The 60,948-nt window shown below is 41.1% G+C and overlaps 1 protein-coding gene across 4 annotated transcripts; it reads right to left on the bottom strand.

Moving 5' to 3' along the window:
* Positions 1 to 3,326: 3,326 nt before the first annotated feature.
* Positions 3,327 to 33,483, bottom strand: sh3bp2 (SH3-domain binding protein 2). 4 transcript variants are annotated; one of them, XM_084382511.1, is made up of 12 exons: positions 33,423 to 33,483; positions 11,669 to 11,808; positions 11,426 to 11,528; positions 10,164 to 10,281; positions 9,973 to 10,040; positions 9,062 to 9,147; positions 8,165 to 8,972; positions 7,912 to 8,035; positions 6,778 to 6,833; positions 6,367 to 6,442; positions 5,750 to 5,809; positions 3,327 to 5,641 (listed from the first exon to the last, which is right to left on the bottom strand). In XM_084382511.1, the coding sequence occupies exons 2-12, from the start codon at positions 11,802 to 11,804 to the stop codon at positions 5,504 to 5,506; spliced, it is 1,773 nt and encodes a 590-aa protein (XP_084238637.1). In that variant the 5' UTR covers positions 11,805 to 11,808; positions 33,423 to 33,483; the 3' UTR covers positions 3,327 to 5,503. The 4 variants fall into 4 exon arrangements, with proteins under 4 accessions (XP_084238637.1, XP_084238635.1, XP_084238634.1 ...); XM_084382509.1 differs by lacking the exon at positions 33,423 to 33,483 and adding an exon at positions 24,591 to 24,943; XM_084382508.1 differs by lacking the exon at positions 33,423 to 33,483 and adding an exon at positions 13,231 to 13,400.
* Positions 33,484 to 60,948: the final 27,465 nt, after the last annotated feature.

Genomic DNA, 60,948 nt, shown 5'->3' with positions numbered 1-60,948 from the left:
TGTACTTATCCACAGTTCCAGAGATCTGCCACCATAAAAAAGAATCACAGCAGCAATATTTTCAGATAAAAACGATAGTGTGACTGTGCTATGTAGGTACCAAGGCAATTCTGTCTTAGATTAGATCAGGATTTAAGGCCTTCCGTGTACGCAATTACTTGGATATATTTGATTTTGTTCTTTCATCCAGTGGCTCACAGCTGGACAGCAGAGATAACTGTTAAATAAGTGTCCTGCAGTGCAATGAAACAGCAGCTTTGCGGTTGGTTATAGAGGCAACTAACAAGGCAAAACTGCTGAAAAAAAACTCTGGGAACTCAGCTACAGATGGTTCACAAAACAAGGCCCCAGGTAGGTTTTAAGTTTTTCATTTTCATCTCATCATAGAATTAAAAAAAGGACTAAAAATCCAGCAGAGAAGCGACATTTAAGGGCAGAGAACTGCACACAGCTTATAGATATCAACACTTCCTCAGACCAAACAGCTTTATCCTCATCCCACCAGAAGGCTGCGGGGAGCCTCACCACTGGCTGAGAGCAGATATTTAATCATGCCCAGATCTGGGCCAGGTTTCTGAAGATGTTTGTAGCCAAAGGGGGGGTTGTCTTTATCTCTCTGTGAAGGAGAGCTGCTGGTCCACTCTCTTTAGGATTCTTTCTCTGCTCAGCCCTGAGAGAAAGCAGCAGAGAAGGAAAAGGAGGTTCTGCTGTGATTTAATGTCACACCAGAATTATCCATCCTGTCCAAAATGAGCTATAACCTTGTGCAAAAGGATTACCTGTCTTGATCATTACCGTGAAAAGTAATGAAATTGAGAAAGGAACCACAGACTTGTTATCCCTTGAGGCGTCCGTTTTCCATGTGGACTAAACCAGATGGAAGGTGATGGTGGTTCAACACTCCACACTGATACGTCTCATTTACTTTAAACAGAGAGGGAACCTAAAAAGAGCAGTGACAGTGGATTAACACAGACACTTAATGAAAAAAAATGCAAAGCTGTGAAGATATCCATGAGGATTAATTAGCGGATGGATGGGTCCCAGTCATTCATTTCATTACACTTTTTAGTGATCAGTTTGGAAAAATGCTGTGATCTCATCGGACCACGAGTGCTGTTCAGCACCACAGACAGCGACAGTCTAAGCTGCTGCACTCATCTGGAAACATCAACTTCTCAGGTTGTTTGGGGCGCATACACAACACACAGCACTTACATCGATTATATACTGAGACATTCTACTTCGTATTGTTTAAATTTCCTCTTTTGCAGTGCCTTGCTTCCAAGGGTAAAATCACAAAGTGAAAACTTTATTGTTCCATCCAGTACTGTGCTTAAATAATATAATATATACACACAATATATCAACAAAAGATCAGAATAATGTGCAAATGTTAGATAAGGTCCAAATACTGAACATGGTATAGATATGAAAAGGGTGCAGGGGAAACGTGGAGGTAAGCTGTGAACAACATCAGAGCTGTAGTCTGTCAGGAACCCCGGCGTCGTCCTTGTTCAGGATTCTGATGGCCCGAGGGAAGAAGCTCCAGTTTAGCCTCTCAGTTCTGGTCCTATGACTGAGTTAGCACTTCACTGACTGCAACAGTTCAACGGTGCTGTGCAACAGTTTGGACGGTGCTGGTCCTGTAGTGCCCCTTGGTACTTTTGGCTAACCACACCACTCTCTGCAGGCCCCTGCAGACCTGCTGGGTACTGCTGCCATAACAGGTTTTTACTCAACATGGATGTTTATATGGAAATTATTATTTTAAATTGCAGTGCCGTGGTTGGCCACTGGAGCAAAGGCTGTCTTGTAGCACCTTTTTGGACTGTCTTCTTTCCCATGATGCGTCCCTTAGAAAAGCTAATGGAACGAGATGTGCATTTGCCAAACCAGCCAGTAAGTCCTTGTCCTTTAAAGGGGCACTATGCAGTTTTGGAGAAGAAATTCAGAATTTTAATATTTACAATATTAATGAGGTAATAATACAAAATATTTATTTCTTCCATAAGTGAATAAACAAGCTGTTCTCAGAGGAAAATAAGGTCCCCAGAACACTGTTTGAAGCTAGAAAGGTGGCAGGGTCCGCCAAATATAAACAAAGTAGAACAGTATGTGATTGTGTTGTCCTTTAAGATCAGTTTGTTTATTCAGTCATGAAAATGAAGAGAGTTTGTTTATTTAGTTTGTTTAGACATGAAAAAAAGATCTTTCTCTACTGGTTAAAAATTCTTCCTGAAAAACAACATAGTGCAGCTTTAAGCCTTTTCTCTTTTGAAACCAAACATATTGTTAGAAAACACTTATGATAAGGCATAGATGGCATGTTTTTGTTTTTGAATAGGGAAAGAGCTCATTGCTGTCCCCTTGTGACATTATTGAGCGGTGCACGAGAAGAAGCCAAAAATTATTGTTTTCTTTTTTTTTTTACCTTTTTAAACAAGTCCCCATCTACCTCAGTTGTTTAGGAGAATGCTGCAACACTGTTTTGCTGTGAAGCAAAGGGAACTGTGAAAAAATGTTTTGTGAACAAAACTTCACCTGACTTTCCATCGACGTAAAGGTGGGTGAGTAGCTGATGGGTAAACTTTTACTTTAAGTCCAAAATCCATGGTACTGTAGGCTACATACTAATTGTATACATTTTGTAGTATACACAATTAATGATATATGTATATATATATATATATTTGTACTAACTGGAAATGCAACACAAAGTCCCTCTGTAATCTTTGACATGCTGTTAGAAGCAGAGACTGAAAACTAAATGAAGCCTTAACATCTGACATGTAAGAGTTGGCTGCTGAACATCAAACATTTGAATGCAGGACCTGACCCAGATTCTCAAATAAACTCATTTTCAGCATAGACGTTTGTTTTCTGGCTCCTGACAACAGAATCAGGCAATCAGGCAATCAACAGGATATTTGATTGCTTACTATTTTGACAGATCGGTTGTTTGAGTCATTTTTTCAAGCAAGAAATTCTCTGGTTTCATCTTCTTAAATGTGACGATTGTACATTTGTAAATACTGTATCTTTGGGCTTAGGGGTATTTTTTAACTCACCACCTTGGGCTCTGGGAATTTTATTAGAAGTTCCTGACATTTTATAGACTAAATAAATAATAAAAGTAAAATAATAATAAAATAAAAATACTTTTTATTTTTTGTTTAATCATTAATCAAAATCATCATCTATCTATCCCTGTGATAATGGGTATGCTACTAGTGACAACCAGTAGTCTGTAGCTTCTTCTTGGCAGGAAGCGGCAACCTCAAACTTTAAATACTGAAATTTAAAGAAGATGACAAAACAACAGGAAGCTCTAAGTAATCCTTTATGCATCAATACATAAATCTCAACATATATTTCTGTAGAAAACAACATATTTACATTTGTACAGATGCTTTTTTTTTTTACAGTACATACAGCATTTACATATAAATATAGAGTGATACACAGCAGTAAAGTCAGTGCTGTACATTTTTGCAGTTTTTAATTTCATAAAATGATTTAATTTCTTCATGCTCAGTTTGACGTGCTGCACCAGCTGGTCTGGTTTCATATCTTGTTAATGAGTGCGATGTTTCCTACCCTCCATTACATTAGAACAGTAAAACATTTTCAAGTCCCAAACACCTGATGAAGAGACAGTTTGAGCTGGAAATGCTTTCTAATATAGTGGGGAAAAATAAAGGAGGGTTTCAAAGTGTCCTTGGGGGACATAAATCACAATTACAGTTCCGGGACTCTGCAGCTGACGAGGAAAGATGTTTGCGTCTTTGCACATTAAATTACACCGACATAATAGAAGCACAAAGTTTGGAGGGTAAGCTGAAGGTTTGTGAATTATATGAAGGCGTTGCTGCCCTCATAGAGCTGCTTGAGATGATATGTCTTTGGTAATTTGGTCCTGAAACCAGCCAAATTGGAATGGTCCTGGGTCACATAATGACAAGATAAGACACAACAGATCCGTCCCAAAACCCACTGGTCTTTAGCACTTATTGAGAGCACGTCATGCACCACCAGGTAGCAGGTCAGTGTGTTCCACGTGTCAAAAATTAAATAAAATGAAAATGTCAACACACAATTCACACAAACCACACTTGCACACTATTCTAGTGGAGTACTCAGTGGTCAATGTTTCCCATAATTTACCACAGTCTAACACCAGTCCAGTTGTTGGCAGTAACACAGACTTTAGTTAGTTTTAGGACTGACAAGAATCAGTTTAAAAAGTAAGATTCAGCCTGGATATTATTCATGTCCAAACAATACACAGTTGCAGCTGAACCTCCAGAGATGGTTCACTCAGTTGAATCATCTTGATGAGACTAATAAATAACGTATATACAATAAAGTATATCTGACTTCAGAGCTGCAGCGATTGGCTGATTAATCACCAACTATTTTGACAATCAATCGCTTCAGTCACGTTTCAAACATTTGCCGCTTCCAGCTTATTAAAAGAGTCTTTGGGTTTTGCACTTTGGAAATTGTGATGATAATTTTCACAATGATTTTACCGTTTTATAGACTAAACAGTTAATCATGAAAATAACTAATATCAAATATATACTTGTGTGATTTTCTAAATACGAACCATTCAAATAACGGCTTGTTCTGTCCGTTTTATGTACAGTCGGCTGGTCATCTGAATATAACTGTAATGCTGTATGGCTGATTCTACCTAATTGTCCTTTATAAAACCAGCCTGATGTGTGTTGTAATGAATGAACTTCTCTTGGCAGCTGAAGTACAACACACAGGCAGGGACTTGGCTTCTCACAGAAAGGTTGAGCGATGGGACAAAGGACTTCCCAGGATCCCACATGGCCCTGGATCTGAAGCTGACTAATTTCCTTTTTGGCTGTTATTTGGTGCCACAGCGCCCCTCTGTGGACAGTGTACGTCAAATCCATCCGATTGTCCTTCATCACTATCATTTCACACATTCCTGTCCACTCAGATTGTTCAGTTTGCATAAAGCAGCAGGAATCTGTCAGAAACAGAGCAGGTGTCTGATTCCTTCAGGTTTGTGGTCCGTCAGAGAGTTTGCTAGATTTTCAGAACAGGTTTATATTTGTCCAAACTTAAATCGTCCCTTAATAACTGACGTGTATTCACAGCAAGTGATGTCTTCAGTGCACAATAGATGATGATGATGGGAGAGCTTATTGAGTTAAGATAGGAGTCTAGTTTGTCTCAGAGTAAGTTCAATAATGTTCCACTAAATGTTGACTGATAATGGATTTTGTTTGATATGGGTTGCACACAAAATAGCTGTCTTTATGGAGCATTCTGGTGCAGCAACAGTTTTCTTTTCCACAGTGAGAGGTATGAGCTGTCACAGTTTCAATGACAGTTATTTAACCTGCATAAGTGAGTTTATCTCCACTCGTCTTTGACGAAGGTGGATTTCAGTTGCAGATACGTCCCTGGCTCCCTGTTCTTCTTTGGTTCCAGTTGTATTTGTGCACACTGACTGTGACGATCAGGAGCTCTGTAGGTTTGTGTAGGGCTTCTGCAGGCAGAGCGAGCCGTGGTGAGGAAGAGGATTGCTGTAGTAGTGTTCGATCAGAACTGACAGTGTGGGGAAGGTCACTTCACTGTCCAGGAAAACTTGGTCCTCCTGTCAGAGTGAATGGTACATGTTACATTATTCATAATTTGAACACAGAGAATTTCATTTTATTTACATATATAGTCAAAATTCAATGGGGACCAGCCGGTTTCTCACCTCTTGAAACAATCTGTAGTTTCTGGCTTTGCATATACTGACATCCCACACCACCAGCACCTGCAAACACACCAACATGATTTTATTAGGCTTTTTTTTTTATTATCATTACATCTAATACTTCATTTCTCAATTTATTAAATGACTTTTTGGCTTGTAAAAAAATCTAAAAATAGTGAGAAACGTTTAATCAAACTTAAAAAATAAAAAAATATGAATAAAATGTTAACAATTATCAAAATAGGTGCCAATAATTTTCTGTCAATCTGCTTATCGACTAATTGTATCAGCAGCTCTTTTATATTTTTTGAGCTGTGTGATTTCTGACAAAGCATCATATTTTATCAGCACTTCATATGTTTTGTATGGGAAAAAAATCCATTTGTAAACCAGTAACTAAAGCTGTGAAATAATCGTAGCGAAGTAAAAAGCATATTTCTCTCTTAACTGTGGTGGAGTATAAAACAAAATACTCAAGTAAAGTACAAGTACCTCAAATGTGTATTGAACCACATTCCTTTAGTAAATGTAAATCTGTGAATGTTAGCAACTCCACTTCCTGTGTGCCAACGTCATTTTGAAGTCACTGAAACCAGCAGCAGCTTTTTATTCTTTACCTTTGAGGTTTTGGTTCCTGAGTTGCGGATACAGTACAGTCCGTCTTGTGGAGGGTCTGGGCTCTCTTTGAATAACCTGCAGGTGCAAACATCACAGGTTACAGGTCATCTCCTATCACAGACAAGCTGAATATTGGTATTACATGTCGTGACTGACTGCTCCAAATAAGAAAGACTGAACAAGAGCACATGTAACAGATGTGTTTTCTCTCTTCCCCAGTGTGTTAAATTTAATAAAAAAGGAAATAACAAAGACAATGTCAATAAATAATTGTACAAAACGAAGCAGAAAGACAAAGCAGTTTTCTTTGCTACCACTAGAGGGCAGGAACAATGTGCAAGGCAGCGTGGCTGTGGCCAGCTGAAGGAATATTTAGTTACAGCACCACAGTTCTATAAGAAGTGTCTTACTTTTCCACGAAGCTGGTTTCAGTCGTGTCGATGTACACAGAGTCAGGCAGCTGCATCTGCAGAGAGAAACACCTGGTTAAACACAATCCAAGCAACGTGTTTATTCAAGCACTCGTATTAAACATTAACTCAGAAATAACAAAAAAATGTTAATTAAGTTGGTTAATGTAACCTAAAGATTTATGGCTGCTGAAAAGAAAATGATATCACTCACATACACATGTATGTTACATACATTTAAACTCATGACCTAAAGTGTGTATGACATGAGGGTTATTTACAGACATAGGCTTTGAAATTTCTTATTTTAGTAGGTGCTTTTAAAATGTGAGGTCTTTTCCTTTATGCTCAAATACATTTTTGTATTTCTGTTTCTTTATCTTCATGATTTACAATCTGGATAAATCTTGATGTTCCATCCTCTAAACAGGAGAGTAATATGTTGACAAAGTTTTTTGGATGCCAACACACGCATACAGTACATATCCCATTTGTAATGAAGCATGAATTTGTTTCTACAATTGGTGAAGGATGGAGTGAGGTTCACGAAGGCTGGAATACAAATGGAAATGGGTCTGAGACAAGAAAAACACTGGTGTATAAAAGAAACGACCAGACTCACTTTATGTCTGATTCTATGGATATTCTCATGATTTAAAAGTTAATTCATGTTTCTGTTCTGAACCACCGTCCCTGTGGCTCATGTATATCAATTCTGTGCTTTTTCACAGCTGCTCTGTTCTTTGATACATGCACAGAAATACATCTTATCTCATTTGCTCCTGACAAACTGCTGCAGTATGAGTAACCTCTCAGGCAATTTTCCTGTAATATCCTGTGTTCCAAATCATACTTTTTATTTTTTACTTTTAGTACTTTCTGCAGATGGATGCAGTACACATACAATTGGGACACACTGCTTCGTCATAACAAAGCTGTCTGTAGTTCAACATTTTAAGTAAAAGGAAAAGTATGCGATTTGGAATTCAGCTCTGGCTGGATCAGTCGATGTGACCTATCCTCCGCTGAGCAGAGGATTGTGGGTTAGCAGCCAGAAAAGCTTGCTGGCTTGCACACTGCAAAATGTAACTGCGTTTGATATACTGTGTATTGGCTCATGTCAGTCTCTCTTACGTTCTCATAGTCGTCATCAGAATCGCCTTCTTCGCTGTGTTTGGACGGGTCTCGTTTCCTCCTGAAGTCTGTGGGCGTCTCCTCTCCCAACGAACGGAAGCTCTGGCCGTCTGGAGATGCTCTTCTGGGAGGAAAACACTTCTTAGTGACGGAGCTTCAACCAGATTCACAGTGTATTTTTCTTCAGGACATGTTTCTGCTGTTGCTTTAAGTATTCTGTGTTGAATGTTTTGTGTGCATGTGTCCAACTTACTGGAGCGGGTTCCCTGGTTGCTTGGACTTGGCTGCAGGCAGCGGTGGTTTGGCTGTTGGCGGCGGAGGTTTGGGTATTGTAGGCTTATTGTGTAGTCCAGTTCTAAGTAGAGGAGAGTGCGGAGGGTGACCAGGCAGTGGTGGGGAGAGCGTCTGGCTGAGGGACAGGGCGTTTGACACCACAGGTCTGTGGGGGGGCCCTCCAATATTCACAGGATGAGGAGGCGGCAGGCTCGGCTTGCTGCGATGGTTGCCCATCACCCCGTGGTGGTTGTTGCCCAGCGACTGGCTCCCTCCAGTATTAAGGCCGAAGTGGGCGGGGCCATTTACCACCAATAGAGACTCTAATTGGTCACAGATGGGCAGAGTGGCGGGGGATTGGACCACTGGTAGGATCCTCCTGTCGTTCCCTGGCACCCCCAAGGTTGTCGCCCTGCTCTGAAGAGTTCTCTTTGCATTGGGGGGAGGAGGAGGCGGGGGGGTGGAAGAGAAGGTCTTGTGCAGGTGGGGGGCGAAGGGGAGAGGTGGAGGCGGCCCTTTGTTGAGGTCCTTCAGTATGGAGGGAGGAGGGAAAGAGGGCGGGGGTTTCTTGGGGAGAGCACTGGTTGGGATTCTGTGTTGCAGCGGGACGGGAGGAGCGGGACCTTTGTGGAAACCTGCACTGGAGTCCTGGCGGAGCTGGAACGCTGCCGGCACCGGGGGAGGAGGGTAGGAGGGGGGCGGCCCCGTCGGTCGACCTGAAGAGGTACAGTCACTGTCCGGCTTCAGATAGTCTTCCTCATCGTCATCATCATCATCCTCACCGTAATCTAAACACAGGATGTAGATAAACCACAGATTAGGAACACAGTACTCTGACGTGTGTGTTATCTGTATGTATTCACTGAGGGGTTCTTACCGTCCTCTGCGTTATCGATGGGGTGTTTGATATCCATGGGCTTCTCAATCGTGCCATAGAAACTGTCTGTGTCTGAATCTGAGTCACTATGGCAACAAAAAAAAAAAATCTCATCGTGAATACAAAGACAGATAGAAATTTGCAAATGACATGTTTTAAGTGGTAACTATTGAAATGTTTTTGTATGACAGTAATAGCTTGCAGATATTGACAGAAGTTGAATGTCGATAGCTAAGATGTCATCTGAAGCCTTTTAGCCACTAGCCTGTCTGCCAGAAGCTGCTACTGCTGTCAGCTTATCAGCTTTTTAAGCTAGTTAGTTAGCTAAGCTTCCACTATCATGATTGCTGCCGCCATGAATTAATTTACAAAAGAGAACAGTGTAACTTCTATTCTTTATTATGCTGTTCATTGTGTTATTTGCTACCCCAGTCTTAGCTTTTGGCTAGCTCCCGGCTACACGTAGCCTAATCCGAATACTTTTGGGCTCCTTTAGCTCCGACATTTAGATTGAACTCAATGAGACTCACACACCTCACAGACATTAATGTTAGTTATGGCCTACAAAAATGATTTGTTTCACCAGTACTACAGGATTTTATTTGGACTTTCTGACTTTTTTTGACTGACTTTGTTTTCATACGCAATTGTGAGTCTGCAAAGTTCTCAGACAGATGTTAAAGGAAGTTGGCGAAGGAGAAGTGTACGTGTTTACAATGACAGAGAATGACAGAGCTCTTATGTAAACATCTCCGATACCATATATTTATATATATATATAGTTATTTTTCACTTTTTTGATACTTTCAACACAACTATAATTTATATATTAAGGACATTCTGTATCACAAACTACATGACACTAGAGTCTACATTGTGTTGTGAACTATGATGTGATTTGCTGACGTTACCTTGGAAGGTGGCTCTCTTTTCTGTCGTTATAGTGATCTATCTCCTTCCGCAGGTATCGCATCCATTTCTGTAAAAAAAACATAGTTGGTGTTTGTTGAATGAAAGCATAAAAGTTAGTATTTGTGAATATACAGCATGTGTGTGTGTGTGTGTGTGTGTGTGTGTGTGTGTGTGTGTGTGTTGTTCTCACCCTCCTCTCGTCCTCGCTGGCTGCAGAGAAAAACCAGGTCCTGTGTTTCTTGCTGAAGTGAACGATCTTAAAAGGAAACACGTTACTGGACGTCGTCTCCTCGGCTGCTCTCATCACTCTGTGGAAAACCGAAATGTGTTATACTATGTGTTATTACATTTCTCTATCTATAAAGGGATACGTACAGATTTTAACTGTGTGAGTGAGCATGCATTCATCCTTGTGATAATAAGGCGAGAATTTTGAACCTCTACTTGTGACTTGTGAGCTACTGACACCTTTAGGTGACATGAGTACAACCACAGCCTGGTGATATATTGAGCGAATGACCTATTACACATATAAACGCACTTTGTCATTTGCTATGTTGGTATGAGCAGATTCTGCTGCTGAGTCAAATGTCATTTCGTTCTGCTCTTTAATCTGCCGTTCATGCATACAGGCTCAAACGCTGTACATGCAACAACATGCCCAGCGGTGGGGAAGTTAGCTTTGCATGCTACCAATTACTTCACAATGGAAGATGTTACAGTAGAGCAAAGTTCCCCTAGGAGAAATCTAGTTAGGTTAACTAATACTACTTAGAAAAAGTAGTTCACACTACTTGAAAAGAACCCAAACACCCCCAGCTATTAATGGGAAAGTACAAGGAACGTTAGCTTCAGTTTCGTATACAATGTCCGTCAGTCACACACCTGCCTTCCAGAAACTACAGTCCAGGTGTGGGTAATGCACCAAGCAGGATTACTCAACTGGCAAGGTAACTTCTCTGTTAATACACAGCAATCATCAACACTTATGAGTTTGACCAACGGACACCTAATATATTCCCTTTTTCCTTTGCATTTATGGCCCTAAATTGTAGTTCCAGCTGTTAACATATGGATATGAATGTGAATATGAACCTAGTTGAGCAAGCTACTGCAAAATGTTGTTTAACTACTAGTTCATTTGTATAAAGTTCACTATGTTTATATAGAAATGCAGGACGCTAAAATGCAAACAAACCCTGCGATTCTCAGGATTCAGACAAACACCTGAAGGTAATAAACGTGTGAAGTCAACTCAATTCAAAATATATTTAAAGCAGGTACAGTCACAAACAAGATGTGTCGATGCACACTTGATTGATACAGTGGACTGTTATGCAGGTTTACAGTAGTAACCACAGTATACACTTGGTTAGCATACTGTGAGTCTGGAAGTACGCTAGAAACAACATTGCTTCTTGAGGACTCTGCGGCTGAAGAATTGTCACTGACCTGTTGTAGCCGTTGAGAGAAAACGCCCCCTGTGGTGCAGGAGAGGTACTGGTCTTAAAGTAGTACACACAGCCCTTGTGGATGATGGTGTACCTCAGAGGCCCTGGACGACAGGAAACAGATATTAATAATGGTTTCATCCATACACCTGTATTATGGAACTGAGCATGGGCAGAAATACAACTGAGTGCAAACACGTTTGACTGAGGTGTGTTCAAGTTTCTGGATCAATAAGGAACTCACATTTCATGAGGCTGAACTGGCTGCCTCCCTTCTTATGGAGGTATCCTGCGGTGGAAACTCCTCCTGGCATGGTGAGGAGGTTCTGAGCCCCAATGGCTCGCATCGGCACCGGCCAGCACACCTCTGGTGACGACATGGTTCTGCCAGGAGAGAAGAGGAGAGGATGTTATTATAATTAATCACTAGAAAACCTTTTGGTTGTACTTTTAGGGATCAAGGGGACAAAATATTTGAAGATCCAGAAAGGATTTAAACCCAGAACCTGTCTGTTCTGCGCTACATCAGCTCTCACACAGAGAGCCTACAGTAGTACCTTCATAAATGACAAAGTGCAAACTTACTTTTCATTTTAGACCCTGTGCAGCTGTGTACTGTATACTTATTCTGGGCCGTCCCACACGGAATTATAGCATAATTGAAACTTGGTGAAATCTTTGGTTCCCAATCCAAAGTCCTGGGTCCAAGATCACACAGTGCAACACATCCACTGAGGGCCAAAACCAAACCAAACAATTTAAAAAATCTGTTATGCTGCTTCGAGCCACAGCTGCTCCGACCATGACCACACAATCTCTCCCTCTCTCTCTCACACACACACAAACACACACAAAACTGACCACTGAAATTTTTGAAACGATGCAAAATGTCAGAAATGTAGCATAAATGATACACACGTCAGGTGTTTAACCTGACTGTTTTCTGAATGTTTGACTCGTTGACTAGTCTAAATGTAAACTTATGTTTACATGTCATGGAAGAAGTTGTTCTGAACATCCCTCGTTCTTCTACAGGGACCAACTACATTTCCACTGATACAGCAGGGGGTATTATTAACAGAGAGAGTTAACAAACAATGGCCGTACAGGTGCAATTAGGCTATTACAACTCATATTTACATTTCCTGTGAAGCAGCGACCTCTAGTGGCTGTAGTTATTAGGGCAGCAAAGGAGGAAGTCAGGTGACAGACTATAAATAGGGACAATGTCCGCATAGGGAGGAGGATGGAGTGGGTGGTTTGATCAACAAGCGCAGGACTTTCATCCAGAGAGCGCTGAGTCTTGTGTGAAACAAGAAAGTCGACTGTGAGTTTAAGCTTACTAACATCACCTACACAACATAGCTTAAGCCATGTTAAGTAATAAACTTACATCAACCCAAACCACAATGTTTTCCTGACCCTAACAAAGTACTTTTGCTGCCTAAACCTCACTGTGAGTGTACAACAAAGGTCCGGACCACCTGTTGCTGGTATGCTCCAATGGTCAGGTCACTTTGGAAACGTTCATATATCTCGTTTTGTGAGTCACCGGAAATAGACCCATTCAGGCCTTAAGTATGAGGATGTGGTGCTATTACCAGTTCATGTTCATGTGCACAGATGAACTACAGGAGTACTGCCCATGAGCAAAAAAATCAACATCAGTAAAGAAAAAGAAGAAAACACAAATACCAGCACAAAATACATCCAAGAGAAAACACTCTTTGGTGACTTTGGTTTTAAGTTTCAGTATCGCCAACAGGTTTTGGTTTGAAAACCCTAGTCTGCCCAGGTGTTGCCTACCTCCTCTTAAGCCTCCTGTTGATGCTCTGAACAGCAGCGCTCTCCCTCAGCCGGCTGACTGCGGAGGCTAACACTGTGGACGCTAATGCCGGCAGCAGGTCCATGACAGAGACGCCGAACAGACAGCCGACTGGACACGGACTTCTTTTCTTTCTGTCCTCGGCGGGTTCACTGTCGCGTCTCATCAGATCCAAACTAAGAGGGATTTGTCTGTCTGCTCTGTGCCTCCTCTGATCACACTCTCTTCTCATTTCACTCTCTGATGCTCCCTCAGCCTCTGCTGATCTCTCTGTCTATCTCTCTCACCCTCCCTCACACATAAACACACTCAGACTGAGATAGTGCACTTATGCAAACACATTCACACACATTTCTACATGAACACACAGACAGGAAACACATTATGTCCTGAGTCATTTTGATGGAGTTCAAGGCCTCATGTAATTGGTGTGTGTGTGTGTGTGTGTGTGAGAGAGAGAGAGAGAGCAGTAGTAAAAATAAACATCCCAAGTAAAGTTCTTCATCCTCTAATGTGTTTATGTGTAACTTCCAGTCTATCACCAGCATCTAGTTACCTCAGAGGGAGAGTCTGCGTGTCTACGTGTGTGTGTGTGTGTCTGTCTGTGTGTGTGCGTGTGTGTGTGTGTGTTAAGGAATGAAGAACTCCATGCAGCCACTTCTTGCCAATTTCAACTCCCTTTGTCTCGATAAAGACCTGCGGGAATGGTTGTTTGTCCACTCAGTGGAGTGAAACAAATCTGCCTTCTCCACACCTGTTTTACACATGTGCTGACTCTGAAATGACTGCAGTAAAAGGCAATTTACTAATAGCACTTCATGTCAAATTCAGTTCACTGGCTTGGCCTCAGTATGCTTCAGACTAACTAGGTTGTCTAAAGGCGAACAACTCTTCCGAACGGCCACACTTCACGCAAGGTGTCGTGACGGGGGTGAGATATGATGGCTCGTACATTGGGATAACAGTGAACACTTTCAGACAGTTCGTCCATGAAGGCATTCGTGTTATGAAGTTATTATAACTAAAATTCACTAGACCACGCCACTCTCCCTTGCTAATTTGCCACCTGAACCGATCTAATCAAACCACCTGGGTCTCATTAATGCAACACCATTTCACGGATGTCGGGACATTTTCCAGCCATATCAGTGTCGACAGAAGCAGGTAGGCCAAAGCATGAACTTGACCTAACCCTAACAAATTGTTTTTGGAGCCTAAACCTAAGCAGACCATAAACCAAGTCTGCCAACGTCTATTCTGGTGGCTGGTTTGGACATTAACAACTAACTAAATGGAAATCTCTTCATTAACTTTTGAAATGTCTCGGAACAAATTGTGGTAAAGAGGAAAATCTGGTCTGACTCATTTTGAGTCGAGCCTTCAGTTTTGCCCTTTTGGCAAAAAGTGCAATGTTGAGTCAGGCTTCAAGAATCAAACAGGGGAGAAAAAATAAGAAACATGGGTATGTGGACAGAGGGAGGGAGTGGGAACAGAAAGCTGATAAAAAAAAAAAAAAATGGCAGGCAAAAAACCTGCTGAGTAATCTGCAGGGTGGAGCTGCTGCTAGTTTGTGACCTCTGAGTGCACTGCTGGACTTCAAGAGGACCTACAAAGGCTATCATGGGGCTTGTTTGTCCAATTGTCCAACATGATGTTTTCTGATAATCAGCGGACACACACACACACACACACACACATATGCACAGTTAACTAAACGTCATCTCAGTCTGAGTGAGGTCAATGTTCGCCAGCTGTTTATCATCGAAACAAGGATTTCCTGAAGTCCTGGCCCAGCTGCAGCACAGCGGACGCGCGGCCGACAGACAAAACTGAAACAACACGACGGCACTCTGACTGTACACTCAGCATTTTCATGTTTTCTGTAGGAAGAGGCCTGAAAGTTTAGGCTTCAACTTTATTCCCTTTTCCACTGACAGAGGAGGAATGTCCGCTCAGGGGTCAGAACAGGACTAATGAAGGACGGTGGACACAGAGGCAGTGTCAGTCACATTCAAGATATTTCAACCTCTGTCACACGTACAAACTGACACTTCAACTGGTTGTTCAAGTCGCAAAATGTAGGCATTGTGTTGGGTGGTCCTGGAAAACAGGAGAAAAAGGTGATTCCAAATCCAGGCCCTCCAAAAAACAAAACATCAGGAAAAGAGGAAGGACATATTAGAAAGCCTTTATTGGCGTGGCTAAATTTTGACCATCAGGTCTTCATCAGGGCTCCCTTGATTCTTGATATTTTATTTTTGGTGTGCCTTTGGAAATCCACCTCAGTGTTCACACCAGCCTTTACCCTTTAAATGAAGCTTCAGCTGCTTTCATGGCACACATTCAAACTGCCTCTGAGGCGTAGTCTTTAAATCTATGTTCCAAATGCTTTCCACAACTACACTTCAACAGATTTCCACTGCTTTGGGCTCCCTTTCAGTGCTTCAACAAAAACTGCAGCTCCCCTCTGCTGCATCTGACAATGTTTCATGTTTTTATAATGAAAACAGTCTGAAATGATCATGAATAATGCAATACTGAGAAGAAACTAGTCATATTGTGAGGATTAAGCTTTAAGGAAACATTATGTAACTGCTTTTTTAAACATTAAAATAACCTCAAAATCATCATCATCAGTGTGTTGTAACAGGGTGAATGGTGTCTCTGTCTCAGCCACTCCGCCCCCCATCACTTGTTTCTGTAACTTCAGTGAGAGGGTAGGATCACAGCATTACATACATGTTGACTTCAAGTTTTCAACATATAACATTGTTATGATGTATCTGGTTTGTAGTTAGCACCTACATTACATCTGACAAATTGTAACAGACCTGGAATTCGTATTAATGACAGTGGTGTTGCCCTCAGAAACTGTGGGGGGCGCCAAATCGCACAAAATGCCAATTTCTGCACGATGTTGCATTCATTATGAGAAGAAGTTCTATTACAAGATAAGAAAAATTCCATATTTCGGTAACACTTTATATTAGGGAACACATATTAACCATGAACTAGTTTCTTATTAGCTTATTCTTATTAAGTGGTTTACAACAACTCCCTAACTCACTATCAATAAGCAGTGATTAGGAAGTTATTGAGGGAAAAACAGCCAATATGCTACTAATATGCATGCTAATAAGAAACTAGTTCATGGTTAATATGTGTTCCCTAATATAAAGTCTTACCCATATTTCCTATGTAATGTGTTATAATTCAAGACTACAACTCCATTCGCAAAACATTATGATTTTTGTTCAAAATATAACAATTTTTCTCATTCTTTTAATAATAATATTGGAAAAAAAACACATTACATTAGAATTAATTGTATTCCCTAATATGACCCAGAATATCATCACTTTGTTCTTGAAATCTCTTTTTTGTCTCTATGTACAAAACGTCTTTGATCCAGAAGTATATACAAATTAACAAATACTGAACAATAACAACAGAGAATCAACAGACAGGGGAATCCCGTACTTGGTGAATGAGCAAGATCAAGTAGATTTACTCAGTTTGCCAAGTAAGTGCTCGTGTCAGATGAGGTCACTCCCTCCACTCAGAGGAAATGATGAATGAACCAGTCAAACACCATCTCTCTGTCTGTCAGCAGGATTTCTGAGTATTGAAGCTGACCAAATCCAACTGTAATATGACACAGATGACAACAGAAGCAGTACAGAGATTTATGCTATCCACGGGCCATATTAACTTCACCTTACATCATAATCATAATTACAAGGACACTTATATGCTGAAGTTTTGTTTAAAGAGAATAACAGTGTGTTTGAACCCTCTCACCCCTCTGAACTGTTTTATAAGTTCTCCATTCTGAACTCGGCTGACGTTTGTGTGCCAGAGATGTTAATCAGAGAGCAGCTGTTTGTCAGGAAGGGAAGCACAGGAGCTGCTCACATACCAGACTCATTCAAACATATTTCCTCCCTGGACACACGCACGCACACACACACACACACACACACACACACACACACACACACACACACACACACACACACACACACACACGACGTGAAACAATGTCTGGGCTCAACTGTTATTTGTATGATCACGGCCGGGGAGCTAAACATCGAATCAGCTGCTTGTAAAATTGAATAGTTCCACAGAAAAGGCAATCTGCAGCAGACAAGACTTACTCAAAAACACTGTGAATGCTTGTATCTGGTTGGCTAAGTTACTAAAGCGCTGACAAAATGTCCCCATATCTAAAAGTCTGTTGAAAGGCCTGCAGGATCCTGCAAAGGGCATAAAAGCAGCAGCTTTACAATCTGAGCTGTTCTATCAGTTTTACTTCACATTGCTGATAATGAACGTGTCTTTTGTGGATGTGACTCCTCTGAGTTTGTAAACCTCTTTTCGGAGGGCCGCACTAGAACCAGATCAGGCCGTCGTCAGTAGACTGACCAGTCTCTTCAAATTGAAACTAGTGCAGCTGCAAGACGGAAAACCCCTGATGAATGACATGGCATGGGGCGAATTCCTATTAAATTTCCCAATGACAAAATGACAGTGGCATCGTGATACGAGACATGTACTTAGGCTTGTAATATTTCTTAGTAAATGTATTTTTAGCGCAGCATTTAAGAAGCAGGAAGTACATTTTGTACTGCAGGGCATTGAAATGAAATTGAAAATAAACAATAAGTGAAGTTGAAACTGCAGTATGTAAGGTACTGTAGTTGATTGATGAGTCTTTTTGCTGACTGGGAATGAGACTCAACAATTAACTATATTTCTCCAGAATCACCTTTTGCACCTTTACATCAGTATTAGGGGTACTGTGTAGCCTTGTTATACACCCCCCCCCCCCCCCCCATGGTTTTATAGGAATTTTTGGTGTCTGAACCCTGTGGTCAGTGACTGTCCGTGACTCACAGACATCAGCAGACCTGGGCTGAAGCCAATTTCATTTTGTGCTGGTTTTGTGCTTTTAGTCTGCTTTGCAATAATACTGAAAATGCAGCGTCCTGGCCACCCTCCCATTTTGACAGATTGCCCTATGACCTGGTTTGTGACAGGCCAGTCACAACAACTTGTCTCATATGGGGTGGGTTTGATACATTGACTGACAGATGAGCGTCTAGATTTAAAGTCACACCTGCCTCTGATCCGATTAGTTGTAGATCTATCTATAACTAATCTTGTTGTAGATAAGACTGTCCAGTCTGCAGGTCCGTCGAGTGCAACGCTCCAGGATCAAGATACTCAGCTCAAACTGTCAAACTAAGCGGTGCTGATCAAATATGTATGAAGAGTCTGTTACTGCATGCATATTTCTAGCCTCAAGTGCTTTTAGAAACATTTTAGTTGACTATTTAGCTTGAAAACAGACCAAGACACACCAAACCTGCATGCATTGTTCAGTGCTCACAAGTTCTTTTTGATCCGATTGGTTCCAGGTCTATCGAATTGCGCCTAGGGGCATTTTGATCTGCGCCCGTTGATAACAACCAGCAGAAACTGACTAATACGAATCAATCAAATCAAACCAACCAATCATAGCTTATAGCTATGAGGACTTCAGGGCTGGATAGAGCCATAAAACCCAGGAAGAAAAATGCCCATAAAACAACAAACTGATTGTGACCTGAACAAGAGTATTTTTAGATAACATTTTTAAAGGTAATGGGGAATACAACATCGTGGCCAATAAAATGTGAATACTAAAGAACAAAAGTATATTTCTTACAAAGTCTGATGCTTCATGTGGTTTTCAGTTTGGCTTGGTCAGACAGATTCTCTGTAACCATGAGGTAATAATCAGTTTGATCCCTGAAACAGCACGCAACCATGAGCAAAATCACCAACCAACGTATATAGTTGAAGACGCATAAGCGCATAAGATGTCCTGACTGTTGTAATATGTATTATTTATGGGCTAAAATAAATTCATGCACGCACATTCACATGCCACCTCAACATCTGTGATGTCACAGATTAACAGCTGCCAGGAGTCTGCTTTAAAAATGTGTGTGGCTAGCCAAAGCATGTGTGAGATTGTGTTTTAGGTTCAGACCTGATTACCAAGCCCCCACTGCCTCCGCTAGACAGACTTGCAAACACACAAGCCCAGTCTGATGGAAAGGTCAGAGGTTAACCGCTGTACCAGGTGCAGCAGATGCAGCGAAACGTCCGTCCTACCCCGGAAACATATACAGAGCATTTAGCTACGACACGCTTCCTGTTCCCCCCCGAATGCCGACCACAATGGTTCCTCCACGGGCTCAACTTCACATTTTCACAGTGACTTTAATATGTAGGTTTGAGCACATGAATAGAAACCAAGGGTCAGTATGTTTAGAGAGGTTTATCTTAACGCTGGAGTGTTTCCTCTTCTACTCCAGTTTATTTGTCCAGATGAATGATTAACGAGGCTGTGACAGAGTGTGTGCATACTGACAACATGGACGGAAAACCATCAGAAAATTGAAACAATGACTTTGAGTTGTCATTGTATTGGAAAAGGTCTCGCTTCTACCCAGCGGAGGGGGGCAGGGACTTTCTCCTGAGAAGACGACAAGCATTTTGCATTCATACACTACAGGAACAAATAACTTTCATTGTGGTGCTATGATTGACTAGATATGTTCTATGTCTTATGTTATCGTAGATGAGGCCCTTTTCCAGTTTGTATACATGATGGATATCCTTTTTATCTGTTCTTATGGTTTTGATCTGCTGTTTCCATCTGTTGATTCAAAAACATGTCTCCTCTGCAATCAACCTGTTCTGTTACCCGCAAAACATTAAAGGGGGGGCCCTGAATAGAGTCTGCAGATCATTCTTAACAAGCTCTACTAATTTGAGGATTAAGTGTATATGTATCTATATGTGGCTACGAGGCAAAATCCAGGTTGCCAAAAGTCCAGAAATTCCAGTCCTACTTTTTGAGTTCAGTATGTATCAGTCTGACATAGCCACATCCTTGCACTCGTGGTCCAATGCTGACAAACCACACTAATTTAGAACTCAGCAAAGCTTAAACCATGCGTTCTAATGGCCTCAAAGGTGCACAATGCTTCATACTTAAAACCCCCAAAATCCACAAGTTTGACATATTGAGGGTATTAACTTGGTGACATTGGTGAGCCTCACCTTGTTATTTAGAGCCAACATGAGGTCAAACTTTTAATTTGACCACTTCTGTGGTTTTTGACTTACTTCTTACAAAAGTAAATGCATTCCCATCACTCTCAGCTGCACTTTATGTTTCCTGCTAATTAGCAAAAGATGGTAAACTTGCTAAACATTACCTGCAAAAAATCAGAATATTAGGATTGTCACTGTTAGCCAGCTGATGTTAGCATTTAGCTGATTCTGTTACTTTAGTTGACGATGGTTTTTAGCGACATGATGTCCTTTGTTGATGTACATATCTGTTTTATGATATGTACCAAATTGGTTCATCCAATTCTATTTGGAAAAATGTGAACATAAACTGGCGTGGATCGTGCATGGCCAAGGACTAACCGACCAGAACATCAGAGGTATCCATCTATTGGTGATAAGGCTGCACAGAGTCCAAACGATACTAAAAGACAACACCAACCCCAGCCACGGTCTGTTCACCCTGCTGCCATCTGACAAAAGATACAGAAGTATCCACTGTCGTACCACCAGACTACAGATCAGCTTCTTTCCTCAAGGTGTAAGACTCCTGAACTCATCCTCAACACTCCACATTAAAAAATCGTTTTTCTTGTGTAGCATAAACTTACATTACATTGTACAACCCTGTGTTGTGGAATGACCAATAGATTTGTTCGCAGTTGGAGAGGTAATTGACCTTTAAGTCACATGTCCAAGCTGAAATTACGATTTGAGAATGTGTTGAATGCGTGAGCAGCCATTTCAAAAAGGAATTGTCTGATATATAGTGAAAATACTTGGACTCATCACTTCCTATATCCAGTTTCTTCTCGCTTTCACACAACAGTTCAGAATCCGAGCTCTAGAAGCAGTGATAATATTTTGCTTTCCATGCTCTTCAACAAAACAAAATGAGTTTGAGGAAGGATCATAGTGTTTTTATTAGTTTACAGCGCCACAAAATCCTTGCCGTATATGAGCAAAAAAACAATTCTTTCCTGTTCCTGTCATTCACATTAATCTGACTGCTGTACAGGCGACCTGAGTTGTGGTGATGACTCAGACAATTCTGAATAATTCTCCTGTGCAAAGCCACACGTTATATGTAAATGTGGACTTTAATTTTCAGACAGTTGGTTTGACCTGATGGACTTTCCCTGCACAAAATGTATACACATACAGAATGGTGCTGTTTGACTAAAGGAATTCACCTGACGAGGGTCTGAGGACCACTAGTGAAATGTGTGGGATTCTTTGGTTCCTTCTCAATAAACAAAAAGAGAACAGAAACAGAAAGTCAACATTTACTAATCACACAGACACACGCAGGAGTGGACTCATAGAAAAAGTCAAAGCAGGTCCTCTTCCTCTACCTGTGGCCTCACACCATTACTTCCTGTGTCCAAATATGGGCTGCTACTCCACAGGAACTGTGCAGCCGTCACAGTTCCAACGGCTACAGGAAGGATTCCTCAGAGTGACACACACACACACACACACACACACACACACACACACACACACACACACACACACACACACACTGCACAGGTCTTCAACTTTGACTTTTCAAAGATTAGAAAACTGTACTGTGGCTGTGTTTCCTAAAAAACCACAAAGATTGCGAGGGGACACAGATAGTGAGTTATAAAGAGAGAGATAAAGAGGCAGAGTGACTGAGAGGCAGGAAGAGATGGAGACAGTGTTGAGATTTTACACTGACTACATGCCCACCCTCCCTCCCCCCCGACAATGAAAATGAGAACACATTTCCTGTAAATGTTTCTCTTCTCTGCCTCTGACATGAGCCTCACTGAGGAATTACTGTGGCAACTGACAGCTGACGTGAATGGGGCACCATCACTATCGTTAGACCATCATGACCATCATTTGCCACCAGAAGATATATATATTTGCCTCTGAGCAGTAAAACCACAACAGCAGGTGTGATTTTTGTCCGATACCTTTGTTTAGGTATTCAATTGGAAAGTATAAAATAACCGCAAACTGACCAAAACCAAGTGTCACTTAACTATTTTCTGCATATGTAAACCAAACCAAGCTCCTACATGACACATGGGGAAAAAATAAATGTTGCATTGTCATAAAGGTGATGTTGTAGTATCACAGATGTCAACTGTCTGCCCGAAATGACGAAAATGCCGCTTGTGGGAAACAAACCTGTGAACTCCCAACAGTGTGATTTCCTCTTCACAGTGGGTTTTTTCTCTTAGTTATCCTGTTGCAGTGGTAGAAAGGAACGCGTTGAGATAATAGTATTTCCATTAATACTTCAACTTCACTCCAAAAAGTAGTTAAAAGCACCTGGAAGTGCCGAACCATAATTTTCTCATACTCATAACCTTATTTGTGTTGTGGAAGAATGATAGATTTTTATTTGGATCCGTATCAAATTGTACTCACTCATAGATACCAACCACCTATATGCCTGTTTTTTTTTTCATCAAGATCCATGCATTATTCCCTGAACATAATGAAAATGTTGAAAAATGAAATGTTAAAGAAAATGATCGGTCCCCTTATCCAGATGCAAACCAAATGTAAATGGGGTCTATTCTGGGCTGAGACCCGTCCTCCATGCAAGTTTCATGGAAATCCGTTCTGTAGCTTTTTGTGTAATCCAGCCGACAAACAGACACGGCTGGAAACATTACCTCCTGTAATGTACCTGGCAGTTTCAAACTTTTTTGGCTTTTGACCTATTAGAAAAAACAGTTCTGACTTAGGGCCCACTTTTCACATTTCCGAGGCTGATCAGCTGTTAGCATTTTCTTTTTCTGAGATGGTTGTCATGGAAAGGTCTGAAAAATTAATACAAACGCGTGTAGCTGACCTTTTTATTTAGACGTTTTTTCTTCTTTATTATCTGATTTATCATTAATAACCCTACTACTATCGAACTACTTAACTGTGCAAATGCAAATGAAGTAAATATGCTATTTACATCCAAAAGCAGCAGGATGTGACCTACTGCACAACCTAATTTCATTTGCAGTAATGACTTTGCAATGTGGTTACATCATATTCAGCTTCTGTAATCAAGCTGCAGTCAGTATGACTAACAGGACACAGGTTTAATGCCTTCTTATCTTCTCTTTGTCTTTATGCCAAGATGTATTCGTCTCTGTGCCCTGCTAATGTATGTGTAAGATTCTTTTATTTTCCTGTCATGCACACAAAGTGCCCAACATTCATGGGTTGACCAGACTACAAAAATAAAGTCACAGCCATCAAACATTTACTTACATTTCACCTCATTAGAAATGTTCAATGTACTGAAACAAGATATTCTGCCTTAACTTCCAGGCTTGGCAAACAAATTCAGCTGTATTTCTTTTAACCCACACAAGTGACTCTTTTCTCCCAATAAGGAGTCTTTAAGGAACAAAGTTCGATTCCGGTAAACTCGACTTTACTCGTCCATGCTGTAGTTTCATTGCATTGAGTCACTGCTTGACTGCACAGACTGCAGAAAGGACAGTGGTGTCACTGCTGCTGCAACTCCAGTGTTGCTCCTCAGCCTGTTATAATCGGACATTGCACATTTCTATTTTGATGACGTCAGATGAGAAAATGCGTACGTGTTTACTCCAGCCTACCTAACAGGCAACTTCTTGTCAATATAGACTGGGAGATGCTTCCACAGAAACAGCAACCATCATCAGATGAACACTTTTGGGTTAAAAAAAATCACATGTGGATGAAAAAGTAATGTGAGAAGATTAAAAATGAATGTTTAAATTAGGAGAATCTCCAGCTATGATTGGCAGCTTCTACACTCAATCAACAGGCAAAGACAACGTTGATGGGAAACCCGTCGGTTGCCTCATCGGCCTCTTGGGTAACTGGGAAGAAACTTTACCGAATCAGACAGCAACAAATAAAGATGACGTAAACCTCCAGCTGAGCGGTTTTGCAAAGCACAGCCAATATCTAAATTCATAAACAGAACCACTCAATGCCACATATCTGAAACCAGAATGGATCCCAGATGAAGACAGAAACCAACCTACGAGATATCACTTCAGTACCTAAAACAAGTCTTAGAACTGGCCACCAAACCGCTGCAGGGAAGGACAACCTCCAGTCAACTTATCTTGAAATTAATCCGTACAATAAGGAACCAAAAATGGATGTCACAGATGAGACAAACAATAAAAGATTAATTCAAGAACACAATATGTGCTGCAAAGAGTGAAGATTAACTTACATGAACTCCCTCTGTTCCCGAATACACATCCTGGTGCTTGGCTTGGAACTCCTAGCAAACGATTTCTTCCTCACAGATGGAGCAGACAAGTCGAAAGACATGAAGGCGGCAACACAACACAATAAACCACCATACTTTTTAACCGCGTGGAGCGACGGAAGATGGATGCACGGTTGGATGGACGAGTACAGAATGGATAGATTTGCGATTAAAGCAGCGGTTGGATTTGGAAGAATAGAGTAAGAATACAGATCGATGAAAGAAAGGATGGATGATTAGATAAATAGTTTCACGATCAATGGCTGAAAATAGAATTAAAGAAGTGGAAGATAGAACAATCGGTCGTGCTGGTTAGGAAGTCTGTTGGAGGTCTGAAGCCCTGATACTCCGCCAGTCGTTTCCTGAAGGGGCCTCCTCCTCCAGCCCTGCTTCTCATTGGTCGACCGGCTGCAGCATGTTCCTTCCTGCTTCCTCAAAGCTCAGATGGGATTGGCTGCCTGGCACAACCCACACCACAACACACACACACACATGCCTCACACACTCGGACTCACAGGACCTGAGATAGAGGCTGGGGGAATTTCCATCCCCTAAGACTGGAACAATACAGAGGTCAAACAAACACACACACACGGCTATAAAATACAACCTGAAACGCAACTGTGACGAGTGTTTGTACTTGTCAACTCCTCATTAGGGTTACAAATGTAACTTTTGATTCTCAATGAATCAATAGTTTATGAAATATGTTGAATGTATTTCCATTAGAAAGCTATTTTAACCACTGGCTTGATCTATGTTTGATGCACAATCAGAGCAGCTGTATCAGTAGTCAAAAGAACAGATAAAGTTAAGACCATGTTACTTAAATTGTACCCTAAATAACACAAATGAATGACTTTCATTTAATTGCGGAGCTCTCGTCTGATGCTATTCAACAACTGGCCCAAAAAAATCCGACCCATATTAAGGGAATGGCTCAAATCTTTTTGAGACTTTTATTTTGATATAAATGATAAGTAAGTATTTGTAATTTGTAACAGACCACAAGAGGCCGGTAGACTGGTCTATGAGACTGTTAATGTCAAGACAAAAACTTTTTACTAAGTTTTGTTTGTTTCCTTTAAATCATTATCACAACTCATCATGCTTTGTACATTGTGAGCTTACCGCTGCTGTAAATTGCAATGAACAAAACAGCAGCACACAGTATAGGTATAATTTTGGGTGCGAGGCCTCTGACCGCTGTCCACAGCAGCTACAACTGCAAGGTGTTAAACTCAGCAACACTATAGTTAGAATTTAAAACCAGCTAAAGAGCAGCTTCTCCGTCTGCTGCTGCTCAGCTGCATAGCCAGGTTTGAGGTGAAGGGCTAACAGAGGCTGTGTCAGAGTGTACAGTCATCTCTGTGCTCAGCAACACCTGATGGACTAGAATGGCGCTCAGTACAGTACAGACCTCTGCCAGGGCCCAACAGTCCCCTCTTGTACCCACGATTAACACACATGAGCTTTCAAGATGACAACAAAAATGTCATAAAATGCCAATCTTGCAATGTTAAAGAAAATGAGAAAAAAGTCCTGGATCTGTCCCTTTATCCAGATCCACAGCAATAGTTAATGCGGTCCATTTTGGGCAGAGACCAATCCTTTATCCAAGTTTCCACTGTTGAGTAGTTTTTGTGTAATCCTGCTGACCAACCAATCCACCAACCGACCAACCAACCAACCAACCAACCAACTTACCAACCCACCAACTGGCTCCATGCAGCACCAAGCACCAAAGATGAAGCAGTGGATGCCAGTGATGCCCAGCCAATCCACCAACGCTGCCACCATGAGTATCATGGGTGTTTGGAGGCTGATGGTAAACAAATGTTGGAACATAACATCACCAAACTGCCTTTTGTTTCAGAAACCAGAAACCAGACTTGAAATATAGACAACACACAGATTATCATAATCTTAACAGCACAACAAAATTCTGTGTGGATCAGGTGGGTACTGCAGAATATGGGTCTCCGATATTTTAAAGGAGCAGAAGAAGAAAGTCTATGTTATTTCAATCCTTCTGCTACTTTTTTAGTGTCAAGTTCTCCTCATCAATGGGGCACACACTCATATACAGTGATAGATGTTGGTGTTAAAGACATGCCCAGGCTGTGTCTGGTTTATTGAGTGTATACTGTGGCATCACCCACAGGTTTTTAAAGAGCCAAAGTGGGTGGTACCAGCTATCACCATCTTGGCATTGCTTGATTCCTCCTAACTCTGGATTCATCAAAAGTGGGTGAAGAGTTGGAAGGTGAGGTGAGTCGAATGAAGCCTGGTTACTGAAACACGCCCACCCAGCTGGTGGCTAACAAACTAACTATGTTCACACATACAGAAAGGCGAATCACCTTGTGTTTCTCACATTGGTTGCGGGTTCATTTGCCCCAGACAGACATGATACCAAACTGTACATTGGTTGTAAGGTGGTGAGCAACAATAGGTACCGAGGGTGTTTGTGTCAGTTTGGCTTCTAACCAAAGTCAGCATTCACCAGAGACTCTGGTTCTTTCTGTGAGCCTCCAGTGTCTTTTCTTTTTACCATCTCCTCTTTGTACATTTGCCAGTTAACAGGATTAACCCGAAAACACTGGTGTCTGTTAGACTCTGCTCCCGTCTGTTAGTACAGTTACCCGCACGGCAGGCCGTATTATTTGTCATATTATATTTGAATGACAAATTATGCAAAAGGCACCAACACACAAACATGGCTGAGAGGTCAAGTGTAGTGAGTTGGATGAGCCCAGTAGAGCTCAGGGCCAGCTGTCACTCAAATCGGCCATGCGCATATTTAAGACTTTTTAAAATGAGTAAGTTACATAAAAATTCATCCCCAATACTGTTCTCATGAACAGGGAAAATAGAGGGAGGTTTTTTGGAGCTCGCAGTTTGAGGTACTGCAGTTTTTCAAGTCGGAAGGGACATTTTTTGCCTTTATTTGACACTGACAGATAAAGAGCCAGACAGGAAACTGGGAAAGAGAGGGGTATGACACAGCTGGGATTGAACTGGTGACTGCTGCAACCATTTGGCCGTTGTGTTGTAAGACCAGTGGCGGCGCCAGAGATTTTCTTTTGCTGGTGCTATGGGGTTGCTCGACTTTTCAGTGAAGGTGCTCTGAAATTTAGGCCTATTAATGTGCCGGTCGCCACACTTTAATTTCTATTGCACCCCTGACACACTTACACACGCATGCTTACAGAACAGTACCGCGACTGTGTTAACCACAAGGCGAGATATTCAGCTTCAACATTATTCAGCTTAATATAGATGTAAGGTTCACAAGCCTGCCTACATGAACACACCTCTGAATATAACATTGTACACAATTGTGCCATGGACAGGTTCCACTAATCAACAGTATATGAATATATGCGACTGTTGTTGTGGTTGAGTGCGAAGGCATCAATGATTTTGTCGCTGTCCAGGGCCCTTGTTCTCTCAGTGTATATAACCAACAGTGTCAAGTTACTGGTTCGAGAGTCCTCACTGCTGTTCCTCAAGTCGTTTTTCAATTGACGCACACAAGAAAAAACTGCTCTCACAGCTTACTGCTGTGACGGGAAGTGTCAGAGTTATGCATATCAGTTTGTACAAGTCTATAAATGCATCTCTGTATTGCTTAATGAGGAAAAGGAACTCCTGAGTGCTGGTGATAGTGTGTCTCTGTTATTCATTTCCTCAGTTTTCCTCACCTATTCCATAATGGCTGCCCATGGTCCAAAAAGTTTGTACACCACTGACCCAGAAAAAAACTTGTAGCGCATTTGTAGTGTCTCAAAAAACTCTGCTGCATGTTGACGTTATGTACACAGTCCACTAACACCAAATTGAGCTTATGTGCAATGTATGTAAATTGCCTGTGGCACATCCTTCCTGAACTTTTCCTGAACTCCACTGTTACATCCTGCCATTACCAATGCTCCGTCGTAACACTGGCCAACACAAAAATGTAAAAGGTCTATATTACACTGACTGAGACTGGGTGCAAAAACCTCACGATCACTGAAATCTGTTCCTTTTTTACTAGCATTTTTTCTTTCATCCACCAACACAGTAAAGTGCTCCACATCCCTCACCTCATCACTTATTTATTTTTGCATCATATCAGCCATTACAGTACATATCTCGTTTTGTATGTCATGGTGAATGTATTTGGCATTTAATGGATTGCTGGCTAACTTCTTGTCCATTGTTGCAGCAAACATTGCAATGACAGGCAGAAGCGTGTGAAAATTGCTCCTATTAAAGGACTCCTCAGTCTTCATGTACTTTCTTTTCTCCACAACCAACGCCGAATGTCCCTTGCCTTGTTTTTGAATAACTGGCCATCTTGGGCCCTTTTGGAGATTGCTAATATCATCTACAGCAATGTTATCATCCTCCGCTGCAGCAGCGGCGTTCCCCGGCAGATCTTATCCATCCTCCAGTGGCTTTTCTTGGTCCTGGTCAGTAATGGTTAGCGTTGTGTCTGCACCTTCATGAGACCTGTTAACGTCACCTGTATTAGCCCTGTTAGGTTCACAATCACTCCCGTTTCCAGGTTTTGATTCAGTCTCGGTGCGTGGACATTTAGAGAGTAAAAAACAACCCATTATGAATGATACACCGATTTGGCTAATGCTACCGAAACAATTGCGCTCTTTGGCTAACAGGAAGTGGAAGTAAGGTCAAAAGTTCAATGCGTACTGCACCCATTGGCCGAATCAGATCAGCTGTGTTGGTTTTAAGTGTTTAGTCTAAAAATAACTGTTTTCTTTAATTCATGTATTTACTAATTTTTCAATTTATAAATCATAGTATTCACACATTAAAAATTACAAGTACACCACAGAAATTGTCTTGGGGGTGCTATGGGATGCTGCGGCTATGTTGGGGGTAGCTACGTACCCCCAAGCCCCCCCTGGCACCGCTGATGCGTAAAACTACAATGCAGCAATTTATAGTAATATCTTTAATACTTTACATCCTTGTGTAGATCTCCAGTATAAAATATTCGAAAATACAATTACATCAAAGATGCTTATTTTCCCAGCATATCGATGACGCAAAAGGCAGACTTGTTTAGTTTGAGACCGTAACTGATAGTTTGTTACTGCAATGACTGCTGGTTAACCACACAAAATGCAGAGGCAGCTTCATATCGCCACTGATCAAACTTACACAGACAAATGTGTCCAGCAAAGATAGTCTGGACCACAAACTCGAGCTGATGGGATGCTGCAGCAGCACCGTCACACACAGCAGATGCACAGTGAATGGTGTGGTTTGACATATGATATTCATATTAGTGAGGACTACTGGTTCCTGTTAGAGTGAGTCACCTGCCCAGCCTGAAACCACGGCCTTTTGTTAAGTCAAAGCAAAACCAAACATACCTGACGCACTCTCCAAACATCTGGTTGCTTCCTGTACTGTATCTAATTAATCCAATGACTAATGCTGTCTATTTTTAAGTTTAGCCTATATTTGACATAAGTGTGAGCTGGCTTAAAGGTCAGTGGTGTTGCAGAAAAGGAATCACAGTTGTATCATCTCCATCGCCTGTCACGCAGTTCAGTTGCAGTGCTGCTCATTGATTCTAGTTAGTAATTGTTACCCTCAGATCAGATTTTAGATTTTAGTTTTGCATTTCCATTAGGGTAACAATTAACTAAATCCAAAACATATTGATCGGCTCGTTAATGTATCATTAACCCCGCCCCCTCCGTGTTAGCAGGCGGGATACGAGCCAAACAAAAATATCAACGAACCTGTGAAATGAATATTCCCCAATTAATATTTTTGGATTCTGTCATTTTATGTCGTTCTTGTCAATCTGATGTATGTTCAAGTGTTTTATTAAGTTTGGTTTTGATTAGTCATTGATGATATAAAAAAGGGGTGGAACATCATGATTGACAGCTGGATGGGAGCTTCATACAACGGCTCCATCACCCCGCCACTACCCTGTAGACTCTGGCTCTAAAAGACGTCACCAGCACATGATGGCAGCGCCTGTATCCTGGATATTTTGACTTCATTTTTGTACAGTTGAAAGAAGTGGAGACATATTGCCTATCTTTACATACAGTCAGGTTAACACCTGCAATGTTGTAAGCACAAAACTGAGCCTTGGAGGGATCACAGAATACTGAGTGTGACAGAAATTGAGCCTAATTGTCTGAACTGGACCCTGGTTCTCTTTGTCTTAATCTTTCATTTTGTTCTTTCCTTTCAATCCCTGTCTCTGTTCCACCTCACCAGCGTTGACTCTGTTTTCCTTTAAACACCCACCTCTCTATCCACCCTGTACATCTTATGCCAGCACCAGACACAATATTTTTCAGAACAGGCCATCATAAAGTTATAGACTGTCAGTGTGACTTGGCTTATAGACATGGAAGACAACTTGTTTGGCCACAACCAATCACAGTTTACCATTTTGCTGTTCCACCTGGCAGGTAAATCAACAGGTGAATGACAGTGAAACTGTCAAATGGTTACAGGTTCACTGAAATTAAAGAAAACACCATTCTTCTTTGCTTCTCACAGTTGTGCACACGAGGTGACAATTGGGGAAGGATTCACATCTTACATGTTTGAACACTGACAAGAGTGATGATCCCCGCCCCAATGTAGTGCACAACTACATGTCATTATGCGACAGTTCCACACATAGGCGAAGATCGGAGATGCAGCTGAAGTGGACTTCAAAGCATAATATTTTTTATTCGTGCTGTCCTCAAAGGTCAAGAATGAAAGTGCACACTTAAAAGTCTTTTGAACTATATAAAGAACAGTACTGGGTTTTATGACTGAACTCTAACTCAATTACTGAGACTTCAATCCAACTCTACATTTTTTTTTATGACTTTATATTTACATGTCGAATAAAGGCTGGCATGCCACAAAACATTTGGCATCCATTTCAAAAAGAGAACACAACAGAATTGTCCCCACTGAAGCACGTCGCTGTGCTCAAACTGGCTTTGCATGGCTCCATACAGTCGTGCGCTCAAACAGTAAACAGAGTTTATAACCTTCCCACCACAAACTACGCAATAAAAAAAGCCACTCAAGTGTGAAAAGCAGATTGGCACACTACTATAACCTCACAGCAGTGCTACCATCACCATAGCTGCTTTCAAAGATGTCAGATAAGATAAGACAGTTGCAAGAGTGTAAACTGAATCTTAAATAAAAGCCTGCGTGACTTTAACATTAACATGATTCAACAAACAAGCTTTGTTGAGTGGCACCTCAACAGGGTCGGGTGAAATCCTTATCAGAGCATCAATAAGGATATTTTGTCACATCGTATGAGGAATAAACACACACTGTCACGCACTGCAGCATTTATAGCCAAATCCATAAAACCCAACAAATACATAAAATACAGCACAAACACAAACTGAGCAAAAAACACAAGTACAAGATAAACAGTATGGTAAAACACAAACTGTGATACAACACAATAAAACACTGTAAAACACTGAGCACCAGATCCGTCATGGCCACATAACTGATCCCTCTTCAAAAACAATTTGAGTTTAAAGTGAGCCTAATCAGGATCCAGTTTGAGTTCAGCAGGTAAAGGATTCCACATGTTGAAAAAGCTGTTCGTCCAATGACCTACAGCATAAATATTAAAATACTAAATCCTCTAAGGTTCAAAGCTCAGCCCTTTTGCTGGCGATTGTCCGGTAACATCTCACAAATCACCGGCAGATGACCATTGGATTTCGCCGCCTGCTTAAGTGTTCTGACAATATTGTAATGTAACACTAAGAAAATACTACTCCTTTAAATCTGTAACATCCAGAGATGCACGGATCGATAGGGCAGGGGCCTGTCAATTATGTACGATTCCAAAGTAGGTCAAATTTGTTTGAGCGAGCATGACAATGAGGGAAGGTCCTGTAACCTGGCGCCGTTTTGGACAAAGTGTAAGAGTTATTTAATAGTCAGTGTTAAACATACAACACAAATTTGGCAGGTCAAATGACGCAGTCAGGGTTTTCATCCAAACTCACAGAGCTTGGTTGGAACGTTGACCAACTAGCCGCTGCTGTCCGAATCTGTCTGCGACCGCTGCTGTTTCTGTTAGCTAAGTTTACAGTTACAGGTTAGAATTAAGAAGCCTGCTTGTGACTGCTTGTGTCTGGTTAGGGTTAGGGTTATCAAGAACCCACTGCTTCAGAAATGGACAGAAATACATTTCGACTTATACATCTGCCATGGTCATCTCTGTAAACCGCATAGCCGACTGCAGTGCTAAGACTGAACGCCATCAAGGCACACAGGGTTAAGTAAAGGGTGATCTGTGATCAGCTGTTATGCATTACATGAGAAAAAACTCTCTGTATCTTTAACTTCAATAATTAACAATGGTTTTTAATTATAGTTTCATGCAAATCATTTATTTGAACAACAGTAATTTGCGAAGCGTTTTGAAAATCATATTGTCCCGATATGAATCTGCTGAGCTGGTGATATGAAATCATCACCCAGCCCCACACTCTATTGCATGATAGCTTTATGAGATGTGTAGCTTTGTTCTCCGGACTCATGAATTGGTCCAACAAACCAGAACCAACAAAAGCAGAATGTTAACTGTAACAGCATATAACATATACAGCAGAAAAAGTTACAAGTTTGAATGACTTGCATGTGTAAAGAGCAGCACTTTCTCTCTGTGGCACTTTTGCTTTCTGCTTAACAAACCTCAACAATGCAGCCATCCTTTAAAGTAGCGCACAGCTTGGATAAACTCGTGTTAAAATGTTTCATTACACTTACCCATGGAGTGCTGTGTCAGTGGTGCTCCTCTGTCCGTGTCTGTGTCATCAGCCCTACAGCTAGAACTCCGCTTCAGCCTAGTTCACTTCCTGGCGTGGCGTTTCAGAGCTACTGTATGAAGTGTCATGACACCCTCCCCTTAACCACAAGAGAAACTGACTGCAGTGCTGATACAAACACTGACAGGCTGACATACAAACCAGTGAGCTCACATAAAAAGAAGAAACATGGTTTTACTTACCAACAGAAACATTTGAACAGCACTTCTTAGTTGCATTCAGTAGTTTATAGTGCTAAATGAAACATACTTTGCTGGATTTTGGTAGTTAATTACAAAAAAAGTGAGAACATGTATCAAGTTTCACTGGCTGTGTGACTGCAGCCAACACATCATGACTAACTTCCTCTTTGCAGTGTAGGACCACTCCTTTTAACATCTGGTCAGCAATTATTTTTTCATAAACAAACACCCACACATTGTTAACCTGCAGCCTGCCATATAACCAGACATGCCCTGAGTGTGTCGACTAAAGCGTCAATTCATAGAACCTAACAGCTAGTGATTATTACGTCTGACAATACTAAAGCACAGAAGAGAATGAGCATATTGTTGTGGATAGTTCACTGACCTTACATAATTATAAGTAGCGGGGACTCAAAAGGGATGAATGGAAGAATGTGAATTAGTCCTTTAAAGACGATACATATATGGCTCATATATAACGCTAGCTAGCACTAATGCCAGCTAAAGTTTATGTCACTAGCGCTAGCTAGCTAACGGAAGGGCAGTAGTATGCTGAGCACATAATGTAGAAATCAGCAATTTTAAAATTCCCCCAAGTTTCCCACAAACTGACCCTCATGGTGCTAACGAAACACAGACATCACATGTTTCCAACAGCGTTATACTTTTGGCTGACAAACCTTGTCAAAAGCTAAAACTAACAGAATTCTTACACAGACATACCAAACAATCATTTTGGACCTGACACACATTTTAAAATGATTCACAGTCATAATAATGTTTTTAAGGTTAAAGGGAAAGAGATATGTTTATACTGCACCTTTCTACAAGCACTGTAGATGTATTATTTATTTTTTAATAATTTTTTTTGCATAAAAATGCTATCAATATTTAATGCTAAAAAAAATGTGTTTACATGCTTTTTTTCTCAAACTGTCCATTGCTACAACTCACAGTCAGTCACATTCACGGTCTGTCTGAAAAGCTCAGTTTTTGTCTGGTCCTCTTTAAGGCCCGCCTCCCAAGAAGCCCAATCTGCTCTGATTTGTCAGTTCACACAGGCCTGAGCCAGCACCTTCCATTGTGTCTCTGGTCAGCTCTGCTGGTGTGTTTAGCTTCCAGTTAGCTGCACTTCTACTATGAACATCACCACAAGAACATGACCTGTATTAACCTCAGCCACACTTCCTAGCAATACCCTAATGTTATGGCTTTGTAACGATCCTTGTATGGTGTTAGCAAACTAACTGCTTGGTGCGAATCAACTAAGCGAAACACAAAGTTGCCAAGCAAATTAATTCCTGCAGTTTTACCATCTCCTTTTTACAAGTAGCTAAAGTAATCTTCAGTGCATGTCTCGTAAAATAATTTTTAAAAAAGCATACAGGCAAGGATCCCGGAACAAAACAAATTTCATATAACAACTGCAACTTAAACACAAAAATCAACATCAAAAAAAGGTATGGCATCAAATCTACAGCTTGTTATGTTGTCGGTTTCAAATGAGGCTTAACAATCACACAATTTCTCTGGACTGTCCCTCACCCTCCACAACAGCTGCTGTCTCTTTGATTGAATGCATCTGGCAGGCTGATACTTTCCCAAATCCCTTTCTTCTTCCTTTCAATAATAAAAATCAGGGTGTGAATTACAAGGGGTGTCGGACCTGGGACCCAAAATCTAATTGTTCGGTCTCATTATCAAGCTAATTATTTTCTATTTATCCACACTGTAAAATATATTTTAATTTTTTAATATTGAAGGGTCAGAGACAGCAAAGAAAAATGCAGCGAACAGTGAACAACTGATCGAGGCTAGGCAAGGCTAGGCTACTGCAGCTGCTGTAATTCTGCAAACTCTACTAAACTACACCTAGCTATAACTAACTATATTATGCTTCTGCACCTGCATGTGTCATTGTTTTTATTTATCTATTTTAAATATTTAACATCTATTTAGTTCCTTATTGAGCGCCCCCTACAGTTTTTGCCTGTACTGTCCAGCAGCCTGCCTTTTTTTAATTTACTTAAACTTACACAATATACAGTACGCAGCAATAAAGCCTGATCTCATGTGATACATGTGTAGAGTTGTGGTGGTATCAACGTGAGAAACCCGACTCTGTAACTCAAAAAGGAAGAACGCCTGTTAACCTTTAGTGTCGACCAGAAATCCAGCTTTAGACCAGCTTTTAGCCGCTTTACATTATATCTCCCGTTTCATCAGTAGTATTTTGATGAGTTGAGTTTTGTATGTGTAAAATGCAGACGGCACGTCCTACAGTAGCAATTATGAGTAACATTTTTGTCACTCTAGAATCTGAACCTCCGTCATTTGACAGGAAGAGGAGCCTATATTTAGGACTGCGGCTCGTCTTTGTCAGTACACAGGGAGTAATCACACTGTCTGACTGAGCGGGAGCTTCACTGAATGATACTGAGCTCTCCTCCACAACAGCTCTGCAGTCTGCCTGCTGTGTCTGTGTAGTCTGGCCTTTCTGCTGGATTGGAGAACTTGGAACACATTGCCAAAAGATAAACAATCCCTCTTCTAAAACCAGGATTTAACACGTGTCTGGTGTTGAACAAAAATATCCACCTTTGGAGTAGTGTACCAGTGTGCTGTAGGTGTAGAGCAAAGCCTTTTAAAACTTTAAACCCCTTTACATCTCAGTTGACTTTCTGAGCACGGACACACAAACAATCTTAACTGCTTTGAAGCTAAAAGTAGAGTTTTAAATACCTTTGCTTGGATGCGGTGGTACAGGCTTGCTGGGTTTAAACTTCGGCCCTCCTGTAGCTACTTGGTTTAAAGAGAAAGTCAGGGACTTCTAGAGAAAAACCATACACACGCCCATACAAAATGGTGACCACAGCTGTTTCAGAATTGTTCGAACATTAAAAAGAGGAAAAAAACTGTATGACTCCTAATCTAACTGTCTTGTTGATGACACCTGTCATATATTTATTCTTGTTGGCCTTATCTTGTTTTCTTTGTGCGAGAATATGGATGATTCAGCCCTCCTGACGATCCCTATAAAACGTGGTGTCATTATAAGTCAAAAATAGTATCCAAGCTACCCAACAGAGTCCAACCAGAGCGGACACAGCACATGGGATTACAACCAGTCATTATATTTCCTACTGCTTTGCAGTAATATCTGCTGCTCTGTTCCACTGCTTCAGAATTTAAGTGGCAACCCACAAGTCTCTCAGTTTTATTTAGCTTTCTCTTCTGTGCTGCAAAGCTGTTACTGCTGCGACAACGCGCCTTGATGGGAAATCATGAAATAGAAAACACTTGTGTCTGCCATCGTCCTCACTCAGGGAAATTCCAAATATGTACAACTTATCTACTTTCATAAATAATTTTTAAGGCAGTATTTCCAGGCCTATGTCTGTACCGCAGATAGCATATCTCAATTTCTCATCAGGCACATCCATCTTTGCAAAATGTTATGTTTTATTGGTGTTTTTGTGCATGTGTTTCATCAAGAATCACCTGGGATGTTAAACATTTATGTAAAGCTGTCACCATGCAAGTTAAAAATTACTTGTGAAAACATGAACATCTGGTATCTGTAATGACTGATTAGACTCTGTCATTGTGGCCAGTTTAAAAAAGAATGATCTAGGTAGCCCACAATACACAATTGTTAACTGGCTGCAAACACCACAACCACCTGTAACTCCAGTTCTTACTACAACAATCTTAATACTGTCAAGTTAAGGTAATTAATTACAAATTTGAGGTGGTAAAGGTAGGAAGCATATACCGGCAGGCTGAAGGTGGTAATTGCTTTTGGATAAATTCCAATGGTAAGCAAATTTTAAGTTGCTGTTTTGTTCCTGTCTTACAGAAAATCCCATGTGATTGTTGGCTAACTCGTTTATTATTAAGTCTTAATGTATTCAGTTAAAAATAAGTGTGTTTTATTACACAAAAAGTTATATTGTTAATGACAAATTAAAGCAAAAAGGAATACATTTTTCAGTTTCAACATTAAAGGGGTAGTTTGTAAAAAATGAGCAGAAATAAAAGGTAGTTCCAAAAACATGAGGGGGCATTACACAAGGATGTTATAATTATACCTGGGCACAGCCATGGAGGCGAAGTCCCATTGATTTCTGTGAAAGCTGCTCAGTGGCGCTTGAAGCCTAAATGACTCCACTATCTTCGCATTATAGCATTGTGGGGCCCATAGAGTGTGCGCATGAGTGCACTTCCGCTAACTGAGCCGGCTAACTTCCGGTTTAGCACCCAGCTAACTTGAATGGGCATAAATAATTTAATCGTGCGGCTCTTCCATACTTTGTAAATTTTATGCACCAAGTGGCACAACTTCTGCGGGCACAAGAATCATTTTGCGGGGGTTGGAACGCTCCAAAAATTGTATCCACTGTTTTACAGCCCCTTCTTTCACAATGTTAGCTTATGAAAAAAAGTCTTTCTGGGCCCCAGTGGATCACGTGATGATGTAATTACAGTTTGGCCACTATGAAAACTGTCTTCAAGCCTGGCGTGCATCCTGGGGGCTTGGCATAATATCACCAGGGTTACCAACAACTGCTGCTCTTTGCTTGCTATTCTTGGCTGTAGCTAGCTACGGTTAGCTTATTAGCTCATCGTTAGCCATAGAGCTACTGGGCCCTAGAGTTTTGCAAGGACTGAGACCTCGGATCACCGGGGGAGTCACAGCAGGCTATGAGGCGACTGCATTTGACAGCCTGAGACAGAGCGGGTAAGGGCTAGCTTTTACCCCGATCCCGATCCAAGCCTTTTTATATTTAGTATCTGCCGATACCGAGTCCCGATCCGATACTTAGCCCTAACTAATATTTTCCTAGATAATACAGCTGCATTAAGAAAAAAATATCTGCATCCAATAGGTTTTTTTATTTTGTTGAAACAAAGTAAATACTTTTTATATGGCTCTTTCTTATTCTGCATACGCTATTGCAACATTGGTTTTCATTTGTTTTTTTTGTTTTTTTAACAAAAACAACCAGGTAAACAAAGTCAGTAACTAAACCCTGATCCTCTACCATGGAGATGGGCTGGTTATCCAGAGCGATGAATTCAGTTACCTTCTCTGTAATATTTTTGGCCATATCTTACAAATTGCTTGTTTTTAATGTTTGAAAGTTGTTGAAGGCCCAGAATTTTTCAGTGTTTCTTTAAAGAGTTATTCACTGTTTTTGCATCCCTACAATGTCAGGCTCATGATGGAAATTAAAAAGATGCTGGGCTACTTCTGACTTTTTTGCATCGTGCTCCCTTGTTTGTGGTATCTCTGCTGCCTCATTGAATGTCAAAATACCAGGTGACTTCAGATTTGTTATGGGATTAACGTTATAACAGCCAATTACAAGACCACGGGCAGCAGTATGCCCTTACCCACAATTTTTCTGTCTGTGGTGGTGAATAAACATGCCTCGTTACATTACCTCTCAGATGGTTTGGTGTCATGTTCATCCATTCAGCCATGTCTGTCAAATCTGTATTGTTGATATAGGCCTAGCCACATATTCTGTTAATGCCATATCTATATGAAGTCCTTAATCTAAATTAAATCGGTGTAGTTTCAAATCGACTGCCATGGGAAAGAGGTCAGTGTCTATCACCACTTCCTGTTTGGGGGCACTGCTGTTTTAAAGGTTCCAAAGAATTGACAAAATGTTATGCAAATACATGTTGCTTGAAAAGATTTTTTTTTTTGTTCAGTGTGGGAGATGCAAAGCAATCATTCATTTGCATGTCGCAGTTTTCTTCTGTGGAAGGGACTTGGGGAGATAGATTTAAGTAAGGTGTAGGTGTATGTGCAAACATGTGGTGGGTATTTGGAGAGGTGGGTGGTATGTGGAGGTACTGTAGGTAAGAGGACAGATGGATATAGAAACTTCACAGGTTTCTCATTGTTCAGCAAATGATAGGAAGACTGACATTTGACAGAATGCATCATTATGTTTAGGGACTGCCTTTGTATGAATATGATTCATGCCCATTTTTGTTTATTCCTCTATGGTACAATTCACAATTTAAAAAAAACATTTGTAAGCTGATGTTCTAAAAGCTATTTCTGTTAAAATTGTATAATTTTCTTTCACCTTGTATGGACTGAAGGAGGGTTTTCAGGACACAATTCTATTCATTCATTATGATTGGAAACTTGGAAACAGAAAGATATAGTTTGATGATGTTGTGAAGTAGCATGGGATAGACAACCACCATTGCCATTGCAAATCTATCTGACATGACTTAGGCAGAAATTGCCATAGACAAGGTCATGGTTTTAAAGTTTTATTCACGTTACATTTAGCCAACTTCCTCACTCTGACATATATGCCAAAGTTGAACGGGGGGTAACCAAAATGATGGATGACCAAATGAAGAGCACTTGTACCTTGAATAAAATTACAGATTTCTGTTGGTTTGAACATTGCTGGAAACATTTAGGATAATGTAAGTACACAACATAACAAACAAAACATACAACACAGCTCTAGCTGTTTTTGACATTTTAATGCGGAAACTTTCAAAACCTTATCACTCTCAACTTGCCAAATACGGCAGCTTGGTCAGTGGCCTTAAGCTTCAAGCTACAACGCTCTACCTATCCCTCTAGCATCACTTTTGGACACTAGTGTGTTATATGCAATGTCCGGTTAGAAAAAGAAAACTAAGATGATCTACTGAGTTGCTGGTAAGATTCTAACATTCACTGGCCATTTGGTTGGTGGACAAACAAGTAAATTTTGCCCCATGCATTTGGTTCAATGCATAGTTCCATAGAGATCAGTGCTTGGACCATTATCTTCTGTTTGTGTACACGCTGCCAATTGGTCATTCTTTCAAAAAATTATCACTACGCTGACGACACACATCTCTCTTCCTGTAACGGCATCGGACTCATGCCAGTTTTTGAAACAAAAGCAGCTTGTCAGGATTCCACCATTGGATATGTAGCAACTTAATAAATGTCAATGCCCAGAAATTTTAAAATTGTCTGTTTGTCCAGCCAAGCATTGAACAGGTTTTATGGATTTCTGTCTTTATGTCAGTGGCTGCACAATTTGTCATAGTTAGACATTAAAGTTTTTTTTTTTATACCTCTCCGAACCACATATTAGATAAATATAAACAAACACACCTTTTTATGGTGTACATTGCATAACCCCTATCTTCCACCAGATCCGTGTTTGGTCTGTCTCTGATCCGTCACGGCAGCGAGGCTGATAGGTTTCACTCTGGTCTACGTGTTAACTTCCACTGGCTCCACTGTGTTGTGTATCTACTCCGTTGCAGCTCTGGTAGTCTGGACCTTTTTGTAGCAGATACACAAGGCTTCTATTTCTGCCGGATGACATAGCACGGCGCATCAATTCAGCAGCATTCAGCACAGAGAGGACAGGAAGTCACACACCAAAACAACAACATAACATCCAGTTAATTTTCATAATAAAACACGCTGTGTTGACACCAGCACAAAAATCTCAAAAAAAAGACAAATCCAAGCACTTCTTCTAATCCTTTGGATGGGAACACTAACCTTTTGTCTGTTTGTTGTTGTGTTTATAACACAAAGGTATAACTGCGGTCGCGCGTGCTCCTGTAATTATCGCAGGAACTCCATGGTCTCACAACTCCAGCTGTCCGGCAGTGCTGCAGCCTGTGGGGGTTGATGGACGACCGAGCAAAACCGTAGGGGAGCCATTCTGCAACGTACATGCAACCAGTGGAATTCCCAGGGGAAAATGGGATCCTTATCCATGCAGAGTCCTTTCAAGAGCTAAGATGTTCTATTATATTACATCTGTCATGTCTTTTCACTGACTACAATACAAGTCAAAAGTCAAAAAATGTAAAAACCCTATCTCTTACTTACAAGGCATTTAGTGGATCCCACCTCCCCCTTAATCTCGATACTCTGTACACTTCATCACATTATATATTCTCTTGCTGAGTAATTAACATTCTTAGATTCAACGGATAATCTTTTTTTTGGAGCAGAGACCTCTCACTCCTGTGGAAGAAGATCCAGCTGTAAATTCTGTAAAGTCTTTTTAAGTTGAATAAAAGACATTTAGAATATTGAATGGAAAGTCAGATCTATTTCAGTAAACACCAATTTACCCTCAGATTAAACAAACACTAAAAGTCATGTGTTGGAAAAATTGACAGCATATTCTTGCAATTAGCTTCAGTGACCAGTTCTGAAGCCAATTCTCGCACATTTTCACATGGCTTTTAGGTGATGACGTCTGAATCAGTTTCACATGTGGTTTTCAAATTTTTAAGGTATATTTAGTGCTGACTTAGTCCTCTGAAGGACATCTTTGTGGGTGGGGGGAGACAGGCTGATATATGAATGTGCATGTGGTTGTGTGTGTGTTTCCATATACATGAGAAGACATGCAGCACCAAAATAATCACAAAATTACTGACTTCCTGTGTTAGAAGAGCTGATGCAAAATGACTGCTATGTCACAGTCTGACCACGGACGCCTTTATCAGTCTGTTGACTGTCTATTGTTTCAAAGTAGATGTAAAAGCATGCATGCAAGATAGGATATGTAATGAATATTTACAAAACCAATTCAAAATACAAAAACGTAAAGTTATAATGTAGTTGGCTCAGAACAGCATAGCATCAAATTCCAGACAGCAATGTGAATGTAAATCGATCATAAAATGAAGTGGAGTCATATGCTGATTTAGGTTCGACTTACAACAGTAACAGCCTGCAGCTGTGACAACTTCACCTGTGCTTGTCACTATATTTATGGCTTGTCTTCTGCAGCTATTTGCCAGTTGCGACAGCGTCGGCTGGTAATGTTTTCACCTTGTGAGTCTGTGTGTATGTGTGTGTCATCGTGGCAAATTACAGTCCTGGAGACACCTTTCATAGAAGGACCCTCCACAGCAGTTAAAGTACTTTGCCAGTAGTTTATACGTATTTCTGTCGACAGATCTTGTCAGCGCGACAGTGTCACAGCCGTACAAGATGCAGTCAGGAAACTTCACTGCAAAAATAGAGCTGGAAATGACCTGTAGACAGTTATATGGACATCATACCTATCTATAGAATATGCCACAGACATGAAGAGAATACACACAACAACTCTTTCTCCCTCCCCCTTTTTCACTCTTTCAGTGGGAGTAAAGGAAAACCATGTCATCATATTTATTGATAATTATCAGAGGTAAACTCCATGTAAACAGATAGGGAAGGCAGCAGCAACACTGGCTGTGTGAATACACACACATGCTCAAGCAGCTGCAGCTTAGCAACGCAGCCGTCACACACTAAAAAAGCAGGCAGTGTGGACCATGGGTTACACTTAGCCCCTATGGCCTCCACACGCACAGAAGTTCCCCCCAACATTATTTTGTAGGGGCACTATTGCTGCATCCTCGGCTCAGATCCGCAAGACGATTGTGATTGGTTTAAAGAAGTACAAACACGTTTTTCCCCCCTATATCAGAATGATAATCGCTGCAGACAGACCTTTCTCCAGTGCTGACACAGTGTTGTGAAAATAGGTCTAGCTATGCAAGACTACTGGCCATGTACTCCTGCCTGTATCAGAAATGAGCATCAGACCTATGGAGAAACCAAATCAAAATGAAACTCATGGTTATGGTGATGGCAATCATATTGATTGTAAGAATGTAAATAAATCCATTGCTAAACTCAATAGAGTATTTGAGCCGATCAAACAGGCCGAGCCAATGAACTGAAAATGAGCTGAAGCAAAAACATCTCATTTGGGTTAACGTCAACAGGCAGGATTCCAAAGAAGCTGCACAAAAATAAACGCCTGTCTGTTTACGTGTATGAGCAACCATAAGCATGTGTGTCTATATGTGTGTATTATTAGTGTGTATGTGTGTGTTAAAGGGGATGTTGCAATTTCCCCCATAGTGACAGTAACAAGCGGCCATCCCACGTGTTGCATCGGCGCTCATCCTCCCACGCTTCTCACAGAGAGGAACACAACAGCGCTATTATTATCACTGGCAGGAAACATGTTGAACCACACCAGCGATCCGAGCCGACTCTCACTCAGTGTCTTTGTCTCTCTGTCTCTGACTAATCTCTTCCTCTCTGTTGTTTGGCTGATGCTCCGTTCTTATAGCTTTCTTTCTCTTTCTGCCTCAATAACTTTCTGTTTCCTGAAAGTGTTTTCCCCCGCCTCGGTATCGATGCATGCAGTCTGTCTGTCTTCGTTTTGCAACTTTTACTGTACATGACCTTAAGAGATCCGTTCATACAAACTCCCCTTATGTTCTCACTTGCTGCACCTTAGTTGTATCGTACCATGCAAACAGCTTTGGTTTTGTTTGTTGAGGGTTAGAGATATCCGCCTCATCTGCCATCTCAGTACAGTAGAGGTGAATGCATTTGTTTGTCGGCTCAAAGCATGAAAAAAAAAGACATTTCAAAGCCTCAATAGTAACATATATTTCCAGAAAAGATGCAACTCTTTCTCCCTGAAAGCTTACTATTTTCTATTAAAGTAAAAAAAAAAATCAATAATAATAATAATAATTGTCATTTACAAGTGATTTGCATGTACAAAGAAATTATGTTTTATCAACAAAACAAGTGTTGATGCGCAACTCTGTATTTTATTGAACAACATGTGTTCCTGGCATCTCATCATGCGTTCTGTTCCAATGGTTCACAACCTTTTTGGCCACTAGGGGGCAGCGGAAACAAGCACACAAACACATTATCGACATATTATCACCTCATAAAGTTGTTCTTGCAAAATTGTTAGCAAACTTGATGAACTTGATATTTGGCTCTTTGGCCGCATGACGCTCCCTGCGTTCACCAGCTAGTCCTGAACTTAGTCTGGCTGCTGCTTAAACACCAAACAGTGTTCAGTCGGTTTATCAGAGCTGCAGCTTTGGGAAACTGCGCCTACGTGACACGCAAGAGTTAGTTCAGTTACACTGAATAAAGCACAGTAAGGCTGACTGGAACTGATGAGTCAAGTATTAATATCCTGTGTGTTCATTACTTTAAGCAATGCATCATATACCATCTTGGATGACACACTTTTTCCAGTTAAAATTACATTTCCTCCTCAACATGTTTTGAGGATAAAATTGGCAATATATAAAAACATTTTGTAGGAGACTGGGTGACGTCAAAGATCCTGAGGCTGGGGTCACCAATGGGTCACACAGCCAGATCGGTTCTGTTTGGTTATTTTAAGCACATCCAGTCATATTATATGTATTATACTGTATCTCACAATTATCAGTACACAGGTTTTTAAATGTCTTAATGGCCTTGCGCCCTCATATTTATCTGACCTGCTTTTACCATATCAACCCTCGCGGACCCTGAGGTCCTCTGGCACCGGCCTTTTATCCATACCAAAACCAAGAACGAAAATCCACGGTGAGGCGGCCTTTAGCCACTATGGCCCCCACCTGTGGAACAGCCTGCCGGAGAACCTCAGGTGTGCAGAGACTGTTGATATTTTTAAGGGAAGGTTAAAGACACACCTTTTTAATCAGGCTTTTAACTAATATTTTAAATTCTTCTAACGTTCTTATGTGGTTTCGTCTCATTTTACGTTGTTTCTTTTATCTTGTTTTTTAATCTTAATATAAAATAATTTTATTTGGTGATTTATCCTTCGGTGCCATTTTGTTTATTATCTTACATATTTTAATCTTTTTAACTGTTCACTCTTATATTCATCTCTTGTCAGGCTTTTTATTCTATCTTATGTTTTTAGTTTTTTAGGTTTAACTCCAGTGTTTTCCCCAGGGGGGTCCCCCGCACTGGGAGTTGTGCCTGGGCTGCTGCTGGGGGTGCTGTCCTGGGTTCCTTCGGCCCTGCCAGCTGTTGTCTGTCGGGGTCGGGGGGCCAGGGCACTGGTGCCCTCTGTGGCACAGCCTGTCACTCCTCCCAGTGCGGACGGCCCTGAAGGTGGCGTTTCCTCAATCCTCGGTGCCATGCCATGTCTCCCTATTGTCAGTAGTGAGAGTGTGCAGGTGCGTGTGTGTTTGTGTTTGTATGTATGTGTGTGTGTGTGTGTGTGTGTATTATGGAGGGTGGGAGGGAGGGGCTTTCTTTAAAATTGTTTTGTCATTTATGTGTAAAGCACTTTGTGCTGCACAGCGAAGTGTATGAAAAGTGCTACTGTATATAAATAAAGTTTTGATTTGATTTGAATGTTATTTTGTTCATTCACAATGATAAAGCATCTTGATAATATTTCAGTAAGATCTGCTTTGGCATTGGATTGGTTTTGTGGATTTGTATTTATTATTTATTTTTGTATGATGTAACACAGTAAAACTTCTTTCCAGCGAGCTATTAATGTGGTGGGCGGGATGTCTTCAGGTCCTTTAAAAACCTTAATTCTCTTCAGTTCAAATCTGAAAATATTACACAATGAACCCTCTTTTTATTTTTACATGTGAGTCCATCATTGCAACATCAGTATCTCATCACATTTATGCCTAGAAGGTCAAATTGTCGATGTACAACGCCTAAATTAATCATACCGGGATTTTTTTAGTATCAAAGCAGAAACAAAACATGTTTTTAAATGTTTCCATTGATTTGCAGATATTGTTGCAGTGTTTTGTTTCAGTTCTTACTTGCATAGAACCTCACTTTACTTGTCGTTAGTATTTTAGCTTTTCGTTGCTCCAGCTTGAACTTTATCCCACATTTCCATGTTCTTGCTCACTGTTCTTCTTCAAGGTGCTTCCCCCCCCCACACTTCCTTCAGCACTAATGATCACAAACAGGCAGAGAGGGGAAGGAGATCAGACTGATGGCGGAAATGTCACCATTGCAATATAATTTCACAGAAAGTCCAAAAGTCCCTTTAGGTCCACATTGTGAAGAAAGTCTGTGTTTGAGTCTGAAACATGTTCACACTGGAAACATGACAAAGTGAAGTTATATAGGAATAATAACAACAATAGGAACAATAACTGCTGTTGTGTGTGTTTTATGTTACATTGGAACAATAGTCATTTTATGTTTAACCAGGTTACTGACAGTGTGTACAGGCTGCTGCTGAAGAGGAAGATGCTGCCCTCTCGTGGCAAATGGAGTGAAGGGCCAACACAATGGGGAGTTCCCATGAAGGGAAATGACCTGCCATTTAAAGTTCTAATCTTGAACTAAACAATAGATCCATCTAGTGGTCAACTACAAGTATTGCAAACAATCTGTTAAATCTACAACTGCAACATGACCTCATACAAGGCAATCGATTCACTCAGACAAGTTCTGTGATGTAAACAAAATAAACCAGCACACTGATGACAGGTGACTTTACTCTGCAGATAGTATAGGTAGAACTCAATAAGCATACTGTCAAAACACAAATCTCTTATCTTAAAAATAAAATAAAAACTGCACAGATCAACTTGCACTTTCCAGGTCTAAAGTTCAAAACATAAACCCCGGGAAAACAAAGCAGTCAGATAAAAGAACATGAGCGTAAATAGTTAAATATTAAATGAGTCAAAACAAGCAGTGATGAAAACACAATAATATAACAATATTAATACACTTATAATAACTTTATGGTAAATGGACTTGCATTTCTATAGCACCTCCATTCACTGACCGCTCAAAGCACTTTACATTCACCCATTCACACATATTCATACAATGCATACAGTGGCAACCTGCTCATCAGGAGCAATTTGGTGTTCAGTATCATGCTCAAGGATACTTTGACGCGCAGGATTCCATGGATTGCTCGATGACCTGCGATATCCCCTGAGCTACAGCTGCCCCTTTAAAGATCATTTGAATTCTAGGGATGGCAACATTAATTAGTCCACCACTTTAGTCCATACTGTAATCTCTATAACTACGACTATTAGATGGATTGCCAATTTTGTATGTATATATATATATATATATATATATATATATATATATATATATATATATATATATATATATATAAAGCTAATGGCACGTCATCACCCAACTCTCTACTTTGTGTTCAGTGCTAATTAGCAAATGTTAGCATGCTACCATTGTAAAGTAAGTTGGTGAACATGGTCGACATTATATCTGATAAATATCCGCATGTTAGCATTGTGAACATGCTTGCATGCTAATGTTAGCATTTAGCTTAAAGCATTGCTGTGCCAAGGTCATGCAGGCCACTTACAGTAATAGCTAAACTGGGATCTATGGATCTATGGAGTTTTTGTTTTCACCCGTGTCCGCGTGTCTGTTGGTTGGTTGGTTTGTCCGCAGGATTACACAAAAACTACAGAACAGAATTTCAAGAAACTTGGATGGAGGATGGGTCTCGGCCTAGAATAGACCCCATTAACATTTGGTGTGGATTAGGATAAAGGGACTGATCCAGGAATGTATTCCCCCACTTTCGTTAATATTGCGAGATAGGGCAGTTTTTAACATTGTTTTGTTTCTCAGGTGCTGGTATCTATGAGTAAAATTTGATGTGGGTCCTATTGAAAAGTGGACTTACATTTGTTTTATTTGATATTAGATAAGGCTTGATTGACTTAAAGGGGACTGTTGGACCTTGGCAGAGGTATGCGCTCTACTGAGTGCTATCCTGGTTTAATGCATATAAACCTACTGTAGCTGCTCAGCACCTACAATGTGGCAAATGAGATCCATCCTTCCCTCTGTTTCATGTCTCCTTTTCTGCTCTTTTCTTTTTCTTTTTCAGCTCTCTCTTCTCGGATCCTCTCAAGATCTTTAAAACAGATTTTTACAAGCTTTGCTGAAACTTGTCAGGAAGTGGAACAAAGGCCAACTAGAAAAGCCATCAGTGATTAAAATAGTAGCTCCGTGGAGCCAGTATAGCATCAAATAAAAAGGGAAAACCCAATAAAACCCGCCAAGAAAAGACAGTGTTTCCTCTAATGAAACTTTTACATGCTGAGTTTATTCTGCAAACACCATTACAGTGTGACCAAGCAATATGTCTCTGTCTAGTGTTGAGCAGGATCTGATGCCTGAGAAGTTCTAACTCTGCACCACATAAATAGCATACAGCGGCTTCCATAAGAACTCACCCCCCTTGGACTTACTCACATTTTGCAGTGTTACAACTTAGTAATTAAATTGAAGTTATTGGGCTTTCTACCATTTGATTAACACATGAACAGCGCTTTGAATGTCTGAGATCATCTTGTTCTGGCCACGTGCAAGACTATCAGCGCCCCTGCAAACAATAATTAGGACAACAGAGCAGACATCTGTTGGATGCATCAGCTTTTTCTAATGCGATTCTTTTAAATGCGTACAAAAATACTTTGATGGAAACACTAGTTTGAGCTACTGTCCTGCTGGAAGGTGAACTTATGCCCTAGTCTCAAGTCCCTTGCACAGGGTAACAGGTTTTCCGGAAGGTGTGCTCAGGGGGATGTGCAGGGCCAAAAGTTTTTATCTGACCAGAGTACCTTCTTCCACATTGCATTGTCTCCTCCAGACAGGATTTCTTACAGCTTTCTTATAGTAACGGCTCTCTTCTCCCCGGCCAGATTTGTGGAGTGCATGAGTCCATCAGTTGAGATGGACGGCCTTCCACGGACAGTTTGCTGTTCTGCCATATTCTTTCCATCTCCTAATGATGGATTTAACGGTGCTCCATAAGATACTCAAAACTTGTCAGTCCATTATACAACCGCTATAGAGTCCATTTTAATTTGTGGTTGTAACAAGATAACATGTGGAAAAGTCCTAGGGGGTTTAATACTTATGCACTGTAATTGTCAATTAACATAATATGATGATGGAAAAATAGAGAAGGAAAGACTAATAAATGTGGAACTCGTTTGCACAAGCTGTAGTCTGCTGTATCTGCTCTATCTAACAACAGGGATGATAACACTTTTTTTGCCAACATCCAATTCTTTTAAGATCTTAAACTATAAAATACCACAACGTGATTGAAACTTCAACATGTATGACGTGCTGTATCTCCTCTCAATCCTTAAGCCAGGATGCCACACACAGTAGCAGTGTCTGGCACATGTGGATGTGGCATCCACCCAAACCCTCCTCTGGCTGTTCACAGGTCCAGACTCAGCCCTGACATTAAAGAGTGTATATTTAGCTGCTGGTCTCCCTCTCTGTGTTACCCCCTCATGTCAGCCCCAGCAGGCTGCATCAAAGGACCTCTGGTTCCTCAGGAGGAAACTTTTGCACCGGACCGCCGAGTCGTTTCAGCTGGCTCCGTTAGCTACCAAGCTGAAGTAGGGGTGGGCAGTATACCAGTTGGATCACCGTCACCGGTGTCACATTCAAGTGACGTTCAACTCAAGTGTTTTAAAATATTAAAAGTAATGGGCTTTACTGTGGCAGCTATAACATGCAAACAGAGTAGTGGTTTTCAAACATTTTGTATCCGAGGCACACCAAAGGGCGAGCCAACATCTCAATGCAAAACAGCCTCTATAACACGTGTTATCTAATCACTTTGTACACACTTATTTTTAGTTCCCTGAAGGAGTTTTAAAAGTTTTTTTTTTCATGTATAGATTTTGGCTTTCTATTAGGAAGTGCTTGTGTACAACAAAGGATATAGTAAATTAAAAACTCATGCATTACCTGTTAGTTACCTGTTTAGTTGTATATTTCAATAATATTCTATGGTTGTAATTCCCGAGTCAAAACCTGGACTTTCCTCAGGGCACACCAGTATTTGGGAACCACTGAATTAGAGGGTTAAACACAGTCAAAGTACTGAAGTTACTCCCTCACTAAGGCCAACTTCATTAACACAAATATGAAAGGTACAAACAAGAACCCCAAATTCTATTATTGTCTGCAAGAACCAACACAAACGTCTTTATCTGCTCCCACCGTGTGAAGACCCAGTGGATTAACAACAATCCTAGATGTGCACCAACCATTTACCTTCAGACGTCTTTCTCAGTGGGGGTCATTCAAAACTTGAGCTCAGGCATGGATCGTTACCGCGTTCACACCTTGCAGCTGTGTTTTTGCCATTGTTTTAGATTACATCTCAATGTTGTAAACACATATGTTTTGTTTTGAAATCTTTGAAAAGAGGTAGAATCGTGTTTGAGTGGAGTATGCCTTTTATTTTTATAATACCATTATGTAATACCCTCACTGCAATAAATGAATACATTTATAAATTAATGTGATATAAATTTCAGGCCATATTACCCACCCCTAAGCTGAAGCTCACTTCCATAATATAAATAATATAACGCCTACACATGTGAGTATGCATAATATTCATTATTCACATTCTAAACTTGAACATTCTCCATATAGCGTATAACCTCTTGAAACAGAAGCTAAGGCTTTTTAGCCGTCAAACTAACGATAATAAAATGAGCAAATAAATGAATGAAAAGCACATAGCAGGCAGACTAGTCGCCAGAATAAATAAAGGATACGTTCAAATTTGTACGTTTCACACGTAGCATATCAACATCTCTCACAATGCAAGTCATATCATGTTCATGAGATGTACAGGATCATGATGTTGTGACAGCTGGGAGAAATGGCTGCCAAGCGAGAGACCACAGTTGGAGTGTCATGGTCGTGTCATTTCAGTTTCACTTTACAGTAAGTGTACTCTGTTTTCTAGGTTTTGCTCTTCTTCCAGTGTTCTGTCTTTCCTCCTGTCTTCTCGTGCCCCTCACCAGCCTGATTTTCCCTCCACACCAGTCTTGTATCTGTTTGATTATCCCAGCCCTGTTACCTGTGTTCTTCCCCACTCTGCTTTGCCTCCACACCTGCACTGCATCACTTTCATCACCCCTTTTTCTCTTCAGTGTTTTCCCACTTATGTTTGTCCGCCTCCCTCGACCTGCACCGCATCCCCTTGTTAACTGAGTTTGTGCTTAAGTCCAGTCTTTTGTTCAGTCATTGTCGAGTCATCTGCCAAGTGTCCGTGATCCTGCTGTTTAGTATCCCTGTGCCTGTTTTTGTGTTTCCCTGATGTTTCTTCTTGTTTGCCTGTCCCTTGTGTTGCCGTGACCGAGGATAAAACTTCATCCATTGTACTCGCTGCCTGCCATCACGTGCATTTGGGTCCACCTTCTCTGCTTTAACGTGGCATGGAGACTTTGTTTCAACATTTGTAGGTGTGAAACCTACGTTATTTTTAACGTAACATTGGGACAATTTTCAAGCGTGTTTGTGGCAACAACAAAAGAAAAACAAAAAAACAGGTGAGCTGCAACTGGATATTTTCCTAACACAAACCAAGTGGCTGGCTTTTGTCCCTAAATCTAACCAGACCATAATAAGCACAACCAAATCACAACATACAACTGAAAATTGAACCAAGAAAAAACGTTAATTTGCAACATGGTCTCCTAAAGGTGGTCCCCTGAAGGAACATTCTGGGAACGTTCTGAATGTTCCCGAAAAATCACCACATAATGTCCCCCTACCCTTCATGAGCTCTCTTTCACAATCCTTTGGGAACATTCTGGGAATGTTACAAGGCAAGTTTGCAGAAACCTACATTGCCAACATTTATTCTGGCGACTGGGTTGTGGACAGGTGACCCTTATCCACAGAAAGTATCACACTGCTGCTGTAAGAAAGATTTTATTTGTTTGCTGCACATAATTGTCAGAGAAGATGATCGATTTCTAAATGTTCAGTCCCTCATTATTGTTCTCTCTCCTTCACTGTGTCCAAACTCTTTTTTTGCTGCCTGCAAACATTCACACCTACGTCCACAGAACGGAAACTGTGGATTTCAAAATAGACTCGTCTGGGAAAGTCATTTAAGCCACAGACTTTAATGCATTTACTCACATAATGATGACATAAAAACTAATGTAATCACCTGTGATGATAAAAATAACATTAGTGACATCTTTAACAAAATGTTTATACAGTGGAGTATTTGGAGGAGGAAACTCTTCATCCCAGCGTGAGCCAAACCTCTGCTGACGACACAGACGATCTGAACCGCCCACTCGCATAAACAAAGGTGAAAACATGGAGCCCATTACGACTAATGGAAAACACCTCATCATCTGTGCAGGTCAAAACATGGAAAACATGGTGAAAATAGACTGACCACTGTCTGTTTTTTCTCTCCATGTTTTCCTTTCTTTATTTTTGTCCTTCTCTCTTTCTTCTCTTGCACTTTTTCTCCCTCCTCCCTCTCTCCCCTCCCTCTCACCAAATAACGTTGATTCTCTCGGTTCTAAAACTGGAGGAAAAGTGACTTCTGTGTTTGCATTTGGTTTGTTGATGGTCAAACACACCCAGTTTGGTAACCTGTTGTACTGCCAGGTTTGACATTTGGAAGACAAAATATAAAATACTGTGATATAAACTTATTGTGATTGACTAGTAACATTAGAACATTGAACCACATTAGATCAAAGTGAGCAGCCATTTGATCATTGATGTTATCCTGGGGAACATTGCTCTCATCATCCCTCCTCTGCTCCTTCATTCTCACTCCTTTCTTTCTCTGTTTTCAGAAGCAGCAACAGAATCCATAACCTTATTCTATGTTTTCACAAAGTCACAGAGTGAGGTTATTGTAGGTCAGCAGCTGGAGTGAACCACAGAGGCGGACTTTGAGCCATAGATCCAGAGGAGTGCCCATGTAAGGTCACTTCCTCCCCCAGAAACAGGGCCTCTTGGCTGGGCTCGCTGACTGGGAGTGCCAGGCTCCTCTGCCTGGCAGTCTGTAATTACTGCAGGTTGGTCCAATAAGGGCCGGAGTCTCACAGAGCCACGTCGGTGTTAGTTCAGATGGAGAGGGACTTCCTCTCATTTTTATCAAATTAGAGTCGAAACACGTGTGTAAACATGTAATCACATGTTAACACATGTACAAGAAGACTGTGTTTAAATGAAATATATGCTTGCACTGACCCATGTTACGTTCATACAGTCCTACACGGGCATAGAAATGTGCATGTACAAAAAAACAGGTATACGCTTTCACATGTTCAGACATGCAAACAAATCCAGAAACAGGTTTATTATGTTTTTTCATTTGCATTTGTTATGCATTATGTGAGAACAATCAGACTGAAGGTATTTATGTTTCACTGTTTATTCTCTGTAATCAAAATAAAACTTGGAATTAAATAATTTTTTCAATGTACATTTTTTCACCAAATTTCCCCTATTTCATAGTAATACTTCAGTCATGGTTCCAATGATGTGATGAAGGCCTGCAGAGCTTGGCACTGGGGTGTAGCGCTCTGTCTGAACAGTCCAATTAGTTAACATGAGCTCTGTAAGGAGGCTTCCGTCTCCTGTGTGTCCTCTGAATGATATGGAGAGGGCAGAAAAGAGAACCTGGAGCTTGTAAGCAGTGCTATAAGCAAGAAAAAGCCACAGTACACCAAAGAGTGAAATAAAGTGCAGATACTGCGCACACTCAGAAAACTAAGAGTCAGTTGATAACCAGCTGTTATGGTTTCAGTTTTTGTAAGTGCTATATCGTAGGCAACTGGACTTGTTTCAGTTTCTTGAAGACGTCTTCATTTCCACCTTCACCCACCTACAGTATGCTCTGAAAGCATTTCTGTGGAGAGCCAGGAGTGGCACAGGCGCCTTGAGGTGGGGCAGCATAACATTTGCTATTTTATATTTGTTATTTGATTTATGTATTTTGCTATATACCGAGGAAGGGGAATAAATTAAGTTGTGGAGATCAGTCTTGATTCCTAGTTCTTGATATTCTGGGTCTAAAACTGTCAAAATGAGGTGCAGTGAACGTCTTTGCAGTATCTTGATATTCAAGCAATTTTGTGTCAACATATTCTGCAAATACAGACTTTAAATGGTAAAAAAGGTTATATCCTACCAAGGGATTGGTTATATCCCTTGTGAGGCTGTCATCTGAATATTAATGTAGACATGTGCAGGACAAATATTAAAAGAACTCCCTCATTTCCTTGCATTCATTCCTTCATGCATCTCTCCATGACCCCTGATGAGAGGGACTACGACTCAAGGAAAGGACACAAGTAAGGATGAGAAATGTGGATGCAATTGAAGGGAACTGGGATGCGCCCTGAGGAGCTGAGGACACACTGTGGTAAAGACTTGTCAATCGCAAGCAACCATGTCCTTCAGTATACCCTGCTTGATCAATTAATCAAAGAAGAAGTCAGGTCATTCTCTCAGTCCAACCAGTGGATTCGCCCCCTGCTGGCAAATGAATGCAGGTTCAAGACACTTAAGACCCAGAAGCTTCTTCCACTATATACTTAATAAACCTATCCCTATACTTTCTTTGCTTGAAAGTTTTGACATGTTGTTGTAGGATTTCCTCCTTCAGAGTGATAGGGAATATAACAGCCTTTGTCTTTGTGGTTTTTTAATTAAAAGAAATAACTGTTCTTTTCTGCTACATACTGTCAACAGCCTAATTTTATTTGATGAATCACTTCCCAGTGGTGAAATTTCTCTATTTGAGAAGATGGTGGTTTGGGTTAAATATCGAAGAAGTCTTGTGCTTAAAGTCAGTCATCTTTTTCAGTATTTAACCAATACTACCATCCAGTAATACCCAAGAGTTTCTAGTTCTCCAAAACCAGACAATACAAACTTAAATCATGCTATATTTACCATGTTATAGGTATACATTCTTCCTAAATATAAAACATTATGATCTGTACAACCTATTTCTTCAGCGTATCGTTATTAAAGAACAAGGAATCGCTCATAAAACCGCTGATTCTTACAGAATACAAATATACATTTGTCAAAATGTGCTGACTGGTCATCAAAGGCATAGTTCAGCTGTGTCACTGTGGTCGGTGGTAAATGACAAAGCGTGTATATGCATTCCTCCTTCCTTTCTGAATCTCAACGATGCATTTAAAACACTTTGAGAATGGTGGAACCTCCCAAACCATGGGACAGTACAGAGACCAGTCTGGGGTGAATGGTTACAGCTGAGTCAGTCACAACTGTATCAGTGGTTTCACAATCATTTCCCAGAACCTCTACAGTAGACAGGGCTGAGGTCAGTACTGTAAGTCTGAGGGAGGGTTTTATTTAGTCTGAACCATTAGAACCATTGGATGAATGGATCCATTGCACTGGTGTAAATTACATTTATTGGTGTATGGGTAGTGGTGTTACAAATTTCCAGTCGAGTCCAGAATGTCTTTCTTTGTTTGGCCAAATCACCAAATAATTCAAGATCATATTGGTTTGTGTTTGGAGGGCGTGGTAATGCTGCTTCCCATTCTTACCCCGAATAAACATCAGCAACAACTCAACAACGACACAACTGAAAACTGGACTTAAATACAAACTGATGAGGTGCAGATGGAGAGTTAGACTGAGTCCTTCCTTCTTAAAGTTGATGCCAAAAAGCCAATAGTAGGGACAAGGGAACATCTGCTCACCCCCCTTGATAGGGAGTCCCTCCTTAGTGGAGTTGTGACGGAGGTGGAGGAGGACGCAGATGTCCAAGATGCAGAGGATGACATGTCATATACTGTATATTCCTTTGTTTGAAATTAGAGTAGAACAAATGCATACAAGTTTAGCTTGCACATTAAAAACAAAGGAGGATGTCGTGGTCCTGTCATTTCAGTTTCATTTTATTTGTGTCTTTTGCCCTGTTTCCAGTGTTCTGTTTCCCTCCTGTTGTCCGGTGCTCCTCGCCAGACTTTCCCTCCACATCTGTCTTGAATCTGTCTAATTAGCTCAGCCCTGTTTCCTGTGTTCCTCCGCAGGCTGCTTTCCCGGCACACCTGCACTGCATCTCCATCATTAGCCCAGCCCTGTTCCCAGTGTTTTTCCAGCCTATTAGCTCCTTCCCCGTAGTCTTGAGTAGTTGGCCATTACACACACAACTGAGAATCCCAAATAGGGTAAGAAAACATATGAGCTGTTGAATCCATACTACACTCACAGTAGGGTGTGGTATAGCAGTAGCTGAGGTCACATTGTATTCTAACATAAGTGACCGTCTACATTTAGCGTTGGGCAACACATATCATATTTGACCTTTCAATTCAGTGTGCAAGACATTTTCAGGCAGTGCAGCAGAACAGTAAAGAAAAGGACTGTGGCTCAACACAAAGCTGCAAACAACATAAAGAAAGCTTCAAGGCACACAGCTTGTCATACTGTGCGGTGGCCTGTGTCCCAGGCCTTCATGTTCCCTAGGTGTATACATAATTGTGTTCCTGTAATTCCACAGGGTGCACACGTGGAGCAGAGCAGCCCTGCCAGCCGGTCTCGCTGGCCATGTCCGCTTCGTTCCCCCGTCACTGGACTTGTTAGTCAACCTCCTCGTTGTCTTCGGATCCCTCTCCTGAAGCCTTCATCATGGTGAGCAGCAATATTTATTCTACCAAACATGCCAAGATGCACAGCATTTTGCATGTGGCTCTTAGCTTGTTCATGACTTTTCACTTTTTCTGCATAGTACTTTAAATCGGTCACACCTGATTGAGTCCATGCTGGTTCGGGTCCTGCTGTTTGATAAAGGAGGCAGGGAAAGCAAAATAAAGTGCTGACCTCAGTGCATGCAGTTAGTCACGACTTCTTATCAAACCAGCCTCATGAAAAAGACAGGGTGTACTGTCTTCCCCTGTCTTGTGCTTGTTGTTTTATTGCGATGTCTGGCTGGTCGGGTCCGAGCTCTTTCACGCTAAACTCTTCCTGCAGTGTTCTCCTCTCAAATGGCGTTGTTTTCAGCCACTGAACTTTCTTTCTCGTATGCATGTTACTCACTAACTGTTTCATATTTAGGTTGCTCATTTAGAAATATAAAATATTATTCAGTGAAGGTCTACAGTATATGTTTCTTCTTCATGTGGGACAGGTGGAGCGCTTCAGAGGACGGAATGTCTCATTTCTCTTAAGGAAAAGATGCAAGTGAGGGAAAAGTGGATGCAGTTTAGGTGAAACTGGACGTACCCCATGTGTATCTGTGATCTGAAACACCATCAATTGCGCTTCCTGTCTGCCGTCTCCTGCATTTGGGTCCACCTTCTTTGCTCCAGGGCATGGCAGCAGCATTTGGCTCAAATGCCTGGGGACCCCATCCACCGCTATCTAATGCCATGTTTCTTAGCTGTGCCACATTATGTAGCACGGCACAATTTGGTACACCTTTTCAAGCTTGTATGGAAGCTTTCCTCCCGTGGCATCAATGCCATCTGCCAATTGTGTACTCCACGACGCGCATTGCAGTTCCGCTCCTCTGCGCTCTTTGGGTCGGGGAAATGCTGAGCAGCTGCTGCTTAAACTGATATCCAGTGTGGCCTGCATGGTTAGTGAATGTGTCAGACACTGCAGTAGAAGGGGAAAAAAAGACTACATACACTTAGATGAGTACCATAGCATTTTGAGTCCTTCCTGGCTTTTCATCTTTCTGCCACTGGAGTCACAGTTTGTCATTTTCCAGCCTCTGTGGAGGACTGCACATTTTCCTGTGAAGTTTGTCTTTTATATATTCCAAAGTTTGCTTAAAAAGTGGTGTACCCCATCTTTTGTGCATACGCAGCGTTTATAAATAAGGCCCCAGGTAAGGGCAGCTCAAATGAGGTGAAGAAACATGAGGACAGAAAGGGGCTGATTGGCTGGGAAAACACACTGCTTCCAGAGCAGGGCTAATGAGGTCGGTGTAGGGCAGGTGTGGAGGGAAAAGCAGGCTGGCGAGGAGCACAGCAACACAGGAAGGAACTGTGCTGACTGCAAAGAGACCACAAAAACCAAGAAAACACAGTCGAACCAGACAGAAATGTCAAGATCATGATAGTTATGACAGTTGCCTAAACCAAGATGCTATTGCCAGATTACAGTTAGTCCAAAACTCTGCAGCAAGACCACTCACCCAGACCTCATATTGCTCTCATATCAGCCCAGTTTTTGATGTCACTTCTTTGGCTTCCGGTTAAATTATGGCTTCAATTCCAGATCCTCCTCCTGGGGCCTCATTTATAAAAGAATTTGCACTAAATGTTTGCTTGTGAGGGAATGTACGTACACCAAACAATATTCTGATTTATACAAAGTGGCATACACATGCCACTGTGCAATTTGGAATTGTCCGCATGAGCATGAACCTAAGACACAGTTTAGCTTGCTCTCACAATTAACCATAAATGTTATGGTTTGAGTTTCTGGTGTAGTTCGTTTACGTTTTGAATTCTGTAGTTCTGTCCTTATGTGTCCTCAAGTTTTGCTTTTTATTCCTCCCTTTTTTCCTGGAGGTATAACTCTGTTACTCGTTGTCAATTTATCCGTTATGTCGTTGTCTAGTGTTTCCTGTTCCTCCTCTGTATCCCTCCGTCAGTTGTGTTCCTCGTGCTACTTTGGTTTGTACCCTTTTAGTCTTCTCAAATTTCAAATTTTCCTGCTTCCTGTTTTTTTTTATGCTAACCTTTTGTTAATCCATTTTGGCTTTTGGATTTTATATTGTTTGAGTTTTAGACTTTCAGTTCAAATGTCCATGGTACTTGGCTTTGCTGTTGCAAAAAAGTTTTGTTTGGGAGTAGGGCATTAACAAAAAAGCCGATTTGTCGACGCGTCAACGTCAGTGGCGCAAGTCGACGACCCCTGAGAGTGGTCGACAAGTCGTGTTGTTTTTTTGTTTTTTTTTGGGCAGTGAACAGTGACAACAAATTTGTCTTAAAAATAAGAGCTTTACATTGCATCCCATTGGATCTTAGAACTGGGTTCTTAGCGGGGGGCTTTTAATTTGAAAGTAGCGACCGTTCGTAGCTTGCCGCTACACAACAGCTGACAGCAGCTACTAGCTGTTTGGGTGTGTCCGCTAGCTGTCAGCTGCAGAGACAGAGGAGACGGTAGCATCTCCCGGATCTTGCGGTTTTCCAGTTGCTCATCTTGACGTCCGCAGATGAAGTGATGGACTGACTGCTGTGATCAGCTGTTTCCTGGTTTTAAAACTCTCCGGCAGCGGGCCAGACACACATCCCATGTAAGGAGGTGTTCCTCCGCTGTGTCAATGTGATGACGTCATCAAACGACGTGTCGACTCGACTTCGACCTTATTGACGGATAAGTCGACTTGAAAAAATCTGAAGTCACTAATGCCCTATTTGGGAGTCATAGCCCTGGCCAATTGCTTCAATTGTTAGGAAAGCATAAGTCGCCGGTGTGGTAACTGAGAATGAGGGAGACACAGACATGGCCATAGAGCCCTCAGGTGACCCTGATAAACAACCCAAGGCTTTGTGTGTGTATCGCATGAAAACTAAACAACATTTCACATTTGTTTTCACACGTAAAAGGAGCTTAAAGGATAACTACCGTTTTTTACAACCTGGACCTTATTTCTAGCAAACTATATGGTCATTTACTCACCCAGATAACTTTGGTGTCATTTGAAGTCGTTCGGACGAAATTAGATCCAGCGTAGCGCCGATATATCCATATAATGCGAGTAACGGGGCATCAACACACAGCCTCTATAACGCATTATCTGCCACGAAACTAGTTCATTTCACCAATATTTTGTTACGATATGCTAGTGCTATTCCCCTCTGAGTCCGGGCCCGTCCGTTATCAACATCCGGGGTCAAACTAGCAGTAGCAGCTACAGGTAAACAAGCTGGGCTGTTGCGGGTGCGCGCGCAGCTCAGAGACGACATCTTCCAGGTCAGAGGTAGTAGATCAACCTACAGACCCCGGATGTTGACAACAGACGAGCCCGGACTCAGAGGGGAATAGCACTAGCATATCGCAGTGGCGTCATTAGGCCTATTTTAGGGGGGCTTCAGCCCCCCTAAAATATTCTTAAGCCCCCCTAAATAATTTTATGTTCATTTATAAATTTTTTTTTTTTTTTTACAAAAAAGTGCAGACAAATTCAATATAATGTGGCCAGACTATGAGTTTAAATAAATAAACCAGTTATTATTAACTTAAATGTGATCATAAATCTTAGTTTCCCTTCACTTCATAGTGGAAGTGGTAGAGAGTCAGAGTCAGTGCGTCGTTATCCAGTCCATTCCACTTGTTCATATAGAGCACGCCCACATCACTGAAATCCAGTCCACGTTTTCCCTGCAACCTAGGTTGCACTCGGTACCTGGGTACCTGCAGTGTGTGTACACAGAACCGACTAGAGAAGCATTAGGAGAAGAACGTGAACAAGAATGGATATATGAAATTTTTTCAAGAGAGTAAGTATTCATCACTGCTGATAGTAACAATAAGTTAGCTGCAGCCCCCCAGCTAACAGCACAAAGTCCCACATAATTGCCAAATGCTCCCTGTTTGACAAATAAAAACCTGGCTTGCACACTCTGTAGCTGAGAGCCCCCTGTACAGGAGGC

The sequence above is a fragment of the Pagrus pagrus genome (assembly GCF_965226575.1).
Source record: "Pagrus pagrus genome assembly, chromosome: 19".
NCBI classification, from domain to species: Eukaryota; Metazoa; Chordata; class Actinopteri; order Spariformes; family Sparidae; genus Pagrus; species Pagrus pagrus.
Note: the sequence above shows the minus strand (reverse complement) of the source record. Positions and strands in the feature narration are given on the sequence as shown.

What these genes read in the sequence shown, in the direction of transcription:
- sh3bp2 (XM_084382508.1), bottom strand. Translation starts at nt 13,334, where the DNA reads ATGGACCTGCTGCCGGCATTAGCGTCCACAGTGTTAGCCTCCGCAGTC. An exon ending in AACAGGAGGCTTAAGAGGAG is followed by an intron (nt 11,809 to 13,230) that starts GTAGGCAACACC and finishes CTCTCCTGGCAG; the next exon opens with AACCATGTCGTCACCAGAGG. An exon ending in CATCGATAACGCAGAGGACG is followed by an intron (nt 8,973 to 9,061) that starts GTAAGAACCCCT and finishes TCCTGTGTTTAG; the next exon opens with ATTACGGTGAGGATGATGAT.